At 33.1% G+C, this 72,089-nt stretch overlaps 4 protein-coding genes across 4 annotated transcripts in view; 1 reads left to right on the top strand and 3 right to left on the bottom strand.

The window, feature by feature from the left end:
* Positions 1 to 6,397, top strand: part of LOC133180326 (mucin-like protein) — an 8,554-nt gene extending 2,157 nt beyond the window's left edge. The window contains exons 4-6 of the mRNA XM_061314872.1: positions 714 to 890; positions 1,098 to 1,195; positions 6,248 to 6,397. Of these exons, the coding sequence (XP_061170856.1) occupies positions 714 to 890; positions 1,098 to 1,195; positions 6,248 to 6,397 (425 nt within the window). The remainder of the gene's footprint in view (positions 1 to 713; positions 891 to 1,097; positions 1,196 to 6,247) is intronic.
* Positions 6,398 to 21,221: 14,824 nt separating this feature from the next.
* Positions 21,222 to 26,813, bottom strand: LOC133180251 (ficolin-2-like). Its single transcript, XM_061314794.1, has 6 exons — positions 26,564 to 26,813; positions 25,279 to 25,366; positions 24,359 to 24,495; positions 24,001 to 24,097; positions 22,840 to 23,004; positions 21,222 to 21,960 (listed from the first exon to the last, which is right to left on the bottom strand). The coding sequence occupies exons 1-6, from the start codon at positions 26,792 to 26,794 to the stop codon at positions 21,689 to 21,691; spliced, it is 990 nt and encodes a 329-aa protein (XP_061170778.1). The 5' UTR covers positions 26,795 to 26,813; the 3' UTR covers positions 21,222 to 21,688.
* An 11,094-nt stretch (positions 26,814 to 37,907) lies between these two features.
* Positions 37,908 to 41,373, bottom strand: LOC133180325 (ficolin-2-like; the record flags this gene model as incomplete). Its single annotated transcript, XM_061314871.1, has 4 exons — positions 37,908 to 38,312; positions 39,088 to 39,252; positions 40,767 to 40,863; positions 41,227 to 41,373. Coding segments are annotated over 4 exons (678 nt in total), but the record flags the coding sequence as incomplete, so codon positions are not given.
* A 22,021-nt stretch (positions 41,374 to 63,394) lies between these two features.
* Positions 63,395 to 69,496, bottom strand: LOC133180324 (ficolin-2-like). The gene is made up of 6 exons (XM_061314869.1): positions 69,218 to 69,496; positions 68,760 to 68,847; positions 68,166 to 68,305; positions 67,295 to 67,391; positions 66,450 to 66,614; positions 63,395 to 63,859 (listed from the first exon to the last, which is right to left on the bottom strand). Exons 1-6 carry the CDS (start codon positions 69,494 to 69,496, stop codon positions 63,588 to 63,590), a joined length of 1,041 nt encoding a protein of 346 aa, XP_061170853.1. The 3' UTR covers positions 63,395 to 63,587.
* Positions 69,497 to 72,089: the final 2,593 nt, after the last annotated feature.

Raw genomic sequence — 72,089 nt, 5'->3', positions numbered from 1 at the left:
GGACAAAAATGTAATGATATTTGGGAAGTAAATAATCTTGTACTAGAAGAAAAATTCCCCTCTGTCACCAATCAGATGGAGCGAAACAACGTGAGTCAAAGTCTCCTGTATTGTTGTCAATAGATAGTGTTACATTTTTAAAAATCAGTTTCTATATAAATCTATACTAAAAAATATCTAACATTTCTAATGTTTTACTGAGCGGTCATAAAAAAAATCGATATTTGACCGCAGAGTGAGATACTGGACCGCTAACGTCACACTGTGGGCGGGATCAGCAAAATCTTATTTACATTCCTTGGGATGGAAGCCAGCAAAAGATACATGTTTAACAGAAATAAATAAATAAAAGGTATAACAAAACATTTATTTACTGTGTTCTCAGCTGGTAAAATGTGTTTTGTCGACCCCTCGAACCAAACTGTTTGCCTTCAGCCTAACGGCCTCAATCAAGCAGTTTGGTTCTTGGGTCCGACAAAACCCATGTTGCCCTCGAATGCAGTCAATAAATGGATAATGTTATCCACGCTTCAGATGTCTGTGGTATCAAAAGACTGGAGAACAAAGTGATTTGTTTTTCATAAGATTGTCAATCTTCTGATGTTTTACATAAACAGCATGTGAACATGATTCTTCATTTATCTGCTAAAAATGGTACACACTCATTTGTATTAATACAAATACTCATATGAAAGGAATATGTTTACATTTAGCTCAAAATGGACATTGGAGCGACTGGTCTGCTTGGGGTCAGTGTTCAGTAACGTGCCATGACGGTGTCCAGCACAGGAGTCGCAGCTGTACCAATCCGCCTCCAAGTAATGGCGGCCACACGTGTCAAGGCGATCACAGGGAATCTCGGCACTGCAATGGAGGTTCATGTCACCATTGTGAGTATCAATATTTGGACGAAGAAGTTGCTTGTTACGCAGGACTGTTGGGGGCTGCATAAAAGGGGCGGGGCCTAATTTATACGGGAAATGCTTACTGTGACATACACAAAAATAGCAATTCCTCACAATATCAGAAAATGAAATAATGTGCATAAGAGTAACGCACTACATTAAACTTACCGCTACATTCATTTTTGTCGCTAGTTAAATCCCACACAGCAAGACATAATCCAGTCACTTGTCGACATGACGTCCTCATGGTAAAATTTGACGCAGTTTATGTGCAGTTAGAGGCGGATCATGTAATTTTTTTTCACAGTGAAAATACATTTAATTATTTTACAGAATATTATTTACAGATATTACATAGACCAATAATACTAAAGTGAATCATTTGTTTAGTGCCATCATATAATAATTATCGGGAGAATGTATTAGATTATTTTGTGTACAGGGTTGGCATGTTTTACATCGAGGTGCCTCATTCAATCGCCTTTTCGCAAGGGCATACACTTAATAGATCTTGACGGTTTTACGGTTACATAACGGAAACATTCCTTAACTGCTTTCCTGAAATCGAGAGCATTACTTAATAAATACATACAACACTTAGTAAAGCTCACACATATTCGACCAGAGCCAAATAACTTGAAATTTAAACTAATAAAATGCGATTTCTATTTAAAGCAGCAGCACTTTCCATAAACTACAAGTTATATAAAAAGATTTTATAACATATCTTTTTTAATTTTAACTAGGGTATGCCCTTTCGATATTGAAATTTGTTTATGACCTACATACACTACACATATGTATTTATCACGTGACTGTTAAATAACGTGACCAACCGAATTCAAAACAGAGTGGAATAAGCAATCTTATTTCAATCAAATTAAAGTCATGTGAAAATTTAATAGCTTTTCAGAAAAAAATCAGTTTTAAATGGTATGTTTCGTGCACGTTTATTTTCTGTTGATTTGTTCGTAGTACGCCTTAACATTGCTGCGTAGTTAATTAACTTCTGGAAGCATTCTGGCTACGATATTTCATTTGTTTTTCTTTTGTTCAAGGTCACAACAAAATGGGTCATGATGCCTGCGTCGCAGTGGCAATGACAGGACATTGCAGAGACGTCGTTGGATATACTCAGTGTGCAAAGTTGTGCAAACACTGCTAATAAAAAAGTTAGTTCAGAGAACTTGTTTCCCAGGCTTAAGGGAAAAAAGAAGAGGGTTGAAGAATTTAAAAAATTATGCCAATGGAAATAGAAAAAAAGGTCAACCTGTGCCTTTCAGCTTTTGGCCTTAAAGTCAATAGGAAACTTTTTTTTTTTAAATTAAGAAATTCATGATCTTTAGTTCCATTGCAAGAGCTTAAAGAAAAACAAAAATTATCATCTGGAAAATATATATACAATGTAAATTTCTTATCTTGACCTTTTCACCTCAAAATCAATAAAAGTTTTTGTTAAGCTCATGCGGAGTTGTGATAACCAAAATAATTTCATTGAAAAATTTCAAAGGTGTTTAAGATATTGATAGGAATCTAGATGCGTCGTTATCGCCGCGAATGCCTCCGCATGCAGCAATAATTTCAAATGCAATATTTAGTTTTAAAATTCTATTCGAACTTTACCCGTATTTTCTAGTAAAATACCTGCATATGCAATTTCAGCCTTTTGAATACTTTCCTACAAAAGGTAGAGAGCAGAAACTAATTTTTTTAAAATTTTTTCTCTAAGTTCAAGAGGGATAACTGTCAAAAATCATCGGACTACGACCAAATTCAAATTTGACCTATATTCCCTGGTAAAACAAATGCACATGTAATTTCAACCTTATACATACATCCCTACAAAAGTTTGAGAGCGGAAACTTAAAAAATCTTTTTTTCTATAAGTTCAAGAGGGATAACTCTCTCCAAAATCATCGGACCATGACCAAATTCAAACTTGATTTGTTTTTTTTTTCTGATAAAATACCTGAATATGCAATTTCAACCTTATACATACATCCGTACAAAAGTTAGAGAGCTGAAACTGATAATTTCTCATTTTTTCCGAAGTTCAAGAGGGATAACTCTGTCAAAAATCATTGGACCATGACAAAATTCTAACTTGACCCGCGTATTCCCAAGACGTATCCATATATCAAATTTGAGTTGAATGTGTGCAACTGTTGCAGAGACAATGAACGGAAAGTGAATGATGACTGAATGACGGAGCAGGGTAACACTATATGCCGAGACCATTTTATGGCGGGGGCATAAATAAGTGTTACACAGAATATATGAATTTCTCACCTTTACCTTTTGACCTAAGAATCAATAGGTGTCTCATTTAGGCCTTAGGTATTAAATTAAGCTTAAAGAAAATTAAAATCATAAGGAAAGTGCTTTTTTTTTGTAATGTATGAATTTCTTCCTTGACCTTTGACCTTCTTGATTTAAAAATTAAAAAAAGGCATAAGGAGTAGTGATGTATAATTCCATAGCAAGAGCCAAATGCTTTTAAGATATCGTCCGGAAACGAAAGAGTTGCAAAAAAAAACAGAATGTTTGAATTTATGATCTTTGTAATATAAAAGGGGTCCTTTTGAGGCCATGAGGAGTTGTGATAGAAAATTTCATTGCAAAAGCCTTATAGATTTCGCCAGGAAACGATAGTTTTACGCACAAACAGAATGTATGAATTTATGACTGGCCATTTGACCTGAAAATCAATAGGGGTCTTTTATGGGCCATAGGGAAATTTGATAACAAATTTCATTGCAACACCTCAAAGGCTTCTTGAGATAGCGTCTGGTAACGGACGTGTTACAAAAGACAAGATGACAGACAGACGGACGGACAGAAAGACCCAAATTAATATCCTCTCTTTAAGTAAAAGCGGGGAACCAAAAAATTCTTAAATAAAGTGTACTGATTTCTTCTTTTGAAAGCTCTGAATTATTTCGCTATTTCCTATCAATTATTCAGTTTCAATCTTGCAAAATGCATGCATGTATCTAAGCGTACTTCAAAGATATTCTCGTCAAAATAAAGTTATCATCTAAGAATTGTTTTAACTTTAAAGACATACCTCCTGATAAAGAAACAAAGCTTGAAGGCAGTTCTCTTCTTTCAAGTAATGACAAATGGTTTTATAGCCTTATTATTTTCCTTATTTTTAATTTTATCTCGGACAGAGACATTTGAACATTTTAATATAGAAAAGTGTACATGTCCTCATTACAGCAATAAATGATATACATTAAGATAAGACATTAAACGCCCCTCTCTGGCCTCACCTTTATTTGACCTTAACTGAACTGTCCAGCTATAATGAAGAGAAGTAAGTGTAACAATTTGAATTTTTACGTCTCTCGGTTATCAAACATGTATAATGACTACTGTAGATAGGAAAAAATATATTTTTTCACTGAACTTAGCTCAATGTAGATTTTACTTTCTATAACAAAATCAAGAAAGGTAATCTTAAGTTATATCAATATATGTTGGTAAATAGTACATGTAGATATATAATATATACAGATTGTTTGCAATTGAACCGTCTTATAAACCTTATAATAATGGCAACACAAATTAAGGTAGAAATTACTAGATAGATATACATGTATTTCCCATTCTAGTAAAACAGTTATTAATTTTGACTTTTGCAGTAAGACACTTCTTTTTGACATTATTAGGTAAGTAAAGACAAACTGAAATATTTAATCTAGTATATAAATAATGGAATTAATAAATTTTAAGAGGTCGATACAGATTTGTAGCTTTTTATTGTCTCTTGTTTGTCCTTTTTTTGACAATTAATTATTTTATATAACGTTCTTTTGATATTGCATTGCTCTTAAAATTGTTTGAATTTGTACCCAGACAGCATGAAAGCTGTACATAGCAGGCGCGGATCCAGAATTTTTTTCGGGGAGGGGGGGGGGGGAGTGTTTCAACCCCAGTCCATAAAAAATCCACCCCAGAAACGTAAACTCCTTTCCCAAACCTGAAAAACCTATGTCGGGGGGGGGGGAAGAGTTGCTGACTTCTAAAGCTTCATACCTACATGTATGAATTTTCATACCAACTTCTTAACACGGATCCGCGTTTTCGGGGGGGGGGGGGGGTCTAAGATCAGTTTAGCGCATGTATAGTACCCTTAATGACATAAATACATGTATTGAATTTTTTTTCTACGTTTCAGTCGCGCATTGTTTTGCAAGACTTCAGAAACAACCACGATTCCTGGTTTCGTCCTCAAAACAAGGTAAAAGGATATAGGATTTATTAGCAAAATAAAAAACTACATTATTTTGTCATACAGAAACCATGTACATGTATGATAAGTGAGAAATCTGTAACTAAATAACAGGGCCACAAATTGCGTGTATCACTAGAACATATTGTTTATACTGCCAGGACTATTGGGAGCCCCCCCCCCCCCAAAAAAAAAAATGTATAGTAAACTATAGTTGACCGTAGTAGTATACTGTCATTTATAGTGATAACTTTGATTTTTTGTTCGTTTGCTGTTTAACATCCCTTTTGAGAATTTTTCACTCATATTGAGACGCAACAACTTGCCAATGGAGGAATTTAGACCTGTACTCGGCACTTGCGGCCTTTTTTTTTGGTGCCAGCACTTCCTGCGACACGGGACCTCAGTTTATACGGTCTTATCCGAAAGACCGGTCTCTACGTCGCACAGTCGATTCGAAACCGTGAAGTAAGGTTCAACTCCTTGCGCCGCGATCCTGGAGTATACTTCCTAACCTCTGCGCCACACGGGCAACTTTGAAACTATGAAAACTTTAGTTAACTATAAGACAATTTTGTCACTTTGATTTACAATAGTGATGACTGATTTACTTTGTGGATCACTATGACATTATAGTGATTACTTTGAAAACTTTGATTTTTCTATAGTGATCCCTATGAACACAGTTGACACTCAAAAACGTTCTTTAAATCGTTGTGTATGAGATGGTACATGTGTAACTCTATACATCTTGTTTGGTGTACTTAATGACATTTATATTTATAGTGATTTACTAATAAAAAAAAATGGCAATAAGAAAGAAAGAAAGACAATATTCATTTTAGAATGCTTACGTGTATACTTATTGTAGCCATCTCACAGAAATTGTCAACGTGAGAGCTAGTAAATGACTATTAGCACGATACTTTGAATTGAAATTAAATTATAACTCTTAAATTACTTAAGGCATTTCTATCTAAATTTATTCAATTTATAAATGAAAACATTGAATCACATATCTCAGAAGTACAAACAGCTAAAAATGCTACAGATGTTTCACTGAAAATGGATTTCTAACCATGTTATAAAGAATCTATTCTGACAGCTGTTGATGGTTACTGGGGAGATTGGAGCACTTGGGGAAGATGCAGTCAGCCGTGTGGTATATCAGGGTACCGTACAAGGACCCGGCTGTGTGATAACCCAGCCCCCCAAAATGGCGGAAATCCCTGTACTGGAGCTGACCAGGAAATGATGCCCTGCTTTACACAGTGCGGTAAATATTCAGAACCATTTTACTTTATTACATAATTTTTAAATTTTGATAGCAGCCTGTTGATTGTTGGAGGGATATTTATGATAACAAGTTTCACTACAACTGTTGCAAACTCCCATTGTTTGTAATTTTCACAGAATGTTTTAATGGAAGATAGTTGATTAGTTGAGACCTTTAAATAATGTAAATTCACATATATTCTTATAACCATGCAGCTGTTGAAGGACATTGGGGGTCCTGGTCACCATGGAAACTCTGTAGTGTTACATGTGGAAATGGAACAGAGGAATACATCAGAAAGTGTGATAACCCCGCGCCTTCTCACGGAGGAAAACAATGTTCAGGTCCCTCAACCAAGCAGATTCCATGCACTGCTTCACCATGTGGTAAATGATTTCTTTATGTATGTATAAATAATATTAAAAGAAAAATTCGGCTTAAACATACTTTCTTCTATAATCACATCAACCCTTATAACATAAATTAAAGCTATATGTATACTACATGGATCATATATTAAAAGAAGCATACCGTACGTATGTGTATTGTCAATCAAGCTTGTGTCGTAATATCTTTAATTATTTCTTTGGTCTATATCCTATACTGTTAACAATGATAATGGTTGGGGAAAAAAACTTTTTAACGTCGAACAAACATCTTATCTGTTAAAATTCCACATGAAAGAAAACGATTTTGAAGACGTTATGCTTTTGTTTTATTCGCAATCTGTCCTGGGTATTTACTTTTCTTTCAGAATTCAATCAAGATCTACACTTTTTTTGTTGAAGTTGAGATATTGAAAACTTCTGAAGATTGGCTTTGCATTACTCTCTTGTGTTCCCTACTAAATGTAATGCGAGAAAATTGGTTAATATGTAAAACTAGTCTACTCAAAAGGAAGGATTCTTTAACTTAAAAAAAATCATATTGTCATTCTTTGATTTGGAATGTAATTAATGTCGTTTTAAAGTGATTAATGGAGACTGGAGTTCGTGGTCGCACTGGAGTTCCTGTACCGTAACATGCGGTAGTGGTTTAATCTATCGGGCTCGAAATTGCAACAATCCGTCCCCACAACATGGAGGTCATTCGTGTTCCGGACCAAGTAGGGAGACTCAGCAATGTCAACAAAAGGCCTGTCGTACGTATTTAGCTTTATAAGAAACGTCATATGCCAATTAAGGGACGAATTAAATTTAACATTTACTGTAAAGATGTTCATGCTTTCGCACTTGATACAACATACTTCTGACATACAGTGTAAATTCCAAGGGATTTTTTTTTGCCTTCGAAAAAAAAGCTGCAGCGTGACATATCTGGAGCTTAGCTAAACTACATATTTCTCTGTCTTGTAGCGGTTGATGGACTTCGGAATAATTGGTCTTCTTGGGGGCAATGCTCAGTGACTTGCGATCAAGGTACACGTAATCGAAGTCGCAGCTGCAGTAACCCGCCGCCTAGCCATGGCGGCAACACGTGCTATGGTGCTGCAAAGGAAACCAAGACATGCCAAAATAACCCTTGTAGTCACTGTGAGTATCTATAGTTTCTGAATCGTTCCAGTTTAATATGAAAAAGTTCATATGAAAGAGTGAAGTGCAAATAGATCTAACTGCGAACGGTAAGGTCACGGAAAACAAACGCTTATCATAACTAAAAGCTTCATACCAGTGTTTTCTTTCTTTTTCCCCCTTCAAAATTACTTTAAATTTAATATATGATTAACGTGTCAGGGAAGTTAGTAGTGAAGTCTCTCTCCATTGTATTTATACCACAGTCTGGTGCAAAGTGTTCATTAACATTGACTTTACTACAGACCAGCAACCAAAATTTAATATAAAATTGATATTTAGCAGACTTTATTATAAGAATTTTTTTACGTAGAATTTTAATGTAATGTAAAATTTTACAATCTGCTTTACTTTTGTAAAGTATGTTCAGTGTTTGACCAGACATTTCAAACTTTGAATGATTCGTGCACATGATGCCTGTATATTACATCAATAAATTACATGTATTCTTTCTTCCTCAATATGAATCAGAAATGCTTCTAAATGTTTCTTTTAAATATTCAGGTGTCGACAAGCTTGGTCACAATGTATGTTTACATCTAGCACTTGATGGCCACTGCAGTGACATCATTGGCTTCACACAGTGTCCAAAATTATGCAGACATTGCTTGTAGGAGAAACCAGAAATGAAATATATGTCAGTACCTCAATATATGAAAGCTGCATATTGTTATGAAATACTCCCGGACACAGCCATGTTTGATATTAAGAATTTGTTGCTGATCATTAAATATTTTGTTACGCTTCACAATTTTTTCGTTCTTAATGTGCTTTAAAGGTGACTTTTTAAAAATGTAGTCGAACAAAATGTGTGGAAGAGTCTTATATGAATTACAATGGAAATAACTATATAAATACGATGAGCATATTTAGTAAAAAAAAACTTTGCACTAAGTTTGTTTCAATTTTTAAAACTGGTCACGGTAGCCTAGTTGTAGGGCGTTCGCTTCGTGGTCAGGAGGCCAGGGTTCGATTATCGTTCGACGCGCCGCTTCAAACCTAAGACGTTAACAGGTAGTTACTGTTCCTTCGCAAAGAGCCGGCATTGGAAGTGAAAGTCGCGTCTTTCGGATGAGACCTTAAAAACCGAGGACCCGTGTCACGGTAGGCTTTGGCACGATAAAGATCCCTCACTGCTCCATGGCCCTGAGTGCCGAGTATTGGTCTAAATTTGAAGTCCTGTACTGATATACCATTTACAGCAATAATGACCTAGGAATCATTGCACGTGGGGTATAATGACCCGGTCATTATAAATAATGACCGCTAAAAATGACCTGTGAATCTAAATTCCATTCAAATTTAAAAATTAATGCATACAGTAATGACTGATCATTACATAAAATGCCGTTATAAAAATATTCTTAGTCTTTTTATGATACAGAATACGATTGTCCTTTAGATGCGTCATAAAATTTATCGTTTTCATTGAAACTTTCGTTACAATGTCAAATTCAACGAATGCAGACTTGGCTCTTTTGTACAGTACAAGTCTGCAACAGATTGCCATTGTACTCGAAAATGATATTTGTGAATTTATAAAAATGCATGTTACTGACACTCACAGAGTGTTTTAATAAATCGGCGGTGCAAAAACTTGCAAGACTTGCAGGCGAAAGGCAAACAACTTCACTAGCGAATCCCGATCCCGATGAAACACTGATAGTTACAGTTCGTAGGTCTAATACAGAATTGATTATTTTAGTAATTAAGCCTACAAAAATTGGCTTAACATATCGGTATAATAAAACAATTGATTACCCCTTATGAGGTCAACATGGTGAAATAAGGACCCTGGACCTGGCCCACTCGCTGACCTGACCTGACCTCGGCCGCTACGCGGCCTCGATCAGGTCAGGTCACCTCGTTGGCCAGGTCTCGGGTCCGTAATTCACCATGTTGACCTCATAAGAGGTAATTAATTGTATAATATAATTCTACATATGTTTAACAGGTAAGGTACACAACATCAGTGAGTTGTATTTTAAATAAGGTCATTCCAAGTTTTTTTTTTCTCTGTTAAGCGTCCACCCATCTTTCAAAAACCTACCTACCTATTCGCAGAAAACAAAAGACAAAAAATAAAAACACAAACCTTTAAGTCATACAAATTACATTGTCAAAGGATATAATTTCATTAAGATTTTTTTCTTGTAGAAAGATTTATTCTTTTGCAAAATTAAGGTATAAATTGCTTAAAATATACCTAATACGACATATTGTAGACAAATATGTAGAAAAATTGACAGAATTCAAAGACTTCGACCAGAATAATCAATTTCAGGACTCCTGATTTTGTTATTTGTTTTTTTTTTTTAGTTCTACTGGTCAGAGACCAGAAGAGCTTATGCGATAGTTAGGTGTCTGTCTGTCTATCTGTCTGTAAACAATTTTTCAAAACGCTATTCCTCCTACAGTTTTGGTCTGATTTCAATGTTACTTGGCACATAAGTAGACTACACTAAGATACATAATTCTGTTTATCAGTTTTTGATTTCAATTAATGGTGTTGCCATAGTTACTAAAAATAGAGATTTCTGGGAAATACTTACAAAATGCTACTCCTCATACAGTTTTGGTCTGATATCAATAAAACTTAGCACACAAGTAGACTATAGTAAGATACATAATTCTGTGTATCGGTTTTTGATTTCAATGAATGGTGTTGCCATGGTTACTAAAAATAGAAATTTCTGTGAAAAACTTTCAAAACACTACTCCTCCAACAGTTTTGATCTGAGTTCAATATAACTTGGCACACAGCTAGACTATACTAAGGTACATAATTCTGTGTATCGGTTTTTGATTTCAATGAACGTGTTGCCATGGTTACTAAAAAGAGAAATTTCTGTGAAAAACTTTCAAAACGCTACTCCTCCTTCAGTTTTGATTTGATTTTCAATATAACATGGCACACAAGTAGACTATACTAAGATACATAATTCTGTTTATCGGTTTTTGATTTCAATGAACGGTGTTGCCATGGTTACTAAAAATAGAGATTTCTGGGAAATACTTACAAAATGCTAATCCTCCTACAGTTTTGGTCTGATATCAATAAAACTTAGCAAACAAGTAGACTACACTAAGTTTCATAATTCTGTGTATCGGTTTTTGATTTCAATGAACAGTGTTGCCATGGTTACTAAAAATAGAAACTTCTGGGAAACATTTACAAAACGCTGCTCCTCCTACAGTTTTGGTCTGATATCAATATAACACAAGTAGACTATAATAAGAAACATAGTTGATGTTATTGTTGTTGTTTTTTTGGTTGAATGATGTTGCCATGGCTACTTAAATCTAAATTCCTGTAAAATTGTTTTAAAAGGCTATTCCTCATACAGTTTTAGTCTGATTGCAATAAATCTTGCCACAAAAAGAGACTAAACCAAGGATCATTATTCTATTTATTGCTGATGCAAAGTTTCAAGTCCAAGTGCTACTTTTATCTTCCTTTATAAGTACAACCAGTAGAGCTACAGTCTCGTCAGAGACCTCTAGTCTGATATGGGGTGTAAAAACCAAGGTGCATGCGGACGCTAAAATTAGAAACAAGTTGCTGTCCTTTAAAAAGGACTGCAATACGTGGACCACATGCATGTGTTTCTAACCGAAATTCAAGGAAAATTTCTAGATTTAGTGTTTTCACAAAGGTGTACTTAATTTTTTTTTTTTACATGTATCTTGTAATTTTCATCGTTATTTAAATCTGCTTAATTAGGCTGTAATGATAAAAAAAAAACGTGACCTTGAAATGATATACATAAAATGTTGATCTAGGTATCTATCACAATTGTAATGTAGCCTTTAAAATTAACAACAGAATTAAAAGAGGCTTAAGCGTGCAGGTATCGTAATGGTTGAATTTTAGCTCCATTGGCGGATCCAGGGAGGGGGGGGGCTCCGGGTGTTGGGGCCTCCTTTATTTTTGCAGAAAGAAGAAGAGAGAATGTTTTTTTCTGTAATATAGATATTTTTACGTCTAGTATTTTCAATAAAATAAGTACTTCAATCTCTGCCCTTTCTGCGCTCTAGATAGAGTTTTGGTTATTGCTTTCTACCGTGTACCTTCACAACCCCGGCCCCGGGCCTCGACCACCCACACGTAACATGAAAGATTTCACTTTGATATCATCGGAAGATTCCGGCGAATGTACAGCTATGCCATTTTTGGATCATCTTCTAAAGTAACTAACTTTAAGAAGTATGCATAAAAAAAGTCATAAAAGGGAGTATCCATAAGAGAATATTTATCTCCTTGTATTATGGGATATTTTAATCAATGAAGATAAAGGTTCAAAATGTCCCCGTAGTATGTGGGGGAGGGGTGTTGCTAAAACGCGGAACGGAAAACGGAAAGTATGATTCCAGGTTAAATCCCTATAAATATAAAAATAATACCAGAAACAGTAAATATCATATATTTTTTTTTTCATATTTAATCCTTAATTATTAAAATACGAGTTGATTTAGTCATGTTCATTCTTTTATTTATGAAGATGTCTGAACATAGACAAAGCACAGGGTACGGAAAACGGAACAGAAAATATCTAATGCCGTACATATATACATGTTACATGTTTTGAGCGAAAATTTCCATAATTTTCAATGCATATGTACCCATGCACCTTAGGTTTAGACGTTGACTTCTAAAGCTTAATACTTATGACTTTTCGTACCAACTTTATAGAGATCCGCGTTTTCGAAAGGGGGGGGGGGGGGGACGGTCCAAGTTCACTTTTAGTTGGTTTAGTATAAACATTTAATAACTCTGCCAATTCTAGGGGGCGGACCCCTCTAGATCCGCGCATGAAGTGAGGCATTCTGATAGATAATGGGATATGAGTCTAATTAAAGTGTATTTTATTGACTACTAGTATTGCATGTATGTATGCCATATGTTTTGAGGAAAAAATACCATGAATAAATCACATTGTTACGATATATAACTTTTAAGTAGATATGATCTACATGTATTAGATAAAGAATATTGCTTCCTAAGTCTGAATTATACCTAAGTTTAGTGAAAACATGACATCAAATTTTCCGTTCCGTTTTCCGTTCAGCGTTTAGCAACACCCGTGGGGGAGGGGCGCTCTCTTTTTCTTAAAAAAAATCTTTTGTTATAATTTAAATATATGCTTTGATCTGCATAAAGACCCCCCCCCCCGCACCTTTTGTTGCAGGAAGGTTCAAAATATTTAAAAGAAATGAAAATGTAACGAAAAGTTAGACGAAGCCCCCCCCCCCCCCAAATAGGATTTTACAGTGTGGTGCACAGGTTCTTATTTTTCTTTTATTTATTTATTTTTGCTTGTCAAATCTTTTTGGAGGTTGCCCCCTTTGAAAACCGTTGCTACGGGCTTGAATTTAAGTGCCTGCGGTGTGACCTAGAATCCCTCCCCCTTTCAAAAACTGCTGGATCCGACCCTGTACTGGAGCACTAGAGGGTCTCGGCACAACTAGAGGGTTTCGGCACTAGAGGGTCACGAGTTATCTAAAGCGATGCTAGGTCATCGATTAACTCGATCAATTTAAAAACACAAAAAAGATTAATTTTGTGCGTGTTCATTTTTCTATGTCTCTTTTTATTAAATAAGGGAATGGTCAATATACAACACCTGCAATCGTAACTTCTCGGCAAAACAACGGGTTTTCCGCGCTCGCCAGAAAGGTCTGAAAAGAAGCGATTGACAATCTCATAGCACGTGTGTAGTCCTGGGCTATTTGGTCTTGCAAGCACAGGTGTGTACACTGTTTGCTAGTGACGTTTAGACTGGTGACGGTATTTGCTACGGAAATGAAGAACTATACACCAGTTTCATAACATGTGCATTTTTTCTAGTGAAAATTGCAGTAAATTAAACGTCGAATATCTTGGATATGGGGATGGAGTAACCCATATCTATTCTCGTTACAACGACCGTCAATGCATCCATGGACGAGTTCATTGGTTACTCTGAAAGGTGGCACAGGTTAACCTTTCGTTAAGATTTTCTACAATGATTTGCCTACTTTGAGTGATTGTACTTTAATAACAAAATTGCTAAATTTTATCCCCGATTGGCCTATAGTTTTGTCATTAAAAAATCGGGCTATTTCGATACATGTAACCCATAACGGTTGGGACTTGGCATCTGTACTAGATTTATATATACGGAAAATATTCTATCATCGGAAAGACACAACAGTAGTACGAAGAATTTTTTTTTTGTTTTTGATGTTTCTCCCTCTCCCCTACATGGAAAAACGTTGCTACAGGCCTTTATCAAGCTATATTTGGATTGCTGTCTATCAAATTATTTTGCGAACCTTGATGCACAAAACTAATGCCAGTAAACATGGTAAAAACTATCTTTCAAAACCTAGTAATTGAATTAAGTTTTTAATTCAACATCTTCAAGCTGTTGATTAAGGTCTTTATATGAGTTTTTCCTACTTATTTAAAATGCTTGTACCATGGAATTTAGTTTGTATGTAAGGATATATGTATAAAAGAGAAATTCGGATCTTGGTTACGCCAAAGAATACATAATACGATGTGCAGATTTTAGAGCGAGGTTTGCCAATAATTGGCATATTCTAATTCGAAAAGGGCGAATTGTTCAAAGGGCAAGTTGTCTTAGAGGCAAACTCTGTAGCATTCTCGCGCATGCGAAGCTTGACCTAAGTCCATGGCATCCGATTTAACCCCGCTAATATATTTTCTGCGTGGACCCCAGTGTCCACGCAAAAACTTGGAATGGCCTAACACAAGAACAAGTTTATCTTTTAAAAAGATTGGTGAGCTAGCGCTCTAGCATAATAAAATACAGAAGAAGATATCTGAACCATTTGTTAAATTTGCTGAATCGATTAATTATTAATAGGAAGGCAAATTGGTGCACTGGGGGTTGAGTTTGTGGGGGATGGGGTGTCACAATTCAGGATGGTGAATCTAAGAGTGTGCTTCACGTCGGCAATGGCATAACTCCTAAATGTGCTTTAAGCATTACTGTAATTTCAATTTCGAGGTGAAAAATAAAAGGTCAGTAGAACCAATGAGCACCTTCGGGCCTTTCCGGCAAGCTCGAAAAACATATCCGAGGTTGTCGCGGTTTTCCGAGCTTGCCGGAAAGATCCATGAAGGTAGATTAGAAAAGCTATGTATTCATTACAACTTTAGAAATAACAGTCTTGGTTTTATAAGACCCGAGTTACTGTTACTTTTTGTTCATTTACAATAAATTTTAAAAATTTCAGAGTCCGGATCTAGACTGGTATTGACTGTCTCTAACCTACGAAATGTATATCGCGCATATCAGACAGGAAAGGCCAGTGTAAATTCGGATCATTTCTATTTTTGTATGACAAAACGAAATTGTTATCGTACAGTCTATGTACAGTAGTTTTCCCAGAATCCCCGACCGTGAAGTCGAGCATGCGTATTTCAGAAATATAAACTAACGTAGTTGCTAGCGCTCGAGAGCGCTAGCAAAAAGGAAAAACAAATATACATAGCCCTAGGGCATTTATGAAGTAAGCCATAGTCTATTAATAGAACGTTTTACCCTTTCTACTAAAAACCATGCAAATATATAATACCGCACATTGTAGCCATTAGAAGAACATTATAAGGGTAACGTTAGACATATATTTTATAACACAAAATTATATTTTGTTTTATTCCTCGGCATATCCTAATGAGAACACGATAGAGATCAGACACTGCAGTGTACACATATAGTTAGTAAGCCCTACTCACTCGCTAGTCTTTGTCAGAACTTAAGATTTAAAATACTTTATATCATTTTACTCACATTATTGAAGTTGCTACACGAACTCATCTCCCGGGGAATGACACATAAAGTTTGAAACCTGGATGTAAAGTTCTAGTGAGTGTAAGCAGCCATTAAGCTGGTGGTCTGTGACATAAAGTCAAAAGGAACGCAAAGATTTTACCCATCTTCTCTCAGAACAATTGTTTTCAAATTTTTGCGAATATTGCTCAGTGTATACAATTTTTTTTTTTACTACAGACATTGTACTAAAATATTTAAAATTCATAAAGTATATTTTCAGACAGGTTAGATAATACAGGCACGTAGCATCAGGAGCCCCCCCCCCCCTTGTTTTTTTCCAAATGTAACTTTTTACTGTTGAAAATGTTCAATGAAAAGGCCGCTTGCCCTCCCCACCCCAACAATTTTGCACTATAGTCAAATCTATCCATTGGAATATATTAATAAAATATGTATGTCAAGAAAGTTTCAGTATCCCTCCCCCTTTCACGAAACAGGATTTTCGAGTTTGGACACCCTCCATTTTCCTCTTGACAAAGACTGTTCAGGTAAGTTGTCAAATATTTTTGTTTTTATGACTGCCCCCCTTTTTATACCCCCGCTTAAAAAGCTGGGGGTGTATAGTGTAGGAGTGTTTGTCCGTCTGTTACGCTTTGGGATACCCATCACTTATTCGCAACTCCTCATACCACTGAATAAAATTTAATGAGTTTTTCACAGAACTGTTCAGCCCCAAAAATCCTTATATCCTATGTTTGTGAGTTAATTAAAAATGGACATTTAAAAAAAAATACTGCTACGAAACAACGGCGCAAAGACATCAAATCTATACACTGATACATGTATCCCTGAAGAGTAGATCTGGGGTTATGCGGTCTAAAGTCGACGGATCAAACTATTCTAAACAAAGGAACTTATTATCTGTTCAATATCTTGAGAACCATTTGGTTGAAAAACATCAAACTGAACACATTGATTTCCCTCAAAGAGTAAATGACCCCTACGACAAAGTTTCGGTTATATTCATTTGTCGGAAAAGTAAAATTAATCTGATACAGTTGCGCTTCGTGGACTACAAACCACTTATTTCTAACATGTTAGTTTGGCAATTGTTTTAGTTTGTATCGTATTATACATTCAATATTAATAATGTAAACATTCTATATTATAATTAAACATTAATAACAACAACTGTCCGTGCCGACAAATAAATGATAAATAAAATAAATAATGATAATTTGTCAGCACGGATAGGTGCTGTTATGCGATCGACGACATCCAAAAATAAGAATTTAATGCTTATATTAACATTGTCTAATTTTCTTTCTTTATAAATGTTAATTTCATTCAATCTTATAATAAATTTGGCGCCTTTCAAGACTGGTATGCTTAATAGACGTAAGAACCGTTTTGACGTGGAAAGTTAAATAACGCAAACGAATATTGCGAGGGAAAAAATGGTAAATTAACTTTAAACATGCAATTGTTATATTTTTACAAAACATAATAGGGTAAGGCCATCTTTAAAACATTATCTGTATGCCCCCTCCCGACCGACTGGCTAAAAATGGCCCGACTCATAAACCCTTTTAAACCTCCAGGAAACGATTATTTTTGTTTATTCATTCCGGAATCAACAACTATTTTAATTTTATTAATACCTTCAACTTTAATAGATTTTGCAAATTCAGCTTTGATGTAGAAAATGTCGGGGGGGGGGGGGGGGGGAGGAGTTCTCATCTACCTTTCTACCGAATTTTGTTTATCCTAAGTCGGGAGAGGGCAAAAAAAACATTATTTTTTTAAATGGCCTAATTGTTTTTAATTAAACATTCTTGTTGTTCCTAGTGAAATTAAAGTATATGTAATCCCTATCGAGTATGCTACCGCGCCGTGACAAGGTTTCGTGTGTGTTATAGGGGATTCAATGTTGTATATTTCCAATGGCTTTCATGAAAAAAAAAACAATTGCACTGAATGTAAATATTATAATGTGAACAGAAATGTAATGATCTTTTTTGTTTATTGGATAAATATTTTGGTAAATGTGTTAATATATTCTAATCGTTCAGTTTTAATCTAATTTTCATACTGCAAGTTCATTCAAGCAATAGAAAGTCAGCTTGATCAATTAAACATACACTACATTTGAAATAAATACACAATTCGACAGTACTGCAAACTTGCTTTCACAGCTTAATTTGTATTAAATATTCAGTGGAAAAATCCCCTTTAATATAAATTGCAAAATCTGGATTTTTTTTATTGACAGATGTTATATTTATTAATAAAATGTGTTTAAGGGTCAAATATTAATTTTGGATCAAGCCGAATTTTAAATACAGTTGATTTGCATAAGATAATTAATTTCTTAAAGAAGCTCTTTTCTACAGCTACAATTAATTAAAATAGAGGAATATTTATTTTTGCAATGACATTTCCATTTTTGATTCCTACTCAAATAGATCTGAATAAATTTGTAATAAAAATTGTTTAACAAGTTTCCTTATTTTTTTTTTCTATTATTGATTTGATGATAGTATCTCGAGATCTCGTGTTTTTTTTTTTTTTAAACCAATGATTCTTATTCATTTTAGTATATTTTTATGCATGTGTAGCGGGAGATTTCGTATGTTACAAAACGCGTTAAAGTTTTCCTTATCTCTGCATTCATATTGAAAAGCATTATTTAATGAAAACACAAGTAGATGTACGAAAAAGAGTTAAATGATTGATGTAAGAGGATTTCAAAAGAAAATCTTCAACATAAAAGTAACCCAATATCAAAACAATTTTTAAAATGTTTAGTGTATTGTAAACAGACATGAAGGTATGATGTTTTCGTAAAAAGAATACATATTCTTTGACTCAATTTTAAAGCAGAATGTACAAATCCTATGCCTTGGTCAAAAGGGAAAGGATTCCCCCACCTAGAAACAAACTCCACTCCCCTTTGCAAAAGGCAAAATTCCTGAAGAATATCCATTAATCACCAACAAATTGTACGTGCCTTAATGCTTACTCCTTTAAATTAGAATCGTCTCATAGCTGAAATCAATAGTCTTTCTGTCAACTGGCGTCGTCCTGTGAAAATCGTCCCCATTGTAAGAAGAACTTAAAAATTTAAAAAGGTCTAGTTTTTTGAAATCAGGAATGTCCTTGTCATCCATATATTGATCGTCGAAAACTTCGAAATCATTGTCATTTTTCACAACAGATAGTTCAATAAAACTAAGAAAAGACACACAGGTTAAGATACACGCTGTACAAAGAACATATTCCATGCTGTAGGCGTATAATCTAAAGAGTAATCCCAATTTTTGTATTTCTTTTCAATCAGTTTTGTATCGGCTGACTTTATATTTTGTTAAAATTTTTCAGTACTGGTCATACCATAAAGTCCTTTTTAGTAAGAGAAAATACATCTTTATATTCAATTTTCGTACATGATCTGAGCGGATTCGTCAATGAACATTCCGTATTAAGTCAGCAATTATCCTGATAATCAATTATACACAAAGCTATAGGAATGCATTAAGAATGTGTTTTAAATACACACCTCTATATATCTGCTTCCTTGTTGACACCTGCGAAACAAAGCTACTTAATTAAGCACAAAATTATGAAACACACGCAGAGAACAATTATCTTATTTATGAGGGAAAAAAGTATATCTGTGTTGATTTACTATATTTATTAATCTAGGTAACATGTTTAGGTTCATAATCTCTGTTAGTCTTGTAAAAATGGTGCTTTACGCCTGTGATTTTTGAGAAAAAAATGTATTTTATAAGTAAAATGCGAACAGTTTTAGAATAGCTTGAGGGACAAAATTGGTCAAACAAGACAATTTAAGTTGACAAATAGGTAAAGGAGTAAAAGATATTTATCCCTTAAGTTAACTCTCTTATTAGGCTAATGAACCTTAAGTAAACATCTTGGATGAAACTTGCTGTAAGGATTTACGATCGACTATAAAGCTTGTCGCAGGCAGGCCGATTGAATACCACACGCTAGGCAAAAGGATAAATTCCGTTGAATTTACAAGTTACATTTATTTATTTACTACAAATGAAAATGTTGATTGCCTTGCTGTTTATTGATTGAGTAGTCGACCAGAGAGCTACAGTGCACACCCATTGAAAACGGAGTACATGTACATGTATATTTATTGCGCACAAAAAAGTGAGCTGATTCTCTGTTTATCCGTATGTTTAATCTGCCATCTCAGAACTAACCGTGTTTTCCTATCCTAACATATTCTATTCTTAACTTCACAACAAAGCATTCCCCTTTACCGTTGTTCATATCCGGAAGGGGGGGGGGGACTGAAATTGAGACCAATCGAATTTTTTTTTCAATTTATACTGCCATTTTAGAAGGCAAAGCAGTTTGGTTCAACACACTTAGTTGATATGGCAACTACGACAGCAGTTGATAGAAATCTAAGGAATGTTTTGAAATCGAGTTTTTGTGCAAGTGAGGTAAGAATTTGAAAAAATAAATACAGAACCAAACGCGACTTTCTGTACGCAATAATTGTCGTTTTATGGGTGGAACTGCTGCTCTCTGGTCTGTCAGTATATTCCCGATTTCCTAATGGTAATAAAACAAGACATTTTATAAATGATTTATTCAGATAAAGCAGGGTTTAAAGTTAATAGGTATCAGAAATGTTTAGTTCCTATTTGAAATGAACTGGATAACATTTCAAAGAGATTTTTTTTCACATTTTAGCATGCTGTACATAATAAAATGTGAAGATGGGGAACGGTAATCATGCTCAAAAGTCCAATTAAAGAAAACAGAGGTTGGATTAGGTGCCTTGTAGGAGTGAGCATCCCCTGTTGACTAGTGCGGTATAAACCGCAGTGTGCCCCTTGTCATGAAGGGAAGAATCTACAAACTTTTCATTTCGCTTAGATTATCGTAAACGATAGCCATCCCATTACAGTTTTCAATTATTGTTTACTCAATGAAGCAGACTGACAACTTCCAATATATATTAATTATGTATTCCAGTTACATGTATGAGTGATTGATCTTTTGTAGTTTTTGCAAGATATTTCTACTCACGCGAGACTTCACTGGATGCCGATGAAGGGCTTCAAATAAAGACATTTACTAAGCAATCAGGGCCACTGACCTGTGAAGGTTCTTTAATGTGCCAATGTCTGTCTTTTATAAAGGTCTCATCTTAAAGACCCTCAACTTCTATTTCAAAAAAGCTGGAACAGCTGTCACTTATTTTAAATCGACTTGGGTTTGTCCTTGCCGGGGATCGAACCCGCGGTGTTCCGATCATGTTTGAAATTCATAAATAGATACAGTCGTTGCTTTAATAAATCACTGTGCATTTTTCCATCAGGTATACAATGTAGCGCAAAAAAGGTTAAAAATATTTTCTTAATTGAAATCTTCATAAATTATATATAAAATGACAGTTCTCTAAGTATACATGTATGAAGAATATTGACGTTTTACAAGTAAACGAAAGTATATTTAAGATTACATGGCTATTGATTTAACTTTATATGTACACGTAAACTGTCGGTTCTAGAAATTGACATGTGAACTGACGTATTACTTGTAATATAAATTTAATTGAATCCAAGAAGAGCACTTGAATTTGAAAATGTTGTGAGGTCTGTGATGATCTACTATTTAATTAGTATGAACTGGTGGTGATGGTGATGGGTAAATTCTGGAGACGTTGGACACGTCCAAGGACTTCTGCACGTATAAAGTGGATAAAGTAGATCACAACTAACTTTTTCAAGGGGTTATAACAGCTGACCCTGACGCAATCTGTATCTCGTACCCGAACTATTTTACTCTACACCACCATACACTACGTCTCAGAGTACTAAGTTTTTACTGTGACAATGTTAGAATGTGATTCCTTTTCAGTTATTTTACACAACCCGTCTAACCATCAACCGCATCGATTTTAATGAGTAATAATATGTACGCCATGGTTCGTACACAATGCCTTGAGCAAAAATTGTTGTGTCTCCTCCTTGATACAATCCGTTTGGATTGGAACAATGACAGGCATTATGCCACCAACCGGATTTGAACAGGATTGCACAGTTTTCACCGGATCGTAAATCGTTGTCTTGGTCCACTGTGGTGAACTTCATGTTGTTGATAAGGGCATTAGATACACCAGTAAGGAAACAATCAGCTACAAAGAAATAAAGATTATAATCTCCCGCTTAAAGAAAAAAGCTAGGGGTATTAATTTGTGTCTATCTATTTTTCCGAATGTCCGTCATTCTATCGAATAACATTTGATTTCTTAAGATTTTGCGATAATACTTTATATCCGTGCTCCATATGACCTAAAACGACCCTTGCTGATTTAATGTAAAAGTTCCTGTATCTCTGACGTATGTACAATTGATCGGCAAAATAAAAGTTCTTATCTTGAAAAGTTATCCAGACAAATGATATACCCTATATGCAATATTTTGCTAGAAATGACTAAGTTCAACAGCAAGTATTTTTCTTATAAAATATCAAAATCCAAGTTATATACACATTTCTGATATATGTTCAATCAATCTGTAAAATAGTAACTTCCCATCTTGAAAACTGTAAAAGAAGTTATCCGGACAAATAGGGCACCCTTTATACAATATCCTGAAAAAAATGACTCGATTAACATCCGCAATTTTTCTAAAAATTATCAGCAAAAATTCAAGTTGTGTACACATCTCTAAAATATGTACAATTGATCTGCAAAATTAAAAAAATCCTATTTTGAACTGTAGGAGGAGTTATCAGAAACAATGATTTGCCCTTTTGGCAGCTGCCCCCTCCATCCGCCCGCCATTTTCACCATTTCAATAATCGGATTTTTCCTACGAAACATCCGGTTAAAATTTATATCACACGAATTCTTCAACATCAGCTTGCCATTCTGTAAGCCTTGTCATTTTTGACAATCGAGTAAATTTTCACTCACGATAAAATATTAGTAAATGTGACATTAAATTTTCTTATCTGTTTTAGAAGAGTGTTATTCCAACTTCAACTTATTAAAGAAAACTATATTACTTACCCACATCTCCAGAAAAGCCAGATAATGAAATCGCGTATTTTGAGGCTTCATCGCCAAGAGTCATACTGGAGTATTTGATATAACGTGTTTGGTTGTCGAAGTCACCCATGTCCATTCTCATTTCGTAAGAACCTTGACTCAGTAGACGAGACAGTTTCTTATTACCTACAAAAGCAGTAGTAGTGGTAAGAATTCATCAGACGGTAGAAATAAATTAATTGTTCTACGTCCATTGAGAGATTTTTTACTTGTATGTAAGACGTTACCAGTAAAATAGCTTCAGATCTAAATCTTTACTAGGTACTCAGGGTCATTGGGCAGTGAGTGTTCTTTATCATGTAAACACCTACTGTGAAATAGGACCTACATTTTTAAGTTCATATCCAAAAGACCGGTGACTTTCTCTATATCCAGGCACTTTGTACTAGCTATGTTAAACGTCTTAGAAAGCAAACAGGTATGCTTTAAATCACATTAAAACAATATACTATATGAGCAAACATCACGGACCTCTGAAAACAGAGGTGGTATGAGATGCTTTGGATGAGTAAACATGCATCGCCTGTTCACCGGTCACACCCACTGTGTCTTTGAATTTGTTCCCCATAAAGTTTGCGTATTCCTGTTTCTTTTTCCTTTATTTTAGAATGGGGATTTCTTTTTGTTGAAAAACAAATATCGCACATTTTTTAGCCTCATATATGAAATAATATAATTATAGCGGGAAGACTTATCTTGTACTTGTATTATTTCTTTTATTCTGCACATAAAAATGGAATTAAATGGCGTTTATTTTAGATGGGAAATTTTTTTTTGTAGTGACTAAGTAATGAGATAAATAAATTCATCCAATTAAATATTTAGTTTGAGTTATATCTCAAATAACGTACAGAGTGGGATCATTTTACATGAAAATGCCAGCAATTATTCAATCCAATTCAACTCAATTCAAAATGCCAGCAATAATAATTTGTAACAAAACCAGTGTAGAAATGTCAGACCTTAGTTTTAAGGAGTTAATTTGAAAATTCGCCTCAGATATCATTCATGTGCCAAACATTTATTTGTCTCTTTATCCTTATTACCTCCAATAATCATTGAAATATATATGTGTGTGTGTGTGTGAGGGTGTGTGTGTGTGTGTGTGTGTGTCTTTCTTACCAAGCCAGAATTCCCGCGTTAGATTACCAAAGCCATTCCTGTATTCGGCCCATGTTCGATTGAAATCTTCAGAACCGTCAACTCGGCGTTGAAAAACCTGCAAGTGTACAGTTAATTAAGAAGTATACAGTTAATAATGAAGCTTTGGTTCAAGAAATAAGGTATGTATTGTGATAAATATTTAGATATGCGTCTCGATTGCTTAAGTTAAATTTGTTAAATACGTAGAAGCGCAATTAATCAGCCATATAGCACATTAACAATTTCAAACATTTATTTGTATTGCTGTATTATTAAATCAGGTATTTAATTAATTTTTAATACTAAAAGTTTCATTTGTATTAAATTATAATATTACTGTCCACCCTCCTCCATCAGCCTCCATTTCACAAAATACAGTCACGTGACCCAGGGCTGGGATTGTAAGTCTGTACAGTCCAGAAGGTAAATACGGCGATAGACAATGTATTGCAGCACAGTCATTCGGGATATTATCTGAAAAAATAATGAAATGCTATAAATTTTTGATCTAAAAAGTATGATTGAAATGCTGTCGACTCGGCGCTATGCAACAATCAATAATTCATTAGAAGTAGTTTGACGTGCAATGCAAGGACACTGCAATCCGTGTGCCTTATTATATCTTAATATAGATATGAAGCATAATAAATAAATAAATAGATAGCATTTTCTGTCTTAAGATCCACAAATGCATTGTGAACGAAGAATTATAGCATTTTGTCATGTCAGACTGTTCGAACTTAGTACCTTACAGTCATGAATTAAACGTCTATTTTTTATATTATAATTATCATGCTGTGTTGCAACCACTTTTGAAAGAACAACTACTATTGAAACAAATATTTTCAGTAATAGTTGAGAATGCATTTCAGTCTAACACCAGGTTGCAACCACTTTTGAAATTACACTCACTGGCGTTACTTCAGTAGTGATTTCCATCCGTGTATCTCAGAGGTTAAAACACTTGGCTTTAAATACTACTTATCCAAAGTTCAATTCTCTTGAGATAATTGAGCTTTTCTTTCGCTCATTGGTTCTTTTAGGTCTCTTCAAGATATTGCACTTTTTAGGACGCCGCCAATTGACGATTTAGATCTTTATTATGGATATACAACCGTTAAGCAGTAAGGAATTCTATTTGTGCCAACATCTATTGAAACAAGAAACCTTGGTTAACCCAGTCTCATCCGAAGGAGGGGTCTTTATGTCCTTTGATACAAACCTAATAAATTTATGTGCGTTTTGTGAAGGGCTTACCTTTGGCACAAAATGACTTGTTACTTGTGAGCGTGATGCATTTTTCACCAAGCGAGCAGGAAAGGCACTCTGGTTTATGAACTGTGTGCTAAAACAATGAAATAAAAAATTAAATATTTTGTTGAAATGGCTGTTTAAAAGATAGACTCGACCTGTTGTTGTTGGATACTTATCTTATGTATGATTGAGTTATATTTGAAATTTGTGCACCCATCGGTATATGCTGACAATTTTTCCTAGTGTATCAGTGGCAACACTTTGAAAACAAGCATTTTGAGAGTTTTGCATTAGCAATTCTTGTCCCCTACCGGCAAGTGTAATCTGGTTCCCGTTAAAAATTGAAAATGCCACAATTCCGTCAGAACTCAATGAAGCGGAACGAAATGCAACTTTATCTATAACTCATCAAGGTAAAGTCACATGCCAAAAATCAGCTCAATATCTTCAAGCGTTTAGAAAAAAATTGCGGAAAACCCTGAAAAATCGAAAAGGTCATAATTCCGTCCAAAATCATTGAAGCGGAACGAAATGCAAACTTGATCTGTAACTCATCAAGATACACTCGTATACCAAAAATCAGCTCAATATCTGCAAGCGTTCAGAAAAAAAAATGCTGAAAACCAAGTGGGACAGACTGACAGAAGGACAGACAGACAGACGGATGGACAGAATCAGAGGAAACCTATAGTCCCCTCCGGTTTCACCGGTAGGGGACTATTAATTGTATTATGGCTAGATTAACTGATTTGATATTTTTATCAATTTTATTTTTATTATTAAAGTGTATATAATAATTTTAACTCTATATGAATAATTTGAATTTTTTGTCAATTGATCACATATAGAGAACTTCTGCTGCCTAATAATACAAAGCACCTTCGATAAAGTAGCACCTCTGAAAATATCAACTTTATTTAGAGAAAAATAACAGTATTTCATTGATAAAACTGTGTTAGAGCAATTGTTTCCATTTTGCATAGGATAGGGAATTGATAAGTAAGTGAATTTAACTACGGGATATGGAGACCGGTTCCTTAGGCAAAACCAAATAATGGAAGTCAAAGCTTTGCAATAGATGCTTGTACGAAAATGTGCTTCAAGTTGCAGAGTTTGCATTTTTGAATGGCAATAGGTTTCGTCTCGACATAAGAAAAATATTCTTAAGAAATAAATAAATTAATAAAAGTAAAATAAAAAGAAACAAATTTAAAAAATAATAAAATAAAATGGGACATTAAAAAAAGAATTTATTAAATAGTTGATTTTTTTTTCAAATGATACTTACTGGATTTAGTGGAATTCTTATGTAATTTGCAGATAATTCTGTTTCATTAATGGAGGACACAATTTCACAATGTAAATGTATTTTCTTATAGTTAACGCCTCTACACGAAGCGGGCCTTGTTAAACATTCCTTGATACATTGTCTATGACCCGCTGTTCTAACAAATCCTACGACTGGTCCAACATATCTCTCTCCTGCAATCTGAAAATATGTATATCCCGCACAATACATTACAACTATTAGAAGGAGAATGATACTCATAGTTTCCATCCTAAGGAGATTCTTCACTGAAATTTATTAATAGGCAATTTCGGAACATTTGACTTTCGTAACTAAATTTTGAAGGAAATGACAGATCTGTTTTCTAGTTATAAATAAGTTCTATTTAATTATGAATAAGCTAATGTTTATTGGAAAATTAATGGAAACACTCATGCATAACATAGCTAGGGTTACTTGAGAATAGAATTTTAATCGTCATTAGTGAAATCGATACTGTGAATGACTGCTCAATAAATAACAATTTCAGTACTACATGTAATTTGTTTGCGTTAAATAATTAATAATTGTTAGCATACAGGCTGTTAATTGGTAATTTTATCTTGGTACATGTTAACGAATTTATAAATCGACATTTCTGAATCAATTCTCAATGAAATAAAAGGTCTTCTTTTGAAGATATTTGTGTACAGAATTATTTAATGAAGCTTCAAAATCGGTTTTAAGGGCAATAGTCGTAAAATGTAGAATATTCTTTACAAAGCCTATAGAATTAATAACCTTACAAGTAAATATAAATAAATGCAGTAACATTTACAGACTATTTAAACACTTTCAATGTTCCTAACGTTTGAGATTTGTTACCTTTTGAAACTCTAGAAACACAGTTTTAAATTCTTAAGGATTTTTTTTTGTCGAACTCCGACTGAACCAGCTGAAAACTGAATCTACTAAAATCGTGTGCACTGAGTTTAGTTATAAAAAGTTGTCTTTTAAATTCGTACGAAAATAGCTGATTCCTTGTAATCATTTGAAAACTATAAATATAACTATTATTTGCGTCATCTTTTATTCGCGATTCATCGGTTTGAAATCAATCCACGATAAGTAATTTTCGCGACTAACGAACCATTTTCTACTAATTCAAAGCAAAATAAATGATTTGCGACGATTAATATTCGCGAGTTAAAGTAGGTCGCGAAACTCGCAGACATTTCTCGCACGCGAATAAAAGTTGGTTTACAGTATCAATTAATAAATCTAACTAGAGATCCGCCCTAGATGAATGTGCTTTTATATTCATGCGAAAAATGTAGCAGAAAGAAAACAGTCACGTGAAGTAACTGTATACCTTCTGGTCGCACCAGTAGACGTAAAGTTGTATGAGACTTCCGGTGGATTGTTGTGAAACTGAACAATATGGATAGATAAAGGAGACGAAATGACCAAGATTGCATAAAATCAAATTGAATTTTGAATGTTCTGTTTATTGAAATATATTAATCATTGATAAGGTGTGATTTGCTTGTCATTAAAATTATGAAACTGTGATTTAACTTGGATATTGTTAGAGATAGAATGATACTTAGTAATCCCTTTGGTAGGTGTTTGCCTGTCCGTCGTCTGCCACACCTTAAATCTGCAGACCTGAGAGAGGTACATGTAGGGTTTAATATCCTGTTCGGGTATTGCTTTGCATAAATTAAGACTTCTGTAAATTACAGGGGTTACCATCCTCGTGAGCTTGAACATGACCTTTGAACAAATACTCAAAATACTTGATAAAGTCGATAAACTCTAGGCAAGTCTAAAATGAGAGGCAATTGTAAAAATTCAGGAATTATTAAGGAATTAAGGAATTATTAAGGAATAATTAAAAAAGCACTGCTTTTCCATTGACTGACGTCATTGCAGGTCAAGATTTTATATCCTTGCCAAGCTGCGCAGCACAGTTTCGCACCAAAAAAGAAGCGGAGCCTTGTTTGAAGGTAAATATAAAAATAATTCTGGTTCATCTCTCCACGATTCAACAAATATTAGTGTGCATTTTATTCACAGAAACGAGCAAAAATTTGTAAAAATGGAGAGAAGACCAAGAGACTTTAAAAATTAAACCTTTTCCCTTAAAATGCGGTATTTTATTGTCGTTTCAAAATCTACGTTATTTTGTAGCGGAGTAGTATGCCGTAACAGTCCAAAGCAAACAAGAATCAAGAAGTTTTTGGATCGATCCTCGAATGAAACGTTCATTATTTTTCGTTTTAAGCTTAATTTTATTTACTGATTTATTTAAATTTAAAGGCAGAAAAATTTTTATTCAGAAAGCGAAAGCCATTCTTCCAATATACTGAAACAGCAATATAAGTGCATTTAATAACATGTTTACCTTATTATCTTAGAGAAGTTTTATAATTCATCTGAATTGTTACTACCGGTATGTTACCGTTACGGTTATAACTCGACAAGGTATTTTACTATAAATGAAATATTTTTCTATGTGCGTAACTTTGTAAAGTCAGTCCTGCCGTGGACAGACGACCAAATCAAGGTCATTTAAGGACACATGATACAAACAAAAAAAAAAAACTGGATGTCTGGATTCAAAAACGTTTTTGGATATACTTTGGTCATAAATGATGCAAATGTCAAATTTGTAAAATATTAAGAAATTGTTAACTTTCTGAGATGTTCAAAATTCTACCTACAAGTATCCATGTAAATCTATACAACTTTTTGTTACTTTATTGCAAAACTTTGAATGAAAAGTTATTATTTATGCGGTCAAACATTTTTTTTTCATTTTAAATATATAATCATGATTTTTGTTGCTGTTTTCATGATTTTTGAAAATAGTTTGAATCATTTGTCCTGAAACTGTAAATGTTTCATACAGTTGATTCCTGCAGATCACACGCCAATTACATCCTTCTTCTTTAAACTTCATTATGCCTTTGCCCTGCTGAATTTTATAGGTTACATCAATACTGCAATTATGTTTAATTAAATTACGTGACGAGTCTTAATAGAAAATCCATTGCGCACCTTAACTGTACTGCACAGAAGATTAATCTTGCAAGCAAATTAAAGTTGATGATTTCAATTCTATGAAGTATTTTAATTAATTGAGTAGAAAGACACACATTGTGTCCACCATATGAATATTTTTTGATTGGAATAGGGACTATCAATCGACAGTCGGAACACTTATTTATCGGTTACATTTTTCGCGGAAATTACAGAACTATTTTATTGGTAGAAAGACAAATGTATGTTTTGAAAAATAAATCAGAGAAGTTTTTCAGCACAAACTGAATTATGGATTACTCGAAAATAGATTTTAATCTCTATTAATAAAATCGATACTCAGGATGAATGTTTCTTCCATAAAACAGTTTCATTAATAATTTGATTGCGATAGAAATTAAATCACTGTTTGTGCATTGGCTTTTAATTGGTATTTTATTCCGTATACATGGTTGACGTGTAGATATAGAAAATTAATAAACTGACAAAGAACTCTCTAACTAATTAAAGATTCTGTCGTGAAGGCATTGGTGTATAAACGGTTTATAGCGGCTATACAAATTGGTCTTTTAGAAACTGTGTTAATTAATGTACGTATATAATGAGCGTATATAGTAAATGGTTAAGAAATTAAGATAATTAAATTCATAACAGCGCCATCGTAGAGTATTTAAAATAATTAGGTATATTTTCATGGTAGTTTGTTTTCATTTTTTAATAAGTAGGAGACCTAACTTTAGAGGTGTAACTTTAAATCCTTTAAAAAAACAGATGATTCAAGAAGCCTTAAAAAGAACACAGGGAAATAAGCTTAGGAAATACCAATAGCTATCATTTCTATAAGGTTGATAAACACAAACTATAGCTTCTATATATATAACTAAAGTGTACTTAAATAGACCGATAATAAAAATTACAGGCAAAACAAACTGAATGTTTTCCAAACATATCTGAAGCCGCAACAGGCTATACGGACGTGTCTTCGATCAGAAGGGCGTAAACAAGTGCTTCACAATAATTAAAATAAGACAAACAAACAAACAAAAACGTACATTTTTCTTTGAGTAAACGATAAATGTTTTCCCCATCTTTTTATGTTAATATTGTGAATTTCTTACAATTTCATGTTAAATAGTCAAATTTGATTGGTTTAAAAAACATTTATTTAAAAGTATTTTAACCCTAGCGCGTGCGAAAACTAGGTCCTCCGGGTAACATTAAATAGCAGCAGTTATAAATGCAATACGACGGAAACAGAACAAAACATTGCTAACCACCCAGATTGTCTGCACGAACAGTTTCTGTGACTTTTTTCCCCCCTTTTATTATTATATGCATTCAGATTCTAAATAATTCATTTTTTTACATACAAGTTTGAACTTTACACGAAACTGATTTTTACAATAAAATATAGATGTACATAGTTTAATAATTTTGTTGCTAAACGCATATACAAGCAACAAATATTTAATCTTTACATACTTTAAAAATTTCAGTCAGTCGGTTTAGATGTTAAACGATGCCCCATGTCAAGAATAACACCCCCGTTGGCAGGCAAAAGACTGTTTCTCTGGTTTTTGAAAAAGAGTAAGCTCTCTGGTGACCGTCAAAGAAACCATAAAAAGTCATTAAAAAAAACTGAAACCGCTATTATACTACCGACTCGGCGTTAAAAAAGGTATAGAATATGTTTCAATCCGTGACTTTTAAATTAATGGGTTTAAGAGAATACGAGAAAGTTACAGTTATGTTCATTCTAAGGAATAGTTAGATCATATTAAGAGAAATATTTGTCATAAAAAATGGGCGGAGCGGAGCAATATGATCTTACTGACTTAGAACCCCAGCCAATTAAATCAATGAATCAAAAATAAACTCATCCCACGATCGTGTCATAATACATGACTGTGTTGTATCACGCCTGAATTAGACGCTAATTGTACATATCGAACACAAAATCACTATTGAAAACACGCGCAGTTTCAAAATGGACTCGAACCCCATTCAGGTTGGCACTGACTTAAAATTTAATCTTGAATTATTGGCACTGGTATGGTGGATATTAAAGCTACTGAAATAATGAATATCCTTGTAACAAGAATTTTTTTAAAATTTTTTCTATACAACTGTGGTTTAATAACAAAGCCGTAGCCATCAAGAGTGGACATCGCTCTAAAGCCACATTTTCCTGTACCGAAGGAAATATGCAACACTAGCTCCTTCTGAGCCAAAATATGATGAAAATATTGCTTTAAATCTTCAGCAACAAGCCTTTCCTAATATAAATGTCGACCATTGTATTTTTCTGTGTGTGCCGATATCTGTATATATAATGGGACTCACAGGAGAACTTCAGTAAAACTTGTTTAATACAATCACGGATATAGCGAAGTTTTCTTGGGTCTCCACTAAATAAATTTTACGAAGTCCTTATACAGATATAACGAATAATAGATATATAAGTAGTTTCACAGGTCACAGTGACTTCAATATAACCGAGTTTTGCTGTAGTGTTCTATAGCAGAACAGGTCTTTGGAGTGTTGAAATCCCACTTCAGAAAAAATTCTGCGATTTATACAGGAGAGAAACGCAAATCAATTGTTTACAGGTGCCTCCACAGAACAGGAGGTACTCTTGAGTACACATCAGCAAAATGCTGAAAGATTGTATATATAAGTTGTCAACTCCATAATATCTGGATTGACAAGCAAATTTCAGTTTTTGAGGAACCCGAAAGAGTACCAATTGAAGCTTAAGACGAGGTAACTTACCAGGGCCCAGTCAACGACGGCAAAACAACGACAGCAACTGATAAGACAGCGATTTGTATAGGTAACGTCCTATATGCATCAGTAAATTAATTCACGATAGTAATGTTTGTACTATTTACGACAGATATATTTGAACTATTCACGGTAGATTTGTTTGTACTATTCATGTTTGAGTTAATAAGAAATTGAGAAAACAAAAAAAATATTTAAATGCATTCATAAGTATTTTCGATAATGTAGTTGAAAAATTCAGCATAACATTAGTTGAAAAAAAAACGATATAGCAAAACAAAAGGAAAGTCTCTCTCTCTCTCTCAGTAATATTCAATACTAAATTATTGCTCACCAGAAAATGGACCTGGGGATTGCGAGAGTATAGGTGTTTGGACAGCAGCTCGGTCGGATGAAGATGTCATCAGAGGGGAGGACCCATACCTCCTCTACTTAAAAGAGATCGTGTCACGACAGGCGTTGGCACGATAAAGATTTCTCACAGCTCAATGGCCCTGAGTGCCGAGGAAAAGTCTTAATTTAAAACCCTTCATCCGTAAATAGTGACATATTTATACGGATGAAAAATTCTCGAATCGGACGTAAAACTACAAACAGTCAATCAATCAATCTTGTCCTTGAGTGAAATAAGTACGAAAACCAATAACAATGGACGAAAACTCAAAAACAACACCAAAAACAAAAAGGTTAATAATCAACAAAAGCCTCTGCTTTATCTAGACCATTAACTATTTGCTTTCTCTACATCTACTAAATGTTCAGATGACCCAATTTCTTCTATGTTCAGATGAGATTACAAACATCGCTCCACCCTTGACTATGCCGTTCAAGTCGATTTAATATTTTCTTGTCTTAGCCATCATTTTTTATATGACTACATTTAAATTGAATGTGATAGCTAGTTCAATTTTCTCGATAGTTAACAGCTGAACGTTAAGTAAGAAATTAAGAGCAGTAGCGCGTTCTGACATACAGGGTTGGAGAGGCATACTTAAAAATAATAAATCAAACATAAATAATCATAATGACTCCCACATTAGTTTTCTCCAAACATTGGTTCAAGGAGAATTTCTGATTAACCCTCTCTAGATGTCTTATTGATTATTGACAGTATAAATTTTCATCCCGGAGATTAAAAAAGACTTTTAAAATTATGATCCACAGCAGTACTGCAGAAGTATGACAGAAATACTGCAAGCTCCGTATTAAACAGCAAATCATTCAAGTCAAAAAAGCAACCTTAACACTCCAAAAATAAAGTGTCAGGTCATTTCCATACAGAACAAACAAGATTGCTCTTTAGAGATTTTTACAGCATTTATTGAGTCACAAGCCCATTTTTTTCATTTAAATTAGTAATCATCTTCAAAACATGTCAATCAAATTTTGGGCCGGTCAAAGTTTCCGGAAACAGAGACGCCACTTTAGTTCTAAGGTAGGGGATAAATGTATATTATTTTTGTCATTAATAACAAGGCCTCAGCTTAAACATGTATTTTAAAACACCAACACTGACAAATACAATGTTGAAGCAATGTGCTTTACCCTTGAAGCCACATTAAGGAATTTTTATATTCATTAGTTCGGAAACTAAATACTATACAGGTGAGCTCTATGGACCATGATCCTATTGTTACCTGTTATTGTATTAGTATTGGCAATTGTTTTAGTCTCCTTTAATTTTTAATTTATTAATATATTCATTATTTTATTGACAGAAATGTCCACTGGGTAAATAGTTTTGTAAGTGGGTAAATTATTCTCTTTCACTTCTGCAATGTTATCTGCATTGAATTACGCAAAGTCATTTGGTTAGTAGATATTTAGTTAATTTAAGTTCCTTTTGTTTTTAATTACTCAGTTTGGCAATCAACACGGAATTTCTTACACATTATTAGTATGAGACTTAAAATAAATGCAGCTTTTTGTGTATTCAGGAAAAGTTACCTTTAATAAATAATTATAAAAAATGAAAAATCAGGATTTTTTTTACATGTATATAGTGATCAGTGAAATACAGATATGTACATCAAGTTCAAATTCCGTAAATTAATTTGAATCAAACATAATTTTGAAATATAACCGATTTGCGTTAAATCTTGCCTTAAGACTTCATTTTTCAACCACAATTCATTAACATGTAGAAATATTTATTTCTGCAATGGATTTACAATTTTAACGTTTTACTTAAAAAAAATTTGATTTCATTAATAAATGTGACCCTAGTTTTTTTTCTTCCATTTTTGCATTAATCATAGTGTAATGACAATGTCTAACATCTAGAATTCTGATAGCGAGTGTAAATTTGCTTTGGCATTGATGATATGTTTTGCATTTCAAAGCTGGATTTTTTCTGTAAGATTTAATTTTTTCATTATGAACATGCTTAAACTAGCCCTCACGTCAATAAATTCAGGAAAAATCTAGAAAAAAAAACATGAATAACGTTAATATCTTTAGTACAGCAATGAAAAAGTAATGGTAATTAAAAGATATGAATTAGAATATAAATCAATATCTAAAAAGAAGAAAAATTTATTTCAAGTAATTATTATTTTAATTTATTCTGAGTTAATTTAACGTAAAATATATATGAAAAGTTCTATTTATAAAACGCTCTTTATATATTGACGTCCTTTTGAAAAGAAAGCAATGATACAGTGATATTATTTGAGTCGACATCGATCATATTATTATATTTATATTTTGAAAAGTATACCTTGTAATGAAATAGTATTTTTGCCTATTGAAAATAGACAAAATTGAATTACTCATTTTCTATTTATCGTGTGAATTTGTTCTCTTTGACATTCAACTGAAATAAACCCTGTTTTATCTATTGACAGTCATTTTTCTTATTAAAGTAAGTACAAACTTTAATTTCCGGTAGGTATTTTAAATATATGTAATATTTCAAGAGAAAATTCTCATTAAAATGTATCTTATTTAAATCTAGCAATTAATTTTTTTAAGGTAAAACCAAGGTATGTTTAATGATATATTAATTCCCTAGGAGAAAATTATAATGGATGTGTTACGGATGGAATGCCTTCAACATCCCTTGTGTGTTTAACATTTTACAACTGAATTTAATTCATCTTTAAATAAAACATTGTATGTACATGTATAATATCCTCATGACACCTAAACCAGACACGTTATCATAAATACTTAATTAACATGAATAATGGTTAAATGTTAACTAGTAAATGTATCAGAAATATTTATTTCCTTCTTGACGCCAACGTCACTACAGAGACTTTAATAAAGATTTAACGATATAGGACAGCGAATAATTCAAACATTGAGTATAATTTTGGTCCTTTTGAACATGTAAAAATTAAATATAAGGAATGTTTTTAAGTTAGTGTGAATTATTGGTGTGTAAATCACACAGACTTGCATGCTAGCGCTCTTCATGAAATATGCCTACGTGAAAAGTCTGTGTGATTTACACACCAATAACTCACACAAAACTTAAAAACATTCCTTAATTGAGCACCACCAATTGCAATTGCTGCTGGGAAGCTTTAGGTAAAACTTATGACCTTTGGCCCCTGAACAGCGAGGCCTTTTATGCCTGCATCTAATGCGGCACGGACCCTTGGTTTACACAATATCATCAGAATGCCTGCAAGTGGGATTATATGTTATATTTTTCAGCTTTAATAGTACAAGTTAATTATGCATTAGTTTCATTAATAATGTACGATTCAAAATATGTTTACTTTTTCGATACGAAGCAGCGCCAAATAACGATCATAAAATTAATGTACATATAGAATGCAATCTTGATAAATTATATATAAATTTGAGATTTATGCATGAGAATGATTGATACTATATTAACATGTTTATAAAAGCCTCTTTAAATATACATGACAATTGAAGGACAGATACATTAAATATTAACTTAAAGGAGTCTGGACTCAGTTGCATTGCTGCTTTGTTTACAATTTTAAATTTGAATTTTTATTCAAAAAATAATAAGTTTAATGAAATGAACTTGCATGCACATTCTTAAAATTCAATAAGAACAACATTCTTCATGCAATTAGGTCAAACATCTGCATGTGTTTGAAAACATGGACACGAGCTCTGATATAATTGTTTATGTTTACCTTGTACCGCGCAGTACAGTTAAGATGCGCAATGGAACTATCGGCGATTTTTTATAAAACAAATATATTCTTTTTCAGGATTGCGATTCTTTTGAGTTCTTTACTAATATCGGACAAATGTAATTATGGTTATTAACTACATATTGAGGACGACTAGATTTTCTATTTAGACTTGTCACGTGATATGGCAGTCACGTGATTTTAGCACATATACTTGCAGTATTGAGGTCGCCTATAAATGTCAATAGTGCAAGGGCATAGCCAAGTTAAAATTCAAAGCTTAACTTTTAAATAGTTTCAACACCCATTTTAGTTTCTGAAAAGTGCTGCGATCCTACATAGATTCTACTATTTCATTGTTAAAATCATATTTGTATGAACGCATACTGAATTTTTTGCTGGTCAGCTTCATTAAATATAGAAATAATTAATTCAGTTTCAAGATTTCAACAGGATCGCAGCAATTTTCAAATAGCTTAATACTTCTAGAGTTTATGATTAAAAACTTGTCATGATCCATTGAGGGTATGCCCTTGCACTAGATCGAGTTGTCAAGACCCTTAGATCATCCTCCATTGTACCTGCATACAAATATAAGACAGTATCCGTTAATTAAGAAATGTACGGGAAATCTATGAACAAATTGATAAAAAAAAAGACATTGCATCCAAATTAATGGCCTCTTAAAAATCTTCAAATAATATTTGATTTATTTATAAAATACATTTCTCCGTTGTGTAAATATTACTTGATCCGCCTCTCAATGCATACAAACTGCGTCAAGTTTTACGGAATGACGTCATATCGACAAGTGCAGTGCAATAAGTGACTTGTTTATACCTTGCTATATGGGATTTAACTAACAACAAAAACGCATGTTATAGTAAGTTTTGATGTAGTTTAATTGTCTCCTACAGTTTAAAATCGCAAATCACTTCATTTTGATGTATTTGTAAAGATTGTTAGTTTCGTGTGATGTCATAGTTAATATTTCCCGTAAAAATTAGGCCCCGCCTCCTTTTGTAGCCTTAACTGTGCTGCGCGTGTCCAATTTGTTAACTCAGCAGACATCACTGAATACGAATGGACAACGCAAGTGTGTTGGTTTTGCTTTCTAACATTTCTTCTCTGAATTTTCAGTTTTAATTTTTTTCATTAATACACAAATGTTCCGCTTTTCTTAAATATTAAGAATAAATTATACTTCGTGAATGTGCAAGGATGTTTGTCAATCAAACGCATCCAAAAAATTTTAGTTCTCAAATTTTTTATTTTAAACATGTTTGTAAAATATCAGTCTGAAATGCTTTAGAAACAGGTAAGTCATGATATTAAACAAAAAAAAAAAAAAAAAAAAAAAAAAAAAAAAAAAAAGAAAATATTAACATGGAATCTGTGTCAATGCCCCTTTAATTTGTAATGTTTATTTTTATAAGTAGTATGGCTGACCATTCAAACATAGAGGTTTGTCTAAAAAAAAAAGTACTATGTTCTATACATAAAATTTTGATCAAGGTACATGCATTTGTGTCCATGCAAAAGCACATCATTTCATACAACCCGTTTGATCATCAGTCGCATTGATTTTAGCGAGTAATAATGTGTACGCCAAGGTTTGTACACGATGCCCTCGGCAAATATGGCTGTGTTCCCTTCTAAATAAAGTCCGTTTGGATTCGAACAATGACAGGCATTATGCCACCATCCGGATTTGAACAGGATTGCACAGTTTTCACCATATAAATCGTTGTCTTGATCCTTTGTGGTGAACTTCATGTTGTTAATAAGGGCACCAGATACTCCAGTTGTAAAGCAATCAGCTGCGAATAAATCAAAAGTTAAATTAATTTTACCCTATTTATAACAACACACAAACACAACAACCCCCCCCCCAAAAAAAAAAAAAAACAACAACAACAACAACAAAAAAGAAAAAGAAAGAAAAAGAAAAGAAAAACCCACAAGACCATGAGCCGTCACGGTCACTAGAGAATCATTAAAAATGCTATGTGGTAATTGTCATTTTAAGACAATTTAAACCTCCGGAAAGAATACCTCTGTAGTTGTTGATCACCTTGCATCCTTAATGAGTTTTCCTTGAAATTTACCATCAAGATTTTTTTTTCTTATTTCGTATTCAATGAGAATACATGTAGATCTAGAGCTTTATGTTTCCCAAAAATGATGCATAGTTAATTTTTTTTCCGATTCTTTAAATAAAGATGATTTCCTTGCGTATATTCTTTGGGCCATGATCTTAATTTTATTCAATCGGAATTACTGGCATTTTATGGGTCATATTCAATAATAAAGCATTCTTAGAAATATTCTGTAATTATTTTCCTTATGTAACCTTGATACACATTTTCGAATTCTCACATTATGCTTTTATTCAACAGCGGTTTTTATCCCTGTCATTTTTGTGAGATTTCAAACTTTGTATCAATTTATAAGATGATATTGTTGAAGAAGAAATTTAATCAAATGGAGAAATACTAGTACTGCTAGATAAATTTTGTAGTTACCTGTTTTTGATCGAAAAATAATTTCATTTCATCTAAAACCTTCATTTTTCCCCCAAAAAATCTCACATACCTACGTCCCCAGAATAGCCAAAGAGTGAAATGGCGTATTTTGAGGCTTCATCGCCAAGAGTCATACTGGAGTATTTGATATAACGTGTTTGGTTGTCAAAATCAGCCATATCCATCCTCATTTCGTAAGAACCTTGACTAAGTAGACGAGACAGCTTCTCATTGCCTACAATGTATTAAGCATATGAGGTAGTAGTGGAAAGAATTCTATCCTCACAACGTCAGGGGTCCTTAATCCACCCGTGGCCGTGGGACCCCTGACAAACTCCCTTTTGTGGGGACAGCTTGTCTCACTGAGAATCACCAATCAAATTTGGGCTTTTATAAGTTGGCATAAAAAGAAAACAGAATGTAAGCAGTTGACTCCTCAATGCAAGTAGTACAGGTTGTGTGTCACCAATAGTCTTAATATAAGTCTTAAAGAATCTGCAATCAGCCTGTAAAAAATCGAATTAAAGGACTATATTCGGTAATGACCAATATTTGCTCCCAAAATCAAACTTTGACGGAGAAATCTTTAATTATGTTCTAAAACAGGGGGATATCTGCAGACTTCAAAGCACTGAATATTTTCATAAGCCATGACGCCATATGTTAGATATGACGTCAGGAAAATGACGTAAATTCAAAATTTTCATGATTTACACAGAAAAAGGTGTATATTAGGTCGATAATCTGAGTAAAAGTCACAACGCAGGCCTGCTCAAACTCAATATTTTAATATAATGTGTAGAATGATAATATTAATGAAATATGTAAATATTGTTCTGGAGCAGGCCTGCGCTGTATAAATTTTATAGTAAAAATTGAACAAATTTTGTCCATTTTTTCCCTCTTTCTGAAAAATTACATAAAATAGTTTGTGACGTCATAGAAACAAAAATTGCCAATAACCTACTTTGAAATTATAATATTTTTTGTTCATTTAGATATCTCATACAATATATAAAATTCAGCACATTTCAATTTTTTCAAAATGTGACTTTTGGAGGGGGGCAAAAAATATGTATATACCGCATATAGTACTTTGTCAGAGGTCCCCTGGAAACGAGTGGATTCAGAACCACTAAGGTTGAAAGGATATAAGAATTCATGTAGCAACCGTATATTACATATACAAAATTTATACGAGTAGTTGTGTTATAAGAAAAAGGAAAGGTTGTTTTTCCTCTTTCTCTCCCCTCTTTCTAAATCACCATTTTAAAGACGAAGACTTTCTTTCTGTTAGAAAGTCAAGTTTGTCAGAAATTATCAGTACTAAGCAGTATTTTATTTTTCTCATCCTTTGTAAAAATATATACGTTTGTAATATATATACATGTACATGTATATATACATATATAGAGAGAGAGAGAGAGAAAGAGAGAGAGAGAGTTGGATTATATTTTTTATATTAAATTTGTTTGCAGAAATGACTAAGTTACTAAACAAATCAAATATATTAATAGAAGTAAAACCTATCTCAATTTCATTTGGAAGTTTGACAATGATAGTAATTTCTTGCAAAGAAGTACAAATTTTGCTCAAAGGACTTGATGTGAACCTGAAATTTTAGAATTCGCCTGAAAGTCATTATAACATGCGCCAAACACGTTTCTGAGTTGTAATATTAATAAGCTCCAATAATCAGTGAATAATCAAAAATAACAAGTATGAAAAATAACAAGATTTGTATCATACCAAGCCAGAATTCCCGTGTTAGATTACCGAAGCCATCCTTGTATTCGGCCCATGTTCGATAAAAATCTTCAGAACCGTCAATTCGCCTTTGAAAAACCTTCAAGTACAAAGGTAATAAAGAGGAATTAGGGTATCAATTTTAAAATATATGTACATTTTAGATATATCTTAGTCACGTGATCATAGTAAATCATGCTATCCTTACCTCTTGTATCTCTATGTCAAAATAAAACTTTGTATTATATTTTAATTGTTCAACCTTTTATGTTCCAAACCTTGACATCATAAATTTAATTGTTCGAGTACGTTAACCGATTGTGTTTTTGATGCCAAATTCACCTAACAACTGTAAAGCATCTTCAACAATTTCAAGCATTGCATTACTATTGTTGTCATATACATTTGGGTAATTAATTACAAATACAGCTTGATATAGATTCGTATTAAATTAGAATATTACTGTCCACCCTCCACCATCAGCCTCCATTTCACAAAACACAGTCACGTGACCAAGGGCTGGGATTGTAATACTGTATAATCCACTAGGTAAATATGCTGATAGGTCATGTACTGTCGTGCAGTCCTTTAGATCATTATTATCTGAAGAAAATGAAATGGTATGTATTTTTAATTCATCTGAGAAATTTCTGCATTTTATTTTAAAGCACTTACCTTTGGCACAAATCGTCTTGTTACTTGAAAGTGGGATGCATTTTTCACCAATCGAGCACGATAGGCATTCTGTTCTCTCAACTGAGATCTATAACAAATAGTAAATACAAAATGAGATTTACAAACTTGTTTTGTGTATGTCAGGGTGTGTTTGTGTGTGTGTGTGTTGAATAACATGAAGACTCATCACTACAAATGGGTATTATTTTTCCCCATGTAGTTTGCAACAATTCAAATAATCAATTTCATAAAAAAAAATCTGACAATTTTATATCGGTATTATTTTAGCTTCCTATCTTTTCTCTGAGCGTAAAATTGACATTCTAAACTGCAGTTGCACTATGTGTGGGTATTTTTTAAAAAAATTAATTTACTTCAATTTTTCCTTCTTTGTTAGCCTTAGCAGAGTTCCATGTTCTTGTCTCGGTTCAAATACTAACCGCATGTTGTCTGGTCTTATTGCACTAATTCATAATCACCTCTAAACTATGGTTTTAACTCAGCCAAATGAATTCAAGCACATGCAAACCGCTAAATAGCCAATTCTCGATATAGCCGCTCCGATAATTTTCTAACACATTGAATTAAACATTTACCTAAAATTGAATACAGATTTGATTTAAGTAACATATTTTATCGACGCCCCCACTTAAGGATATCTGCTCCTAACGATATCTCTTAAAAATTATTTTTTTGATTTAAAAAGTCTCAAAATGAAGTTTAAACAGAATTAAACATTTTCCCAGAGTTTTAAATATAAAAATGATTGAAGTAACATTTTATCACCGCCTCAACTTATGGATATCAGGTCCTCAAGAAAACTCTTCAAATTATTTTTTTAGATTATAAAAGTCTCAAAATGAAGCTTTAACTGAATAAAACATTTTCCCGATGTTTTAAATACAAATATGATCTAAGTAACATATTTCATCCCCCCCCCCCCCACTTAAGGATATCCTCTCTTCACGTCAACTCATCAACTTATTTTTTAAGGAGGTTGGATCAAAAGTATTGATTTTTTTTTTTACCAAGTATACTTTTAGAATCTTCACACATAGCTCAATTAAAAGTCAAAACAGAAAATGGGGATTAATGTGCTTCTTTTGGCGCTAGGGATCATTTAGTATGACCTTTTTGCACTGTAATTATGTCTAACACACAAATCAATGTTTCAAATTTTTCCTCCAATATTTTTTATTCAAATAAAAGATCGGAACAAACAGAGTCTCATTTCATCTTGAATAGACACATTAAAATATGTGACAACAAAAAGGTTTCAAATTACTTTGCATGGTCAATTATTTGACCTTTCTGCACTCAAAAAATGTCATTTTTCTGATATTAAAAATTTAACAAGCAATAAAATCATTTGAAAGTAATGTGACACTCATTTTACTGAATTTAAGCAGAATGGTTTGCTTAAAATTCTCATATTTATTTACAAAAGAACATTTTTAATTTTTAATTTTAATTTTTAGATAATACTAATAAAGTGTTAATTTTAAGCTTAAATTGGGGCTATTTTTTCCTGGAGTTTCACAATATATTTGCTATATTTGTCAAATATGATAATAGAATTCATGACAATTGATTTAATTATTTAGGACCAGTATAAAACAGTTCACTGTACAAAATAATTCTATGTGCAGGCTGCATGGAAAAATGGGAATCAAAACTTAATCAAACTGTAAATACTTCGAAAGAGAAAAATTAGTCATTTTCTTCAAAAAACCTTCGCCTAAAAATATAGTTATTCACTTAATGTTTTTGGTATGGCATTAAATCATGGGGTTGTAATTGAATGTAGTTTAATTTGCATTGTAGAATCCAAATTTATTATTAGAACCAAAACACCGCCCAGATTTTTTTTTAAAAAGAGGTCAAGAAAAAATCTGCTCAACAGCTCAGGAACGAAACTTTTTAATTAAAAAAAGTCTCAAAATGAAGCTTAAAATGAAATGTATACAACCTCCGTTAAATTTTTTTGTTGTTGAAAAATTATGTAATGGATAATAATTTGGCCACAGTATGTTTATCCTTTATTGAACGTACCCGGAAAACCCATTTAAAAACAGACACAGACAGTTTTCAAATCCCCCCCCCCCCCAGTTTTAAGGAAAAATTTGGAATTTCAGAACTATAAAATTCTTAATCTTTAAAGGAAAAAAAAAAAATAAATGAAAAATCTCAAATGTCTTTCTAATGCCATTGTATAGATTTGCAGTTTTCACATGATACAAGGAATACAACTTTACCAGCTTTCTTTTTTAAATTATTAGTCAGTACTTGTGCTAATTATTGAATATCTTTTTTGAAATGTGTTAAGTGTTAATATGTATTTTTGTCGGACTAGTGGGTACCTTTTCAAAGAATTAAGGGACGTAAAACGAAGATATGATTTACCAAGGCCTAATTCACTATCTACTGAACATTCTTATGAAATCTGAATTGGTATCACTTGCACATATTAGTCACAAAGTGCACCATTTTATAAAAGCCATCTGTACTCTTAATGTTAAAGATCAAGTGTATTATACATGTAGCTTCATCTACGTAAGGTAGAGATTTAAATACGATATTTTAGGTACTTTTACCGACTTTATATGACTAATTAAGAGAATGATTATAAATAATCGAAGAAAGATAAATGTATTATTGCCGAGTAAATATGTACATTTAACGGGTTTTGTAATTTTTCCTTCAATGCTGCATTCATTATATTATTTTGAACATCAAAGAAAATTATATTTTTTAAATATTAGGTTGTTTATCATCAATCCCTTGTCATAATTCCTATGAAAACATAGAACCTTGCTATAGATGTCGACATGGCAGTGTGCGTAATGCAAAACAATTAAGCGCCATGAAAGCAATTAGGGCCACAGCGACTCTAAAACTTTTGAACGTAAATGTTTCTTCCAAAGTGTTAAAATAACAGTCTGAGAAGAAAATCCTCAAAAAAATCATATCATCTCTTAATAAAAATTGCATATAAATTATGCAATACTATATTAAATGCTATTGATTTTATCATACTGCGAAAAAAAAAAATGTTGCTTAACTATGCGTAAGCAAACAGCTTAACATATTTCCCGGGATTTCACAATTTATATTTTGTACCATTCAAAAAAAAAAAAAAAAAAAAAAAAAAAAAAAAAAAAAAGATACCACTGAAATAGTTTTGTTCCTTGCTTTACATTCATAATTAATATTTGTTCACTCATAATGGGACGACACCCATCGTTTGAGGAATGCAAATTTTGTACTCTGCACTTAGAGCCATTAAGCAGTGAAGGGTTCTTTAGCCTCTCTTAATTTACCTTAATATGGAAATTTAAATGTTTAATTAAGAAGAATAATTTTTTCTTTTGTTAATTGATAACATAAAGGTATAGAAGACTTGAGAATTCTGGTTCTTTTTACTTACAGAATACTTACTTCATTTAGTGGAATCCTTACATAGTCCTCAGAGGATTCAGTCTCCTCAATGGACGACACAATTTCACAGTGCAGATGTTTTTTCTTGTAGTTGACTCCTTTACACCAAGCGGGCCTTGCTAAGCATTCTTTTATACATTGCATCTGACCCGCCGTACCAAAAAATCCTACAACGGGTCCTATGAATCTTTCGCCTGGAATTTGAAAATATGTATGTCCCCCACTATTTATTGCAAATGTGAGTAGGAGAAAGACACGCATAGTGTCCACCATAAGAATGTTCTCGATTTGATTAAGGACTATCAATGAGTCATGAATAATCAACAGTTGGAACACTTATTCATCGACTACATATAATGACGGAACTATTAAATTGGTATGAAGTTAGTGTCTGCATTGAACAAATTATGGAAGTTTATAAGCATAACTGATTTATGGATTACTCAAGAATAGATTTCTTAATTTCGCCATTATAAAATCGATATTCAGGATGATTGTAATGGTGCTTCAATAAATAACAGTTTCAGCAACAATTTGCTTGCGAAAGGCAATTACAATACTGTTTGAGCATTGATTGTAAATTGATATTTTATTCAGTATACATTGTTGACGTATAAATGTAGAAAATGAATAAACGGACAAAGAACTCTTGAACTAATTAAAGATTTTATTTGTTTGAGATTCGTTTTAAAGTGAATCAAATTAATGGTTAAGAAAATTAATTTAATAACAGCGCAATCACTGAATATTTAAAATCTCTCAGGTGTGATAGTTTCATGGGAGGTTGATTTGGTTTTTTATAAGACCTAACTTAAGAGGCATAATTTGAAACATTCAAAACAACAGATGATTCAAGAGACCTGGAAAGGAACATATAGGGAATTTAGCTAAAGAAATATCAATATCTATAGCACAAAGTATCTATAGCTTACTATAGACCTATAGTTTCCTATTGGACAAATATTTACAGTAAAACTCGGTTATAACGAAGTCACTGGGACCTGTGAAATTACTTCGCTATATCCGTAATTCGTTATATCAGTATAAGAAATTCGATAAATTTATATAGCTGGGGATCCAAGAAAAATTCGCTATATCCGTGAATTCGCTATATCCGTGTATGTACTAAACTAGTTTTACTGTATTTGAAGATATTGATACTTATATACATGTAGGTTACATTGATACTTCGATTCACAATGATACTTTGCAGGCAAATAAAATAAGATGTCTGTGCACATACTTAAAGCAGCATCAGGACAACAGATTGATTGATTGTTTTCTGTTTAACGTCCCTCTTTAGAATTTTTCACTCATATGGAAACGCAACCACTTGGCGGTGAAGGGCTACAAATGTTGACCTATACACGGCACTCAGGGCCATTGAGCAGTGAGGGATCTTTTTCGTGCCAGCACCTTCTGCGACACTGGACCTCGTTTATACGGTCTCATCCGAAGGACCGGTGGGACACACAGAGGTTTGATCTTGAATGAAATATATCATTTTTAAAGATATGAAATGTTAATTAAATTTTTTATGTTTCTTGAAGCTTCTTATGAATTATAGGTACTCATACAAACGCTTCAGTGTCTTTTTAATTTGTTATTACAAATTGCTAATTCGGCTTTTTGTGTTTTTAGGTTTGAAACAGATAGAGTCGATTTAAAAAAAAAAGAAGGGGGGAGGAATAAAAAAATGACAACTTACCTGAAAAATCTTTATCAAAGAAAAGATTTGACTATGCTCCACAAAAAGTGAGGGGGGGGGGGGAGGAACCGCCCTTTCAATGATCATTTTCATATCATATTAACAGTAAGGTTTGAAAAAGCCCTCCCCCGATACTAGGTGTGTGTGAGGGGGGGGGGGAGGGGGATTCAGAATTTGGAATCCCCTTTCTACTGTATATTTATGTAGTTTTCTAATATTATAGATATAGTACATTTCCAATCTCTTCAGTTACAAAATTAAGCAAGAAAATAACACCAATAAATGAAAGTAAATATATTGATGCAGTGATTCTTTTTAAATGTCTATCAGAATCAATGTTGTTGCAATGCCAATGATATTTAATATTTGAGTACTTTCTCTATATACAGATACACTTATGAAAAATGTTTCCGACATTGAGAAAATTATGTCGAAGAATAATGGTGTAAAAATTCAATTTATTTGTATCAACAAAAGGTAACAACCAAACAGTTGTCTTTATGAGAAAATGTTTATAGATAATGAGGATATTCGATGTTTTGCGATTTGATATGGAATTTATTTCACGAGTGGGAAAGGATTTTTTTCTTATTTTGACGAGTGCGAAGCACAGTGAAAATATATATATATATAAAAATAAAATCTTGTATCACGAGTGAAATAACTTCCATATCCAACTACAAAAAATTGAATTTTATGTTTATTACATTTTCTTTGATTTTACATTTTTGCAACACAGTGTCATAGGCTGTTACGTCCTAGTTGAGACGTCATAGCTTACATTTTGTAGCAATTGTGAGATTGAAATGAAATATATGGAGATAATGAAAAGTATTCAAGCTCAAAAGTCCATTTAACAATACGAATTTTGGAGCAGAACAAACACGGACCTCTAAAACATCAGAGGTGGGATCAGGTGCCATGGAGGAGTGAGCATCTCCTGCCGACCGGTCACACCCGCCGTGAGCTTCTTGTCATGTTTGGGAAATAAAGGAAAATCCGTCGACAATTCAGTGTGTAAATAATGGCCTAAAAATTAGTACGAAAAACGTCAGTCAGCATTTGACTTAATGAAAAATTGTATTTGCTGACAAGGTCATTGTATCGACGTGACCGTTTGTCTCATACTCAAACGAGACGTCAATACATACTGGTGAAGGGCCTTAAAATTAGACCTTTACGAGGGTTGTTAAAAAAGTTCGCGGACAAGTTGAATTACGGGAAATATATTGTAAAGAATGTAAACTTTGAAGAATGACGTATGTCTAATTAAATGCTTATCTTTTGTTTATTAGTATGTAAAAGATCAGGTCCATTTACTAAAATTTGGAAAATATACATTGATTTTTACTGTGCGGTCATATGATTCACGGAGCAATCACTTGACGTTTTATGACGTTAAGTGACGCGACAACCTGATTCCAGACCTGTGAAGCTTTTTCACAATTCTAAATATCTTTCATTTCTATAGATTTTTCATGTCTTTTTCTGACTTAAAAATTGAATAAGTATATCAAGATATGTTATATATTTTTTAATGTCCTTTGTGACGTATTGGATATATGTGAGATCTTTAAAACAATGTTTACGCAGTTCAGCGATCAGATATGAGAAACAATGCAAAATCAATTGGCGCAACGTCCATGCGATGAGCAGGATATTGGGGGTATCGCAAGAGTTGATAATCAAAAATGTCTATCCTTCCATTCTTACAAAATTGTTAGTACTTGAACACTTTGGTATACTAGATACATGTAAGCCATCCCCAGCAGCATCTAAAAACATTTTAGTCTCTTTCGGGCACTTGTCTGTCTGCACACATAATTTTTTAATAGCTCGGTGCTCCAAGACGTTCCCTGAGGTTACCATTTTTTTGCATTGTTTTTACGCATTGATCATCTATAATTAGTGATAAAACAGCCATAACTCCTCCAATTTAATTCAAAATTTCACAAAATGACGTTTCATGAATATCGACAAAAATTGACACCCGTAGAATATTGACCGGGGATCATTTGTCTACGTAGAAATTTGTCCCCCAGGTCAATATTCTACATAGAAAAAACTGGGTTTTTTTTAAAGGAATTATGGCCTTGGGGTCATTTTTCTCGATGTGGATTGTAGAAAAATGACCCTGTAGAATAAATACCCTATGTCATTTTTCGATATCAGAAAAAAAACCTGCATGGTTTTGGTAGGAAAATTCTTGTTGGGCAAATACATAGGGGTTAAATCACGTCATATCTTTTGATATGAAGTGTTCATTTCTAAAAGCTTTAAAGTTTAAATGACAAAATTAAAAGGTTATACTATACTTTACACTAATAATACAAGATGTTTTATCCCCATTAAAGGAAAGCCTAACAAGGCTATAATGATGATGTTCTATTCCTATTAGAGCAAGAATACATGTACGTACATTTTTTGATTTCTTTTATCACATTTATTAAAATAAGTTTCCACAGTTGTAATTATTTAAAAATCAAGATCATTGTCTTAGCTGATGTTAGAATGTATTGCTTCCATAATTGTAATCCTCTTTGATTTTACTCTGGGAAAATAATGTGCAACATATAAAAATATAGTCTTCCTTTTTTCTTTAGAAGTTATAAGAAAGGTTAACGTTTTGGAACCCTACCCAAATAAATTTGCGTGAAAAAAAATGGAAGATTGATAAGAAAATTCGATCTCGTAAATATCTTAAGTTTGATTTTCTATAAATAAAGTCACAAACTTCTTCTTATAAAAATATACGGAAGATTACATTTTTGAAAAAAATAACACAGAATTAAATCAGCTTGCCTCTGACCTTCGATATCAGGGGCACAGAAAGTGATTAGCTCCAAATCTTTACCAATGTCTTTTGTTGTTTGTAAGTGTCAACAAAGTCTTAAACAAAATGAGGCTTTTTACATAAAAAAATTGATTGCTTAAAAAAAGAGGTATTTGGTATACCAAGAATTGACACAAATTTATACACGGTAGTATCGTGTTTCCCCTTTCTAGTTACATGTAAAAAAAAATTAACAATAGAAAGAAATAAAATGTTTCATTATGAAAAAAGCTTCTCAGTCTAATATACATAATGTTTTCCTGAGTGTGATTGGCAATATTAGCAATTTGAAGTTGCATGTGCAAAAATATAGAACTGTACGAAATAGTATTGTAACACATTGTATTAGAATCAAGTACCATGCGAGATTCGTATAAACATATCTATAGTGGCGAGTTTTGAATGGGTTACGGGGTTGTAACCCACTCTTTAAATTTACAAGTAGACTATAGGAAAAAATCCTTTCTGGCCATGTATACGTCCTTTCAGTAAACAAATTAAGCGTTCTTGCTGTCAGAAAAACAAGATTTAAAGATATAAAAGGGTTTTTATGGTAAAAGTGAAAAGAAATCTTCTTTTCCTTTCACCGAAAATCCTCTTATAAGGATTTATTTACATAATGCATATGTGCATTGTAATGCAGGTTGTTTGAAATTTATTACGATTTACAAATTTTATCTTTATAAAGTTACATGGCTTGAGGAAGGCGGTATGCGCAACAGAGACAACGTTGTAACAATTTTTAAGCACATATTTTGCAGGGCTCTCATTTTTTATTGAATGGCTCTCCTGCTTAATGGAATGATTGTAATTTTCCCTGACGCATGGCTAAGGCCCGTTATAAGGTGAACATTTACTCAAATTACACTGATGGCCCAACGGTAAATCATTTATCACTATCCATTTAAAAGCTATGGTTAGTAGAGTAGAGCCATGCAACAAGTAAAGGTTACATGTAGGTTTTATTAACAGTATGCATTTGAATAAAGCACCAAACGAAAATTCATATGCAATGAGAAAATATGACATACCGGGTAATGCGTAGAACAACGAGGGAGTAATGATGCATTTTGGCTAAGATTCAACGCAACGACACGATATCTGAACAGGACAAAAATTATAAAAATATAAAATTTAAGTAAACTGAATGCATACAAGGGAAAGGGATAGTGAATGTCAAACCCTTATTACATACTTGGTCAAATAAAGAATATTTTATAGACCTCATCTCAGCATGTGGATAATTTGGATACTTTTCATAACGGTACAACAAATAATATCCAACTGGGATTTCAAGCTGACATATCTTCTTCCTTGCATGTTAGTAAACATGTAAGTATTGTTCTTCAAGCATATAAAATTCTTCTACATTAAATACAAAAACAACGCAATGATGTAACTGTGAACTGGGAAGTAGTATTTTCTGTTGTGTGAAGTTATCGCCCGTATACTTTTGAATTGCAATCATTTTTTTGCATAAATAAACATTTCTGCTAAACCCATTTTAAAGTAAAATGATCAATAATAAACATTTTATAATTTATTTTGAAATGACGATAAGAATTTTCTCTTTGTTGTATTATAAGTATTTTCCCCATTATTTATATTGTAAAAAACTATGAAACATCTGTGTATCAGGCATATATATAATTTTTCTAACGAGGCCAAAGTGTAACTGAGTCAGAAGGACAAGAAATAAATAAAGAGAGAGGGAAAGAGTGGGGAGGGAGGCAAGAAGAGAGAGAGAGAGAGAGAGAGAGAGAGAGAGAGAGAGAGAGAGAGAGAGAGCGAGTGGGAGGAGAGAGGAAGAGTGAGTGGGGAAGGATGAATGGGGAGAGAAAGAGTGAGTGGGAAGGGAGAGAGAGCGGAAGAGCGAGTGGGAGGAGAGAGAGGATGAGTAGAGAGAGGAGTGAGCTGGGAGAGAGAGAGGAAGAGCGAGTGGGGAGAGAGGAAGAGTGAGAGAGGAAGAGTGAGTGGAGAGAGAGAGTGTGGGAGAAAGGAAGAGTGAGTGGGGAGAGGAGTGAGGGAGACTGAATGGGGGAAGAGAGCGTGAGTGAATGGGGAGAAAGAGAGGGGGAGGAGAGTGGGTGGGGATAGTGATAGCAAATGGAGGGAGAGAGTGGGTGGGGAGAGTGACTGAGTTTGGCATAGTGATAGCAGGTGGAGAGAGAGAGAGAGAGAGTGTGTGTGAGTGCAGTGAATAGGGAGAGAGTGGGAGAGAGAGAGAGAGAAGGAGGGGGAGAATGATAGCGGATGGAGGGGGGATAGTGGTGTTTTAGTTTCATGATAGTTATGTCAGTAGATTTGCATATACAACTGAGCTGATTTTTTAGTTCTACTGGTCAGAGACCAGTAGCCCTTTTCACAAAAAATCTTCAGTTTTTGCATAAGATTTTAACTTAAGAGTCTCTTACGACAAATCTTAAGTGCTTTTCACGAACGCATTCTTAGCAGATTGAACTTAAGATTTTACTTACGACAGACTTCATCCCTAGCAACGACTTCAATATGCTTTATAATCCTTAAATAAGTGGGTGAAAATAAAAATAAAACTTAGTTTTCGTCATCTGTCAGTATAACAAACATTATTGACAACAAATATCGAATGCAATCGTTTGTGAAGCAAAGAAGTTTAGAATCTGACGTCACAATCACAAGTCTGACGTAAAAGTAGGTTATACGAAAATCTTAAGTGAAACTTGCATCGTAAATATTTTGTAGTGTATTTCATTTAATTTTTCGACAAAGATTGTGAAAAAAATATAAAATATCATTGTTATTTGCTTTAAAAAGTTCAATTTAACGTGCATTTGGGTTTTTGAGGTTATATTTTTACAATAAAATCGGTTTTAAAATACTTAAGAGAGGGTTTGGGCTCTCGTAAAGTTACGACAGATATTGCACTTATGACTTTCTTAAGAATTTTTGTGAAAACGGTTTTTATCATAGGTTTTCACTTAAGATAAAAATATGTCGTAAGATTATTTTGTGAAAAGATCCACAGAAGAGCTTATGCGATAGTATGGTGTCCGTCGTCCGTCCGTCTGTCTGTAAACAGTTTTTCAAAACGCTACTCCTCCTACAGTTTTGGTCTGATTTCAATATAACTTGGCACACAAGTAAACTACACTAAGATACATAATTTAGTGCATCGGTTTTTGATTTCGATGGACGGTGTTGCCATGGTTACTAAAAATAGAAATTTCTGTAAGATTCCTTTAAAACGCTACTCCTCCTACAGTTTTGGTCTGATTTCAATATAACTTGGCACACAAGTAGACTACACTAAGATATATAATTTAGTGCATCGGTTTTTAATTTCGATGAACGGTGTTGCCATGGTTACTAAAAATACCAATTTCTGTGAAATTCCTTTTAAACGCTACTCCTCCTACAGTTTTGGTCCGATTTCAATATATCTTGGCACACAAGTAGACTACACTACGATACATAATTTAGTGCATCGGTTTTCAATTTCGATGAACGGTGTTGCCATGGTTACTAAAAATATAAAATTCTGTGAAATTCCTTTAAAACACTACTCCTCCTCCATTTTTCGTTTGATTTCAATATAACTTGGCACACAAGTAGACTGCACTATCATACATAATTTAGTGCATTGGTTTTTGATTTTGATGAACGGTGTTGCCATTGTTACCAAAAATAGAAATGTTTGTGAAATTCCTTTAAAACGCTACTCCTCCTACAGTTTTGGTCTGATTTCAGTATAACTTGGCATACAAGTAGACTACACTAAGATACATAATTTACTTCATCGGTTTTTGATTTCGATGAACGGTGTTGCCATGGTTACTAAAAATAGAAATTTCTGTGAAATTATTTTAAAACGCTACTCCTGCTACAGTTTCAGTCTGCTTTTAATATAATTTGACATACAAGAAGATTATACTAAGATACATAATTTAATGCATCGGTTTTTGAATTCGATGAACAGTGTTGCCATGGTTACTTAAAATAGAAATTTGTGTGAAATTCCCATAAAACGTTACTCCTCCTACAATTTTGGTCTGATTTCAATCTTATTTGGCACACAGTTAGAATACACTACGATACATAATATGCATTTCTGTTTTTTTTTTTATTTCGGTGAATGGTGTTGTCATGGTTACTAAAAATAGAAATTTCCGTGAAACACTTTCAAAACGCTAATCCTCCATTTTTGTTTGATTTCAATATAACTTGGCACAGAAGTAGACTACATTAAGATACATAATTCTATTTATTGTTGCATGTTGCAAAGTTTCAAATCCAAGTGCTAATTTTCTTTTGTTATACGTATAGACCAGTAGAGCTACAGTCTCATCAGAGACTTCTGGTTGTATTTTTGATGTTGTAAACTTTGCTTCTCTGTTATTGGTATTTATTATGACCCGCTTGATATCATACTTGTATATTTCTTCTACTTGTATAAAACAAGATATTTAACTTGAATGTGTTGCAAGTTAACTTGAATGTGTTCATTGTGTTGAAACTTACCAATCAGTTCTCTACATGTTTTCCAGTATCTATATGTAAAGCCGCACAATTAACAAGTTTACAAAAGTAAATTATACAAGTTTGTCGAATTTTGATAATGAGAAATTATGGAGAGATAACCGTGTCACAATTTTTTTTAAAATGTTTTTTTTTTCTAACTTCTTGTTTTTCCAAATTTGTTTCAATAATGTTATTTTTATTTCTCATTTCAATCAAAATCAAAATTTTCCAGTTTTACATCATTTTTGTAATGTCATTTCATATAACGATATTTAACGATTTGTGGGTTCCAGTAAAAGTTCTTCTAAACCTCTTTCTTTACTCCTCACTAAAATATAATCAGCAGTGAAAAAGAAACTTCAGGAGCACTGTGCAACAATATATTCGAGAAATTGGGTAAATCGGATGTGGATAATTAAAAATTCCAAGGAACTTTTGAAAAAATTTAAAATCACAAAACTTTACCAAAATAACATAAAACGTACGTTTTTTTTCAACTCTTTATTCAACCATTCCCAACGATAAATTAAAGTCCAGGCTTTTTGACATTATTGACAGCTGCTTTTTCAATAAAAACGGAACTCGAAAATTTATTTCTCTTATCATTGATCATTTACAAAATTATCTTGTTAAAAAACATTCTGATTGTAAACACAAGTACTCTGAAGTTGATATTAGAAAGATACTTGAGTTTCTGATTAACTATATCTATGTGGTTTTTGGAGATCAGGTCTTCCAGCAATCTGATGGAATTCCCATGGGTACCAATTGCGCCCCGTTCTTAGCAGACTTATTTTTGTATTCATATGAAGCAGAAATTATTCAAACTCTTACACATGTGAAGAAAACACTTGCTGTGGCCATCAACTCGACATTTAAATGTATCGACGACATATAATCAATGAACAATAGTTATTTACATTTATATGTCGACACGATATATCCCAGTGAGCTTGAAATTGAAGATACCACAAAGTCTGACACATCTGTTTCATACTTGGGTATTTTACTAGAAAAAGACGTTAATGGTAACCTAACAACAACGCTTCATGATAAACGTGATGACTTTAACTTTTCAATCGTCAACTTCCCTTACTTATGCAGCAATATACCCTTATCGGCTGCATACAGGGTTTATATCTCTCAGTTGATTCGTTACGCAAGCATGCTCACGAACAATTTCTAAAACGAGGTATGTTATTGACAAACTAGTTGAAACAAGAATATCAACAGTCTCTTTTAAAGTCATCATTTTGTAAGTTCTACGTTCGAACAATGACCTTGTCAGCAAAAAAAATCTATCATTAAACCAAATGCTGACTGACTTTTTTCATACTTATGTTATGCCATTATTTATACACTGAATTGTCGATTGAATTTTCCGTTATTTCCTGATGTGTGTGACCGGTCGGCAGGGAAGCTCATTCCTCCATGGCACGTGATCCCACCCCTGATGTTTAAGAGGTCCTTGTTTGCTCTGCTCCTGATTAGTATTGTTTGAATGGACTTTTGAGCTTGAATACTGTTCTTTATCATCGAAAGACCTTTGACTTTCAATGCCAAAGGAACAGTCACTATCTACATGTATGTTAAAATTTCCAGGTTTGGCACGGCTCCAGAAAGATTGGACAATCGAAGGCTGAGCTCCCATGGCGAACGAAGCTATCTCCCATAGACACTGGGCTACTGTGATCAGTGCCGCAGTTATTAAGAACTAATTTAATTACAATGATATCAATTTTTTTTTAAAAAAGGCACACAATAAATGCGGGTTCGTGACAAAGTTATTGATATTTGGAAAAACAAGAAGTTACAATACAGCTAGAAAATAAAACATTAAAAAATGTGGTAATGATACATACGGAAGCCCTACGAAAGCCATGAAGGGACATGAGGATTCTCAAAAAAGTGTAAAAGTAAACCGAGATCTTGATTTATACAATCCGTTCTCTCGGATTGACAATCTGTTATAACGAATTACTAATTCGTTCTCACAGATTATCAATTCGTTCCCTCAAATTACACAATCCGTTATCTCGGATTGTAATTCGTTCTCTCGGTTTAAATAATTCGTTCCCATGGTTTAATTATTCGTTCTCTCGGATTATCAATTTGTTCCCTCAAATTACACAATCCGTTCGTTCGGAATGTACTTCGTTCTTTGGGTTAAACAATTCGTTCCCACGAAATGTAAATCGTTCCCACAAATTAATCATTTGATTTACAGATCTCCATTTAATTTTATGCGCCATTTTTGCTCTGGTCTTCTGACTATCATCGAAGGCTATAATCGAATACGATAGACGTCGCGCACGATGTTGGTGTCAATTTTGGTAACGTCAAAATGACGTTAGATTACGTGACTTAGAAGCCCATTTAGGACCTATCAAAAATATTTTTGAATTCGATATAACGAATTGTCAAATTTGTTATAACAAATTTAATTCGTTATAACAGTTTCTTTGAATTCGTTATAACAAATTTAATCTGTTATAACAATTTTGTTCAATTCGTTATAACGAATTGAAAAATTTGTTATATCAAATTAAATTCGTTATAACCAATTCTAAAACTTGTTATAACGAATTCAATTCGTTAAAATGAATTCTTTAATTTGTTATAACGAATTAAATTTGTTAGAACGAATTCGACAAATCGTTACATCGAATTCATATATATTTTTCTACAGGCCCTGATTGTTGAATTTGATTAAACGAATTTAATTCGTTGTAAAAATTTTTAGAATTCGTTCAAACGAATTTAATTTGTTATAACAAATTTTAGAACTCGTTTAAACGAATTTAATTTGTTATAACAAATTTTAGAATTTGTTTAAACGAATTTAATTCGTCATAACCAATTTTTGAATTCGTTATAATGAATTCAACAAATTTGTTATAACAGATTAAATTCGTTATAACGAATTCAAATAAACTGTTATAACGAATTAAATTCGTTATAACAAATTCAACAATTTGTTATATCAAATTCAAAAATATTTTTTAATAGGTCCTAAATGGGCTTCCGTAGATACACCTCCATACTTTCTCATTATCAAAATTTGACAAACGTGTAGACTTTACATTTGTAGAATTGTGAATTGTCATTGTGTTTTCTTAAAGAGCTCGGCAATATAGATAGCAGAAAACATGTAGATGGATGAAAGGATAACTTTCAACACATGCAAGTTTAATGTCTTGTTTACTACAAGTAGACAAAGTGCAAAAGTATGATATCAAGCGAAGTTAAATTACGGTAAATTCTGAAGTTGTATGTTCGGAACTACATACTAAAATTAATCGGAATTATCTACTTACATGTGTAGACTATGAACCTGCTATGATTGCAAGTTCGGATTTACAAACTTACAAGACTGGATATTTGAACACGATTACCCTTCATATAGAAATTATTAGAAATAACTACTAGTATCTATCATTACGTATTTCCAACAATCCTCCAAAGAGATTTCTGTCTATCTTTACTGCAATCTTGTCAGTCTACATGATCCACGTGGAATACCAATCCCGATGTATTTTCGTAGTATTTAAATATAAATTTACTAGACTTTGACCCGTGCGTGCACGGGTTGACATTGTTATGAATGCATCCTTGTGCATATCGGACATTTACAAAATAGATACATCGACACATTCATATTGTAAGGTATTTTTGAAATAAACAATGAATGTGAATATAATTCTGGGTTTTTTTTTGTTTTGTTTTTTTTTTTTAAATTGTTGCATAACGGCGTAGCGCAGAATGGGTTTGACCACCAGTTAGCTATAAATCAAGTCTTGAGTTCGAATCACGCCGGAGCTTACATAAATTTCACCTTTCCAAACAAATTTAATGAAAGAAATTATCATAATGGATGTTCATTGAAAATATGACAACAGCAAAGAGTTGAGCACACTGCTGATACATATCAAGCAAAGTAATGAAAATGAAGAAATGTGCTAAGCTGGTATTTTTACACAATCAGTTATTAAACTAAAGGTACCAATTTTAACACTGCAGGTCTCAACTTGTTCAAAATATGACCTCAAAAATAAAAGAGTTAAGCACTGCTAATACATATACTTTATATATACACAGGTAATAAACAGGTATATAATCTGTAAAAGACTGTCTGTTTTGATAAAAATTAATGTAATATCCTTGAATTAGTACATAGAAAAAGTAATAAAAATAGAAGCTTAATTGAGAAAAAATAAAAACAAATTGGTAATCTTCAAGTACCAATGATGTTTAAAATATATAAAACAAAAGACAGTATTCTTCCGATTTATCGGTATTAAAGGCCAAAAATTCGAGTCTATAATTTTTATATAGTAGTTATTGTAATTTTTGGCGGAAAAAGAATGCCTACTTCCCTAAGATGTGATTCTAACTGGAGTTGTAACACCCCCCCCCTTCAATTGCCTTCAAAGAAGCATAAAAGAAAGGAGGGATAAAATAAATCGGGTAGTTACATTGATATTGCTCCTACGATCATGAGCTTTTTGCCTCCGTTGAGATGGCCAGAGATATAAATAACATATAATAAATGTGTCTCCGAGATGGCGAATGATTACCCACGTGGCCACAATATCACATTTGTATGGATATAAACTCAGAAGCGATTACGATAATACAAACATATAGGCGTCAGAAGCAAATTGAAAGTGGGGTGGCTATTTGAAAATGGGGGGGGGGGGCTTAACCAACGAAAAAAGGTAAGCCCCAATTTTCAATGCCTATATTATGTCCCCCCCCCCCCCCCGGTTCCGACGCCTATGACAAATACGTGTAAATTTTCATTGGAAATTTGCTATATATTCTGTTCATATATATTAATGATTTCTTATTAGAGAAATTATACAATAACAAATATATATCTACTTAGTATTTACTTTTGTCTTCTCTGATCTGAACACACTCTCGACCAACGGCTCATACATTCATGTATGAGCGAGAAACGAACGACAACTCTGCAAGGGAGATTGATTTGAATACCGTGATTTAGCGTGAATGTAATGCGCACGCGCAAGATTGTGAAATCCAAAAATTCCAGATGATTTCCGGAATTTTTTGAGGAATTTTCGTTGATTATTAATTAGCGAAGCTTAATTGAGAAAAAATAAAAACAAATTGGTAATCTTCAAGTACCAATGATGTTTAAAATATATCAAACAAAAGACAGCACTCTTCCGATTTATCGGTATTAAAGGCCAAAAATTCGAGTCTATTATTTTAATATAGTAGTATAGATATGGTAAGCGAATATGATAGTTTCAAAGCACTGTATCATAAGCTCAACGTGTTTCCAACAATCCTCCAAAAGAGATTTCAGTTTGTCTTTACTGCGATTGTCATTCTAAATGATCCATATGAGTGGATTGTAATGCTGGTATTTTTCATAATATCAGATGACAAACAGTGCACATGCTAAATAACATAGACTTAACCTCTTAAATGTCAGATATATTCCATATATCGGCACTATGATCTATTTTTGAAAAGTAGGTCAAAGGTCAAGGGTCACGAGGTCAGTAACCTCAAGGGAAGCAAGCAAAAAAACATACCACATACATTGTATATGATGATAGTATAAGGAAGTGGCGTTAAGGAGGGAGAAAGTTCTTTGCTCCCCAACATACATTTGAGAGTATTAAAAAAAATCAGGAGACGCAGTTATCTCTGGGCCTTCGCCGACCCTGCCCAACCCTGGGATTAAAGCGTATTTTATTTCTTAAGGTTTTACAGTAAAACTTATCTAGTCCGGACACTACTGGTTCCATAGAAAATGGCCGGATTAGACAGCTTTCCGGATTAGACAACATTTAAAACGAATGAATTTACTGACATCGTAGTAAGCAAGATTTCGGATTATACATCCGAATTAGACAAGTTTTACTTGTATTATATAATATAGTTAAGAAGTAGGGGGTCAGATTTCTCTGGGGGTCATTTTTCAAAGTGTGTGGAGTCGTAGGATTACCGGCCTGTAAGGGGTTTTTTACGGTCAAAAAATGACCCTACTTGCAGTAGAATATTGGCCGGAAGTCAGTTTTCCACGTAGAAATTTGATCCCCCGGTCAATATTCTACAGGGGTTACTTTTCGTGACGCTTGGCGAAGGAAAAGCCACTACCAATGTTCACAGCGTCTTAGTTTTGAAGCGGAGCCGGACCTTCCGTTCACGAACCAAGGGCCCTACTACATGTACTATGACACCGCGTCCGGTGTGCAATTATGAATAATAATTAAATATCAAACCAGTCCTATAGGATAAAATACTTTACAATATTTATGGAACTAATGGCCCTTCAAGTGTGTGATACTATGTGACAGATGTAGCGTGTTAGTGTAGATTATGATTTACTACAGTGGCTGCAAGCAAAGGCTATCATTGGTGTTCACTGCTGTTCCTTAAGTTTCCGTTAATTGTACATAACAATCTGGTGAACTAAACTGTCTGTTTTCTGCGTTGGTAAGAATTCCCATTTAAGTACCACTTGTGGAATCTTCTTCCACTTCTGTTATTGCAATGACACAAACATTCAGCATTGAAGTTAATACCGGCGTCTCCTCTATGGGGGTTTGATCCCCTAATTAAGGACTTCTATTCCAAGTATTGACATTTCAGATGAAAAATTTTAGAGATATGTGATTATTGTTTATATTTCAATTTAACATTATTGAAAATATTAATGTATAATGGAAAGCAGATTGTGTCAATTAAAAATATATATTGGATGCACAATATATGCATGTCCATGAGAAAGACTTTGGCTTGAATAAACAATTTTAATTAGAGTGTGTCTGCAATTCTTGTTGGACGGACGATATTAACGTTAAAGATAAGTACATGTATCATCATTTTTTTAAAAAAACTTTTTTTTCTAGGTGGAGGGAGGCCAAAAGAATAGATGAAATGCAGACAAAATAAGTTGATGAGCAGAATAAGCTTTGTATGGGAATGGAAAGGTAGGAGGGGAAAGGGGGAGGGGGTAAGCGGCCTTTAAATAAAAGTTCCCAAAACTTACAGCGAAAGACCAAGTTTGTTGTGAATAACATTTCTGAAAAATATTCGTTGTGCCTTAAAACATTAGAGGATTCTAAATTCGGTACACAGAGGCGCTCTAACTAGATTTCAAAAATGTATATAGACATAATTGGTTTGGTTGTTATCATGATTTAATAAATGATATTACACAGATATACCGCTTTATCAGATCAACTTTGATATTTTCTCCTGTTTTTTTTTTACTGTATTAACAGACAAAATCAGTCTTCCTATATCATACGAATTCAATACAAGGGGAAGTGAGTGACAATCGATTTTTTTTTTTAAATTAAAAAACCCCACTTTTTAATTAAATATTGTTAAGTAACAAATTTCTTCGAAATCAATTACAGATACTCAGAGTTATGCGTCTTAGTTAAGTCTCAACGTGTACCAAGTTTTACGGAAACCGGACCAAAACTTGCAGAACAGTAGTGGTTTTGAATTTCACACAGAAACAGTAATCATGGCAACACCGTTCATTGAAATTCAAAAAAAAAATATGTAAAGAACTTTGTGTATTGGTTAAGTTTACTTCTTTGTTTATACATGTACAGTGAACTAGTATCTGCTCAAAACATTAGTAATACAGACTACTTTGATAATATGTATAATGTATGTTTCTTCTTTTAATATTTGACCAAAACTTTTAAGAGGAATAGCGGTTTTAAAGAATTTTATAGAAACAATTACCATTACAAACGACTATGTAAAGAAAGGATTTGATTGAAAACCAATATAGAAGTCTATTTGTGTAAATCGTATAGATATCGAATCCAAACTTTAGAAGTAGTAACGTTTTGATAAAATGAAATTGTGTTTACTTTGTATATCTTCCTTATGTATCACGTGTTTTCTTTTTTACAATCGAGCAAAAAAACTGTAGGAGAAGAAATTCTTTGAAACATTGTTAACAAATACTTAGACAACAACAGACACTGTGTTTGTCTCACATCTTTTTGTCTTCCGCCAGTATTGCTAAAAATTTAAACTTTCTTACTCATCGATCAAAATAAAAGTGTTATGAAATAAACATAGTATTGCATCAAATTTTGAGTTACCACTCTTAGCAAAATCTTATTTCTTTATCAAATGCTTCAAAGTATTAACAAGAGTTATAAAAAAGAAATGAAAAAAGCAATAGAAAACACTCCTGGTCAGTTCAGTTTCTCTTAAAGAAGAACGTTAGAGATATATCTGCCATGCAGGGTCCGTATCAGCCATGTAGGCTACTAGAGCTTTTGTGACGTCAGGCATATCGGATATGCAGGAAACCTGTATTTATTACTATGTATGTAATAAAGCACAGGTTGGTCACATGGTGCCCGAGGTTCAACATGCGTATAATGAAAACCAGAAAAAATATACAATTATCTCTATCCAACTTGATTGATTTATTTTAATAAAATAAAAAAGGTAGAAACATGTACCTGAAAAAGCAGAGGAACAAAATATTCGTTTTGTACATAAAATAATTCAAATCAAGCATACAATTGTTTCCTTTATATATAAAAAATGAAAAAAAATATTTTGTTAATCCATTCAATGCAGCACTGATTTACAGTCGTAAATATAGATATTCACTGACATTTCTACATGTATGTGAGAGTGAAAACTGTCTAATCCGACAGCTGTTTAGTCTGTTTCACTGTAAATTCTGACCTTTATTTTCACTCCCATTTTTCTAGTTTCAGTGTCCTTAACCCTGTATAATTTGACATCCTGTCTATTCCGACACAAAATTTGTCTCCCAATGCAAGTCGGATTTGACAGGTTTCACTGTACTATGCATAAAATAACATTTCTCCTAAAACTTTATAATTATATATCACTCCTATGTAAAATAAACTTGTACGTGGGTTTATAAATATACATGGCAATATTAATGTTTCTACATGTATTACATGAATTTATTATTTCCCGATCATGACAAGGAGCACACGGGAGGTGTGACCGGTCGGCAGGGGATGCTCACTCCTCCATGGCACCTGATCCCACCTCTGATGTTTGGAGGTCCGTGTTTGCTCTGCTCCTATTTTGTATTGTTTAATGGACTTTTGAGCTTGAATACTGTTTGTTATCTCCATATATTTCATGCAAACTGACGACTTTAGAAATTACTTGTGAACTAGACCATAAAACTTAGATAAGCTCCCTTTTGATCTCAGACTCACTTGAACAAAAGGAAAGTATTGAAGTGGAAAGTGACTAAGCTCATACTTGATCTTGGCTTAGTTTTATGGCCACGGATTCTAATATGTAAATGTGAAATTAAGGTCCAGTAAGTATACATAAAATCTTAAACATGTATATCGAGAACTCATAAAATACACGTAAGCTGATGTTTCTTTAGATTTCCAAATTAAAAGACACTCTGGAAATGTGAATAAAAATTGTCGACTAAAAAAGCTGATAATTTATCTGCTTTGAAGAAGTAACTTACTTGTATGTATACATTTTGAAACTGATCCTGCCCATAAAAATTAAATTTGCATCCTTTCCCAGGAAATCCAATAAAAAAAACTGACCATTTATAAGTAGACAATTTCACTCAGAGTTTTTCATTATAGTGCCACCGGTATGTTTTATAATTAAGCTTTGTGGTATTTGTGTTAACGTTTTTTTACCCAACCCGTCTGACCATCAACTGCATGAATTTAAGTGAGTAAAAGTATGTACGCCAAGGCCGGTACACGATGCCCTGAGCATAAATGGTTGTATTTCCTGCTAGGTATAATCCGTTTGGATTAGAACAATGACAGGAATTATGCCACCAACCGGATTTGAACAGGATTGCACAGTTTCCACCGGATCGTAAATCGTTGTCCTGATCCATTGTGGTGAACTTCGTGTTGTTGATTCTGGTAGCAGACGTTCCGATTGTAAAGCAATCAGCTATGAATGAATTGTTCATTGATTATGTAAAGTTGAAATATTTCAAATTCAACACTTTTAAGAGACATAAGTTATAGTTACACTATAGATATTAATTGGTTAGCTGTAAATACACTCACAGTTTTTCATTCACGAGGGGCGGAGCCCCGAGTGAATAAAAACTGTGAGTGTATTTACAGCTAACCAATTAATATCTATTGTGTAAGTTACTTGTACCAGAGGACCAATGAGAGAAAAGCGAGTTGATAAATGGCACCGCCTACTACGAGGTGTCAAGACACGGTCCGGAGTCTGTATAAATAGCTGTCTCCATCTGCAAGGATCATACTTTACTGCGGCACTGCTACTACAAGTTGTTGATAAAAAAATCGGAACTGGTACGTGTGAAGATATTGTACCTTTGAAATGTTGAAGACGCAGAAAACATGATTTTTGTCAGGTACAGGTATAGGGGTAGCGATTGTAGGCTTTTATGTTCAAGCCGTCAACTCTGAAAGAAAGGTTATCTTTCTAGATCGTTTTTTTTTTGAAAAAAGGGGGGATGGATATGGGAAACATCGGCATTGAACTTTTTCTTTATGGCAATCGGCGTACAGAAAAAAATGAAATGATTTGTGACATTTTAATGAAAGTTTGAAATGGTATTGGAAGTAAAAAAAATGCGGGACTTCTGATGTGAAATTGCTATATGTATTTGGAGACGGGAAAGAAAATGACGAGAATTCGAGATAGGACGTATCATTTACTTATTAAGGATACGCGGAGAAAACATACAGAACCATTTATGAAGCGGACACCGACAAGCTTAATAATGTTAGTATTTTTGAAATTTAAAATGTTGACTTAATTCATTCATCAGCCATTGCCTTGGTCTTGAAATTGACATCATTCATTCATTAGTCAAGGTCTTGACACAGTATGGTTTGATGCCAAAAGGTGGGCGTGACTTAAAAAAAACTGTGATTCTTCTGGCAAATACACCACAGCAACATGAAAGCAAAATCTAAATTTACCGCCAGTCCTATGGTACAAATGATTAAAGATCATGCGTTCTTTTACGATATTCATTCATAAATCATAAGAAGGATAAAATATTAGTATAGGGTAGTTTTGACGAACTCATTTACACTGAAATCAAGCAGAAAAAGCTTCGGTAGACCGAAAATTTTGATACAATTTCAAAAAAGATAATCACAACATATTTTAGAACTTTCATGCTCCAAGGTTGTTGACGTGTTTTACGCTAGAAATAAAAGTATAAGTGTTTGACATGGGCGATATCAACGATGCGGTTAATATATTATCCAGCACTTATTTTTATGTCCACTTTTTCAATTTCTATGCGCCCGAGTACTATGAGGAGAAAGGGGTGAAGCAATGTGTTTGTCTGGCTTAGACAAGCATTTCTTTTCTTGAACCTTGAATTTCGTGAAATTTAAAACTTTGAAGAACTGAAGAAAATTCAAATTCGCATTTATCATGCATAAGTTCAAAATTTTCCTGTTTTTGCGTCAGCGTGTCTCTTTGATGGAAACATGGAACTCATCAAACTGAATGATCACATATTTATCATTATGTATTTTTTAATATGCTACGGTGTATATATATATATATTTCTATTCGTTCCTATTTCAAAACGTACACAAGAGCAATAAGTAAGTATACCATATACATGTAATATGCACAGTACATTGAAGCGTATTCTAATTTACTTAAATAGAAAATTCAAATGTTTGCTAGAGATAATGATTGAGTAACATCATGCACTATACACTATACCAGCACTACAGGTTCTAAAAAAACAAAATACTTGCAAATACATTTGAAAATATACAATATGGACTCCTTTGGCAATGAATATGGTTTGATATTCACCATAAATATATCAATATTGACCTCAGCTTTGCCAATGACGTCACTGAGAGAGCAATTAAAACGTTGATTCAACCTGGATATTAGAGGGTATTTTCTTTTTTACTTAAAATAACGTTAAAAGAAGAAATTGGATTCCATTTTTATTCAATAATTAACCCATATTTTTCCTGAATAATATACTTCAGTGTATCAGTTCTAAATCTGATAGTACGATGCTTTGCCGATTTCCATATGCTATGGGAGATAACTCTGCGTCAATATTTCACGAAATAGATAATTTAAAAAAAATATATAATTAAGCTCCTTTACCCACTAAATTTATTTTTTAAAATGAAAGGAGAAGTATTTCAGGATTTATTTCTGAATAAATCACAAATCTATTGATAAAGTATTCGGATTCACAGGTCTTTGTCTCCGACCTGCAATCAATGGTTATTTAGGGAAATTCAACAGCACAAAACATAACGATATAATTTTAATTAATAGGCTAATGATTTTCAAACAAAACTTCAGTTACACTAGTCCATAAGGACAACACAACAATCACATCATTTTCCGGGAAAAATCCAATTGTCACATTGGATTTTTTTTCTAATATTGGTTGATTTTCTGTTGGACTGTCTTTGAATGATTTATGAATTCTACAGTCATCTGAACATTTTCATTCTACTAAAAACTGGGGTTTCTTTAAGAACAACAAAACAAAATCACATACCTACGTCCCCAGAATATCCAGATAGTGAAATGGCGTATTTTGAGGCTTCGTCACCAAGAGTCATACTGGAGTATTTGATATAACGTGTTTGGTTGTCGAAGTCGCCCATGTCCATTCTCATTTCGTAAGAACCTTGACTCAGTAGACGAGACAGCTTCTCGTTGCCTACAAAAATTAATCGAAGTCTATATCGCTACCTTTGCAGTAAATCGTAAATGAACAAATTCGTCAAATCTTGTTTCTTTATGACTTTCTAAGCACTTTTAAAATTGAACATTGTATATTAATTTGTATTGTTTAATTAAAACGTGTTATGAAAATTGAATTGTAATTAATAGTTTTGAAGTTAGTGGTTCTGACCGAACTTTTTCTTAAAAGCTGACGAGTGACATACCTTAAATTTTGCTTTTAAAAGCATTTGTATGATATTCTGTTTACAAATCGCTTTCTTTTGTACTTTTCTTATTTATAAAGGTAGTATTCCATTTAATATCAGAATGGATTTTCAAAGATGCTGTTAGAAAAAAACATTATATACCTACCTACCTACCCAACTTGAGATTGTAGGGTCGGGTTAGGTGAAACAAAGATATTTTTAATTTCGGACCGGCGATCCGTGTCTATATATTCAGTACAGTATATCATAAGGAAATAAAAGTTATTGAATGTCTGATCAGTCAGTAGACAGAATATTTATCCCTCGGTGCTGAGAACAGCTCAATTAGTTTTGTTGCCCTCGGCCTTTGGCGGTTTGGCTCATTACCTCATTGGTATCCTTTGCTCTATGTCCGTCTTTGTATTGAATTCAATGAGCTAAATTTATCAATTTAATTATAAATTTTTACCTAGCCAAAACTCTCCTGTCTGCTTTCCAAAGCCATTTCGGTATTCATTCCAGGTGCGATTGAAATCTTCAGACCCATCCATTCGACGCTGAAATACCTGAATACGTGTATGTAACTTAAGAAAACGCATTCAATAGAAAAATAGTGCATGATTAAATTAAAACACTATTGGGATATACATGTACAAACACATTGGCTATTTGACCAATATCTACATGTATAAACCCGATAGATCTGATAGATGAAAAGTTCTATCTAATCACATTTATGATTTATATCTTAACAGTGAAATATCAAATACAGTGATTGATGATAAAACTGCGTATAAACTAAAGTTTCATCAGTAATAATACATAAGATAAAAATTCCAAAATGTAGATATATCAAAATCGAGGCCACATGCACTACAAATTGTTAAAAGGACAGATTAAGCATATTGTACCGTACGGTTGGTTGCTCAATGAAGAGGATGCGAGTTCGACATTTAATATACATGACCTACGTCTTTAAAGTAAGTTCTCTTGCAAAAAAAAAAAAAAAAAAAAGGCATTGGAAGGTACATTTTGAAAGTGTCAGGACCTTTCCAGATAAAATTCTAAAGACTCTAGGAAACCTCAGCACTGGTATGATAAAGAACCAACACTGTATGGGCATAACTCAAAAAAAAAAAAAAAAAAAAAAAAAAAAAAAAAAAGTCAGGCATTTTACCAATAACTGCTGATGATTTAACATGTCATTGAGATCTAAGCAACACGAAATTAATTTATCAACATTCAATTTAACCAGTCTGTAACACATTTCACATAAATCACACTGACTCTTTCAATTCGTGCTTTTGATTTCTAAAAGTTGTAGGAATAAAGATATTTACTGTCCACCCTCCACCATCAGCCTCCATTTCACAAAATACAGTCACGTGACCCAGGGCTGGGATTCTTATTCTATATAATCCACTAGGTAAATATGGTGATAACCCAAGTATTGTAATGCAGTCTTGTGGATCATAATTTTCTGAAAAACATTGTTATCACTATGTATAATTTACAAGTTAATCAGAAATGTCTTTTAAGAAATGTTGGTAATCACACATAGGCATAAAACAAGTAAAAAATGCATAATCTAACAATGTCTCATTGTAAAATTTGTATTAATCGCTTATGGCATGAAAGTAGCCTTAGCTCTCCTGCTCAAGCAATGAAAGTGTAAATATGAACCAGGAAAGAAAAATCTCTCTCAAGCTTGTCAGAAAATTTGAGTTTTGCTTCAGGATTAGAGCCAATTACCAAATGAACAATCTATTTCTGAACGATATATATTTATAAATATTTATTTACCAAGTTACATTCAGTATTTTTTTTTAAATTTAGTATTAATAACCCAATGGGTTTTCATACACAACTGTTGATCAATATTGAAACAGAAAAAATTAGTTTCCCTTCAAAATTACTAATAAATATTGACTTACCTTTGATACAGTATGTCTTATTACTTAATAGCGTGATGCATTTTTCACCATGCGAGCAGGATAGGCATTCTGTTCTATTAACTGTATGCTGAAAAAAATCTCTCATTTCTTTTGGAATTGATTTCAAATGGCATTTTAAATGACACGTTAAAAGATATTTTGAAACACATATCTGGACTTTGAATACAGAAGGGCTTGCGCCAAATTTTAATGAACAAAACAAGTATGCTTCTATATACAATGTATAAAATTCACTACTAAAGTCGAAGTATTTAGAACAACGCAAGCATTCCGAGGATAAAACTCTTCCATTCAGTCGTCAGAAAGTAACTTAAAGATTGCTGAAAGGTGACTGGATGGCAGAACTTTGCAATTCAGTCGCCTTTTGCGACTTTTATTACCATTCAGTTGACTGAAAGGTGCAGTCTTATCCTGTGATGTACTTTTGAAATACTTACTTGATTAAGTGGGACTCTAATATAATCCCCGGAATATTCGGTTTTATCAATAGACGAAACAATTTCACAAAGTAGGTGTATTTTCTTGTAGTTGACACCTTTACACACAGTAGGCCTGGTTAAACATTCATTAATGCATTGCCTCTGTCCCATAGTACCAAAGAATCGAATAATTGGCCCAATATATCTCTCTCCTGATATATGTATATGTTGAAATGTGTTTCCTTCACAATATATTAAAACAATGGCTTGTAGAAGGATGACAGAAGCAAGTTCCATCATTAGAAAATCCTTCCTTCAAATCCTGTCACTATTGCTATTCAATTAATAAAACTCCAAACGACTTTCATTCCGAACTACATAATCACTACCATGATAAATTTGTTAAGATAACATGAAAGAAAATTGATGGACTGAATAATTGATAGAAACTTTCATGCCTAGAATTATTGGTTCTTGGGTAGGGAAGTTGCCATTGATGAAATCAATGCTGAAAAGGTATATTCAGTAAATGCATTTTTGTGTGATTGGCAATTACATTATTGTCTAAGTATCGGCTGTTAACTATTGTTTTGTTTAAAACTGATTTGTGACATGATAATGGCTATTTTAAGGAAAAAATTCTCATGGACAACCCTAGATCAATACTGACTAGAAGATTGCTTGTTGGTATTCATGTATGGAGCAATATGAAAGGATTTTATGGTGGAAAATATATTGATTGAGGAGATACAGTGGACCTTCAGATATCCGGATGCTTCAGTTTCCGGACGATTTTTCATTTGAATGGAATTTTTTAACGTTATTTTGTCTCGTTTATCCGGAATTCAGAATTTTGTATCCGGGCGGTCTTTTTTTCACCACAAAATGCATTTTAACTTAATATATTGGTTCATATATTTTTAATTGGTCTGTCAACTCTGCTAAGATTTCTTCAGCTGGGTGGTAATTGTTGTATGTTGCAAATACACTGGCCTGGCTGTTTGTTTTTAAAAGAATATTGCCTGCGATCTGTTATCAATGACTTTCTGCAAGTTTAATGGTTCGCACGAGACACTCGCTTCTCTGACATGAACTTGATACGTATTAATTAAGGAAACTAATTTTATATGTCAACATTTTTTTCTCAGTCTGCAAATATATTTCATTTACTGTTAGAATACAGTTAAAAAAATTGAGGTTGGTTGAAATTTGGCTTAGTGTTCTGGAGAAGAGGTCGAAAATGCGATAAATTCACAGCGGACAGGCAGACAGACGGACGCCGGGCGAAAATGTGACCAGAAAAGCTAACTGAGACTTCAGTTCAGGTGAGCTAAAATAATGAACAGTCAAATTTTCGAGGTATCAGATATTGATTGTCATTGATTGTCGTTTTAAAAGTGAAAAGTGTAACGACAACGACGACAGACAACGGACAAATTTCAATCAGAAAAGCTCACTTCGGTTCAGGTGAGCTTAAAAGGCATAACTGGCACTGAGTTTGTTTCAAATCAGCAAAGGTAGCATCAGTATAAGGTTAAATTACATTACTAGCATTTAAGCACAAAACAACAGAAACATTCAAATCAGATAAAAAGGATTAAAAAAAGTATTGATTTTGTAACAAATTAAAATCCCTAAACATACTTTACAATAAATTTAAAATGATTAATTGTACGGTTGACGTAACTGAGTCGATAACAAGATAAACCATTCAAACCTGATAGACTTTAATTTTCGTCAAAGGAATGATTATCGAAAATCCATTTATCACAAACGTCAAAGCAATAATATTTTTCTTTGATTTATATTTCCAGAAACATTCTTTAAAGTAATTTGAAGAAGATACAAATTCAATATACATTAACGATGGATGAAATTAAAACATTTAAATTGACTGATCTCATCCAGCGGAAAGCTTAACATTATATTCAAAGTATAAAAGGGGTGTTTTAAATTGTAAGAAGAGTGGTCATAACCTAAAGTCGAGTTCTATCTTATCATTAAAGAAATTACACATGGAATTCTATACATACAGTATAAATGTATTGTAAGATATAGACGGAATAATGCTTTACATGATCACACGAAGAACTTAAAGAGTCCTCAGATATTTAATATTATAATATACATCGACTGGCATTGGGATTTAAGGGCAACATACTATTACCCGACCAAAGAAATACATTTAAACTGTTTGCCATTAGAGAACACACTCAAAAAATGTCTTGTTATATCTTTTAAAAATTATCTCCATTACAAATATTGCAGTGGTCTACATGTGTGCTATTTAGATGCAAAATTTTGTTAAAATTTTATTTATAAGCAATGTGAATTTAACTCTTGTCAACTGTCAAACACCGCAAATTAAATGCAACGTAAAAGTATCTAAGCTCTTCGAAATATCACCGATCGGAACAACATCTTTTTTGAACTATCAGTAAAAAGACTAATTTTCGTATAGATTTGTTTGGGAAACAATTGTCAAAAACCATAACGAGATACATGCAAACAACATGTACAATATTATAATGCTTAAAAATTCACAGCTATATTTTCTTTACAACTTTTACGCTCCATACGATGATCCTTCATATTCAAAGAAAATAGGCAATGAATACAAATTGTTTCTACATTTATTTAGCAAGAAAATCACCTAGAAATTTAACAACTGCCTACGTTACAGAAATTTAAAACAGAAGTATTTAAAACATGTAAGTAGTTTACATAATGCATACAATATACAGACCCTACTAACGAACTATTATCATTTCAAAAAGACATGATCTATATTTTTGACAATTCACTATGATATAAACTTTTAAAAAAACGAAACTCTGTTCATTGAATTATTAAGCATTTTCTTTAATTGTAACAATTGAAAATAGAGATA

This window comes from Saccostrea echinata, unplaced genomic scaffold (genome assembly GCF_033153115.1).
Source record: "Saccostrea echinata isolate AGI-Se365-2 ecotype Australia unplaced genomic scaffold, CSIRO_AGI_Sech_v1 ptg000006l, whole genome shotgun sequence".
In the NCBI taxonomy this organism is placed as follows: Eukaryota; Metazoa; Mollusca; class Bivalvia; order Ostreida; family Ostreidae; genus Saccostrea; species Saccostrea echinata.
This window is presented reverse-complemented; position numbering and strand designations above follow the sequence as displayed.

What these genes read in the sequence shown, in the direction of transcription:
- LOC133180324 (XM_061314869.1), bottom strand. Translation starts at nt 69,496, where the DNA reads ATGGAACTTGCTTCTGTCATCCTTCTACAAGCCATTGTTTTAATATAT. An exon ending in GACAGGAGAGTTTTGGCTAG is followed by an intron (nt 66,615 to 67,294) that starts GTAAAAATTTAT and finishes TAATTTTTGTAG; the next exon opens with GCAACGAGAAGCTGTCTCGT. An exon ending in TGGATATTCTGGGGACGTAG is followed by an intron (nt 63,860 to 66,449) that starts GTATGTGATTTT and finishes ATTCATTCATAG; the next exon opens with CTGATTGCTTTACAATCGGA.
- LOC133180251 (XM_061314794.1), bottom strand. Translation starts at nt 26,794, where the DNA reads ATGTATTGTGCGGGATATACATATTTTCAGATTGCAGGAGAGAGATAT. An exon ending in CAAGTCATTTTGTGCCAAAG is followed by an intron (nt 24,496 to 25,278) that starts GTAAGCCCTTCA and finishes TTATTTTTTCAG; the next exon opens with ATAATATCCCGAATGACTGT. An exon ending in TGGCTTTTCTGGAGATGTGG is followed by an intron (nt 21,961 to 22,839) that starts GTAAGTAATATA and finishes ATTTCTTTGTAG; the next exon opens with CTGATTGTTTCCTTACTGGT.